This window comes from Neltuma alba, unplaced genomic scaffold (genome assembly GCF_004799145.2).
Source record: "Neltuma alba isolate B1F8T4 unplaced genomic scaffold, ASM479914v2 tig00012484_pilon, whole genome shotgun sequence".
Classification (NCBI taxonomy): domain Eukaryota; kingdom Viridiplantae; phylum Streptophyta; class Magnoliopsida; order Fabales; family Fabaceae; genus Neltuma; species Neltuma alba.
The window spans coordinates 1-72,089 of NW_021636958.1; the positions used below are offsets into that span (position 1 = coordinate 1).

Consider the following 72,089-nt stretch of genomic DNA (forward strand, 5'->3'; position numbering starts at 1 on the left):
TTTTTCCTAAAAGAACAATTTTTTTTCCCAAAAAATGGAAAAATTATTTGTAGGAAAAAAATTACTTCATCGAATTAAAAAAGAGTACAAATATTCAACTGGATTGACGCACTTTTTTTGCTCTTAAATAAAGTTTTGAACTTTTGCTAAGAGAAACTTGTCATCAAGAAAGTCTTACACTCATGTAGTCCAACATGACTTGATCTAAATTGATTAAGAAATCTGTTGGTATACTTAACAAAATTTCTAAGAAATAGTGATTTTTTTTGTAAAAAATTTAATCTGAAACAAGTGTGCAGTCCAGCAACTTTATAGGGATGAAGGAGAAAATGTCGCTGATCCACGAGGGTTCTGCTCAAACAACAATTAGGATACCTTTTTGGTCATTTTGAGGGTGTCAAAATTCTGTAATTAATAACTTCTTTCATTTTCTTCTTCATCAATCATTTTGCGTATGCATACACAGAGTTTCGGAGACATTTATCTTTCTTTCTTCTTTGTCATCCTCATCTTCATCTCCATCATCATCTTGTTATCTAGGAAGATTTTAGGTATAGGCCATCGAATAGTAATATGGATCAGGGCTTTCTGGGCATCCTCAAACTTCGTATTAAAAAAGGAATCAACCTTGCAGTACGTGACAGTCGTGCAAGTGATCCTTACGTTGTTATTACCATGCACGAACAGGTTACAAATCATCACTGTTCAATTATTCCCAATTTTCCATTTGCTTCATGAATTGCCCCTTGTTTGCATTCAAGCACATTTCAATTTGTTTCTGGGCTGAAACAGAACGAAGAACATGATGAAACTTTGGGTTTTATGAATGTTTCACACTGATGACACAGAAACTGAGGACTAGGGTTGTTGAAGATGACTGCAATCCTGAGTGGAATGATGAACTGACGTTGTATGTGAAAAGAATTGATGCTCCAATCATTATAGTAAGTACGCAAGCAAACAATCTCCGCCAACATGTGCGTGTATGTAAGATCAAGAATCAAAGCATATGTTATTTCTGACGGTTCTTAGTATAAAAGTAGTTTGATAGCTGAATTTAATACTAAATATAAGATTTCAATTCATTTTATTTCTCTCAATTTTAATATTTTTTCCTGAAGTATTGGTATTGATTATAAGGGTTCCTATAAGAGCTAGTTTCAACGTAGATACATGTGATCAAAGAAGGTAAATTAGGGAAGTTAATATATATTGCTTCTGGTCCTTAATATAAAAGCTTGTTTGATTTTTATTTTAATTCAAAATATAGTACTCTAATCTACTTTGTCTCTCTCATATTTATCTTTTTTTTTTCCAAAATAGTCCTTATAATAATAGTAGTTCTAGTTAATTCATTTTATTAGCAAGAATATTTTAGGAAAAATAACACTTATTTGTTACAAATAACTAATTTAACTAATTTTTTTAATCTATTCAAATTAGTGATCTAGTTCTTATATTTAGGACCGGAAGTAGTATTTGCTACAAATAACTAATTTAATCAATTACTTTTTCCAAATTAATTATCTCGCTCTTATATTAAGGATTGAAACTAGTATATTGTTCATGGATTATCGCGAGATCATTAATAATTGGTTGTCGTGTGCGTTGCAGACAGTGTTGGACAAAGACACGTTCACGGAGGACGACCCAATGGGGGAGGTAGAGTTAGACATAAAGCCATTGTTGGAGAGTGTGAAGATGACCATGAACACGACCGAAGATCTTGAAGAAGGCTGTGTGGTCAAGGCAGTTCAACCCAGCAGAAATAACTGCCTGTCTGAAGAGAGCTTGTGCAAATGGATCGACGGAAGATTCCGCCAAGAAATGTTTCTCAGATTGAACAAGGTTGAGCGAGGTGAATTACTCGTAGAAATTGAGTGGAATGATCAAGGTTGCCTGGGATTATCAAACGTTGACCTTTAATACACATGCACATAGAGGGTTTCTGTAAATTAGGATTTACAGAAATAGGGAAATCCATCCATCGTCTCCGCTATTTCCTGTCAGAAATCTGAATTTCTACGTTAGTTTGATTCAAAGTTGAAAGAGCAGGTCCATCTATTTTATGATGGTGTGTATATATATATATATATATATATATATACACACACACACACACACACGCTACTTTTTTAAATCACGTTTTCATAGAAATAATAAATTTGTTATTTTCTTCAAACTTTCTTATTTGTAAAATTTTAGTTAACTATCATTCTAATTATATCGCAGCTTATTTTAAAAAAGTAAACTTTACAGGCGATGAGTATATATTAGATGGCCATTGCATGTAAATCGAGATTTTGTAGCTAGTAGATATTTTGATCAGAAGTTTTAAAATGAATTAAAAATATAGGGCTTGTTTGGTTTTCTTTTTTGAGAAAATTTTTTTGTTTTTAAACAGAAAAAACAAAAATAACTTGTTTAGTAACTTGTTTTTAGTTGATTGTTTTAAAAAACAAAACGGTACCATGTTTTTTAAAACCAAAAACCAAAACAACTTTTAAATGTTTTCTTGTTTTTGTTTTGGCTTTTTTTATTTTTTATTTTGAAAAGTTTTGAGAAATCTTCTTCTCTTTTCACCTACTATCCATCACTTATTATTAGTAACGACAACTATCACCTACCAAATATGATTTTTTTTTATGATTTTTTAAACATGATTTTTTTTAAAATTATTATCCAAACAAATTCTTTTTGTTGTTGTTTTCAAAACTTGTTCTAAAAAATAATTTTATAAAATTGTTTTAAGAACAAGAAACAAAGAACAAAAACCAATAGGCCCTATATTTTTTTTTTATTTTGTGGAAATTGGTATATATTTTGAAAAACAGAAAAAATAAAACTCAATTTCAGCCCCAAAAAAAGAAAGAAAGAAAAATATCCACCAGTGTATATTATATCAATCCCATTCTAACAAGAAGTAAGGTCAAAATAAAACTCAAAATTCAGTTCCCCCCTCTCTCACTCTCCCACTTCCCTCTAATGACTAATAATTAATAAATGACAAAACGACCAGAAACACAAAAACCTGCAAGAACGTGACCTGAAACAATACGCCTGGTTCATATTTCACTGAAAATATCATACACACCAGCATGGAGACAAAACAGTAACAAAAATCTTGGACCCTAATTTGGAAGCTTCTTTCCAGATATTTTATTTCGCAAATTATATATAAGAAAACAGATTTGTATTGTAAGGTTACGGTTTAACGCTTCTGGGTTTGCCTTATCTCCCAAACTACTATTCTTTTCAACGGACATGGCAGCTTCTTCCACAACAGCATCATCAAACTTCTCAACATCTCTGACAAACTTACACATTCATCCACTGCGCACCAGACACAGTTTCTCACGACTGTCACTACCTGCGAGAAAACATCATGATCATCAATGCCGATATGATGTAAGAGTGAAGTGTGTGGGGACAGCGAAGTACGATGGGGTGGTGGTCGACGAAGAGATGGACAAGATAAGGAGGCTTCAGAATGGGTCGGACGTGAGAGGGGTGGCGTTGGAGGGAGAGAAAGGGAGGAAGGTTGATCTCACTCCGGCGGCGGCTGAAGCCATAGCAGAGAGCTTTGGAGAGTGGGTCATCAATGGCGTCGTCAAGAAGGAGGAGGAGGAGGGTGATGACGTGAAAAGTGTTGTGAGGGTGTCTCTCTCGGGCGTGACCCGAGGATTTCCGGGTCGAATTTGAGCGTGGCGGTTTTTGCAGGACTTGCTCGAGCTGGTTGCATGGTGTTTGATATGGGACTGGCTACCACACCAGCTTGTTTCATGAGCACTGTGTTGCCACCATTTGCTTATGATGCTTCTATTATGGTAAGTTACTGCGCTTATCGTCATTTAAATTTAAATATATATGAAGGCCACACTCATCTTTTCCACTATTTTCTTTGCCAATAAGATCAATTCAAAAAAGACAATGAAGATGATAAACCATTGCCTTCATCATCTAACTTGATTTGAATGATATGAAATTTGTTGTACATTTTTTCGTCCGATCAATTGTGTGTGTGTGTGTGTTTTGTTTTTTTTTACCACTCTACTGTAATGAAGAAATTAGCTAAACATGTTTATGATTTTAGCTAGTTTGGATACTCTTTTGCTACAAGACAAGATCAGTGAGTGAGGCGAGAGATATTGAAGAAAATGATAGGTGTAGAGGACCGCACAAGTAAAAATTTATTGAATACTTATTTTTATTAAATTACAAAAGAAATATATTCAAACTTGAGTATTAAAATGATATTAAAAAATCGAGAAGACATTTCTTAATACCATAACACTATTTTCAGAGGATCAATATTAATATAAAAATATAAAAAAGTATGACTCTAAAAATAATAAAGTTGGGCTTTATTTAAGTGATTTTATACTATATGAGGTAAATATGTGGCAATAATTTTATTCGAGGAAATACAAAAATCTTAAAACAAGTGTTCACTAGGAGCAATGTTTGATATGGAAATTAGTGTGACACGGAACGAGCATTTTTGGTGCAGATGACGGCATCTCACTTACCGTACACTCGGAATGGCCTGAAGTTTTTCACAAAGAAAGGAGGGCTAACGTCTGTTGAGGTAGAGGAAATATGTGATAAAGCAGCTCGCAAATATGCAAACAGGCTTGCAAAAGTCTCTACTTTGCTCAATACTCCTCCTGTAAGAGTAGATTTCATGAGTGCTTATGCTCAGCATCTCAGAGAAATCATCAAGCACAGAGTCAACCATCCTCTTCATTATGATCTTCCCCTCCAAGGATTCCAGGTCTTCACTACTTTTCTGCAATAATTGAGTTCTGTATTTTGATTATATTTAGATATATCCATTAGGTTCTTTGCCATGGATCTGCCGTTAAGTTCTGATAATCCTGTGTTCAATTTCGAGTGATCATCATGTCTGATGTTTCTATAAACCTGCGCAGATAATAGTAAACGCAGGAAATGGGTCTGGTGGATTCTTCACCTGGGATGTGCTCGACAAGCTCGGTGCTGACACTTTTGGGTCTCTTCATCTCAACCCAGACGGCATGTTCCCCAACCACATTCCTAACCCTGAGGATAAAACCGCCATGGCCGTGACCAGAGCAGCCGTCCTTGAGAACTCTGCCGATCTCGGCGTTGTTTTTTGACACTGACGTTGACCGGAGCGGCGTGGTGGACAAGAAAGGAAACCCCATAAATGGTGACAAGCTGATCGCCCTAATGTCCGCCATTGTACTGAGAGAGAATCCAGGATCTACCATAGTCACTGATGCTCGAACCAGCATGGGTCTCACAAGATTTATAACTGATAGAGGTGGACACCATTGTTTGTACCGAGTTGGCTACAGAAATGTGATAGACAAAGGAGTTCATCTTAACAGGGATGGAATTGAAACTCATCTTATGATGGAAACTTCTGGACATGGTGCTTTGAAGGAGAATTATTTTCTGGATGATGGTTAGTTTGAAATATTTATAAATGGTTTTAAAGTTATGGATCATTGTCAGGTGCTGATGTTTCTGTGGTTTTCGTGATGAAGGGGCGTACATGGTTGTGAAGATTATAATTGAAATGGTACGAATGAAACTTGAAGGATCTGACAAAGGGATTGGTAGTCTCATTGAAGATCTTGAAGAACCAAAAGAATCCGTAGAACTAAGGATGAACATCATCTCAGAACCCAGACATGCTAAGACAAAAGGATCTGAAGCCATCGAAACATTTAGAAACTACATTCAGGTACATAAGCACAGACACACTGGAACAGAAAATTCCATGTTTGAAGTGAAATATGATGGAGTTTTCTAGTGCAGGAAGGGAGACTGAAAGGGTGGGAGTTGGATTCTTGTGGGGATTGTTGGGTGAGTGATGGATGCCTCGTAGATACAGACGACACACCTACAGCCATTGATGCTCACATGTACAGGTGATGAGAAAAAACCTCAAAGAAACCTTAATTATGCAACATGTCCTGATTTTGTTTTATATCTTGATCCTCTAAACATAACTTCTATATTAATTATTACCCTCGTATTGGTATTTTAAATTTAAATTCTGCTCAATACTGTAAGGATTGTTTTGTGCCTTGGTAATAGATGAGTTATGTTAAGAAGACTAAAAGATGGTTCTGAGTTTATAACATTTATCCATGAAAACTGATATGTTGGTGGAAACTCAGGGCAAAAGTCTGGGATGCAGAGAGAGGAGAACGTGGCTGGGTTCACATAAGGCAAAGCATACACAACCCAAACATTGCTGTGAATATGCAATCAACTGTAAATGGTGGCTGCTTGTTAATGGCAAGGGACTTCAGAGACAGGTATGCTATTTACTCTTGAATACGTATTTCATCCCTCTAAAAATTTTTACTTTTTGTAGGCTTTTTTTTTTTTCAGAGAGATGACTGAGTTAGCTGATTTATGTGATTGAATCATTGCAGATTTCTCAAAGAAAGTGGAGTGGATGCATTTCTTGACATCACCCAAGTTGAAAAGTTTGCTGCAAGTGGGGTACAGCCTAAGCTTCAATTATCTGTTCTGTTCTACACACAGTGAGAGACTAAGGTTGGACTTAGTGCCAACAAACTCTGGCTATTTAGTGTATTGAAGCAGTTTTCGGGAGTACATAATTTGTGTTTGAATCCAAGTCAATGTCAAACAAAAGAAAGTTGTGCTATCTCGGTTTGATCATAATGTACAGTGAGAAAAATGGAAAGAAAGTATATAAATATAAAGGAGTACATATCATATATAGATCAGCAATTTCTATTGAGTCAGTGTATTTTTGTATTTTAAAGGTTCTATATCACAGTTGCAGCAGGTAAGTCCTCTGTTTCTCCCCTTTTAAATAATATTCATTATTAACACTTGGTTTTCCATGAGAGAAGGAAATTTCTGCAAAATACTAATAGAAGCCTTAAAGGGAAGGAACAGAATACATTGGCATCTATGCAGGAAAGAGAGAAAAACTTGACCATGGAGATTCTCGTGCTCTTAAATTGTTAATACACTACAATACAATACTGATACTGAAAGTTGAAACACCGTCAGACTTTTTAGAAGTCTCTCTGTTTTCTCTATGATATTTGTAATTGTGATAAATCTGCTAGAAAAATTGTTATGGATTTTGATAACAGCAAGGTGTTGAATGTTTTGATGTGCCTACATAAGTGAACACCCAACGTATTCTTTTAATTAGATAATCAAACCTTCTCCCCACAAATATTGCATCAGATATGTTTTAATTATCAACAATCTCATCAATCAGACGAAGAAAATTTAATTGATCAACCATCTCATTCCAAATATATGAGTTCCCAAAGTGAGCTCAAGACTAAGATTTGCCATTACAAATGTTGCAACATTCACTCCTCTTGGAACCCTTTCGATCTAATTGTTTGCGTCTAATCCCATGAAAGAACACACACGTGATACCGTCTCTTGCAAAGAAATGAGGTTTAAAATCTACAAAGGTCAAAATATGCAGGCTGCGAAAGAATTGAGTCAAATCTAATTCTTGACTTCTGACAACAGTTGTTGTCACTTTCAATTCACATGGTTTAAGGACTAGGCTTGTAATTGGAGCTGTTATCACTGACAGCCTCTTCAGGAACAAACTTTGCCCAAAACCAATGTGAGCTCCAAACTCTGTTCATTTCTTCAATAGGCACATTCTTTGTCTCTGGGAGGAGCAGAGCAACAAAAATGGTCATCATGACCAGAAAGCCGGCAAAGAAGAAGAAGAGACCGAACTTCAAGTAGCAAAGCATCGGAAGAAACACTTGAGCCACGCCAAAAGTGAATAACATGTTCACTGCAACGTTAATAGATTGTCCCGCAGATCGAACCTCCAGAGGACATATTTCACTCGGCACCAACCAACTTAATGGTCCCCAAGACCAAGCAAACGCCGCAACGAACAAACATATGAACAGCAGAAGCAGGTCAGCTTCACTTTTGCTGAATGAGCCTTCACCCTTAACTCCAAACTTCAAAGCTATCAGGGTCCCCACAGCAACCTAAAAGAGAATAAATAACATCAGTAACATGTAAGTATATAACTAATTAATTCATGAGATATTGTACGTAAGAGAGACTTGGGGGTGGGTGGGTTGTCTATGTCTGTGTGTGTGTGTGTGTGTGTGTGTGTATGATACCTGACAAAGAAGCATTTGAGTGCCACCTTCAAGGAACAAAATCCTTCTTCCAAACTTGTCCACAGATAAGATAGAGACCATGGTGGCCATGACATTGACGGCACCGGTAATGACGGAGGACATGAGAGAAGCATCATCGCCGAAACCGAGAGTCTCAAAAAGGACAGGAGCGTAAAACATGATGACGTTGATGCCCGTGAGTTGTTGGAAGAAGGGAATGAAAGAACATAGAGTTAGCTGAGGCCTATATTTAGGCTGTGTGATGTTTCTCCAGGGGTGTGCCACCTGCCTGGCTACTTCGATCACGTCGATGAGATCTTGAAACTCGTCGTCCACATCTTGGGTTCCACGAATCTTCTGCAATATTATCTTGGCTCGCCCATATTCTCCTCTTTCAATCATGGAGTTTGGCGTATCACCCAAGAAAAGAGATGCTATGCACAGCAAAAGAGCTGGAACTGCTCCTATGCCTAAAGAATATCTCCATCCATTTTCATGCACAGCAGTTAAATAGTTGATCAGATTCGCAAACAAAATACCGATTGTTATCATCATCTGGAATCCCATGTTTAACGCCCCTCTGATATTTGGTGGAGCCATTTCAGATAGGTACACCGGAACAGACTGTTGACACAAAAGAGAAAAATTTAAGGCAACTATATATATTTATGAACTCGATCCTTGAGAAAAATGATATCCCTAAGAGTTATACTTACTTGATTACAATAGCCCACACCAAAACCAAGTAAAAGACGACCGGTGATCAGCATGGCAACATTTATGGCAAAACCATTCAACAAGGCACCCACAAGGAAGAACAAGCCTCCAAGGAACATGGAGGTTTTACGACCAAGAATTCTTGTGGTGTTAGAGGCAAAGAGAGAGGCAACCAAAGCTGCGAGGTATAGAGATGAGGTGAACAACGTTAGGAGCTCATTGTTGAATTTGCAGTAGGCTCCGTTTTTATGGCCTTTTTCAAGCTTCATTTGTTTGTACACGGAAGGAAAGAACTTGATCAAAAATGGGTCCATGGAAGTTACGCCTCCTGTAATCCCAAGGTCGTAACCAAAGAGAAGACCTCCCATGGCAGCCACGAAACAAGAGAACAGTACGTAGGTTGTCACTTTGACCTCATTTTCCCTTGATCTACCTTGATGAACAAAACCTTCTCCGGCCATCTTTCCAATATTTAATGTAGGATGTTGTTTTTCACCTCTTTAGATCTTCTTGCCTTTGTATCTACACACCATATGCTTCCCGTCGTAACTTTGTGATGGGTTATATAGATTTTGAGACGATGACAACTATGAACAGTTTGAGTAAGTTTTCACATCAAACATTGTGCTTTTTGAGGTCTGTCATACAAACACAAATATTCCCAATGTCCTAAATTTGGAAACTATTTTGTCCCATTTTGTTGTCAAAGTACTGTCACATGGATTTATCTTATAAAAGATCTTGTCCTTTGACTAGTTGTTTCCTATTTATTTTTGGGAATGTATGACTTTTCCTAATTATTTTAATAACAAATTTTTTCAACCATATTCCAACAAATTAAAAGTAATGAGGTGTAAGTGCTGGCTCTTCAACAGAAGACAACAACCTTAATTCCCTATTAGACTTAATAATTTGATTCCCGCCCCAACAACCACAAGAATCTCCAACTAAAAACCATCTTAATTTCTACAATGCAACTTCCATCTTTTTTTTCCCCCTAATTTTTTTCTAAAAATTTTGGCTTCACATTCCCTACTTCTTTTCAGATACAAAAATAAAAAATAATAAAAAAATATAAAATTGAGACTGTTTGAAGAAGCTCCACAATAACTCCTTCGCACGTATTTATTCTCTCAAAAGAAAACAAAAAAAAACTAAGAACGTCATCGTTTCCTATTTCCATTTACATGATTTTCTACTACCATTTAGAAACAGAGGATAAACAAATAAAAAATTTACATGATATCAAAAAGCCGCGCACAATATTTCATTAACGTACTCGTGTTAAGAACGAAAAAATTGAAGAAATTTGATAAATAAAATTTGAACTTCCTTACAATATTGAAAGATTTCTTTTTTGGGACAAAAAAATTACAAGTATTTATTTTTAAATGTGAAAAGCATGATTGAACCAACTTAAATCAAATTAACTTAAATAAAAATTAATTGATATTAGATATAATATTACCATAATATGAGTATTGGATACATTAATTATTTATTGAATAAAAACTGAAAATAAAGTAAAATTACGAATAATTTTTTGATATATAAAATGCATAATAATTTTTTTGAATTATGGAAATTAACGATGCTCTCAATTTTTAATTATTAATATTATTAAAACAAAGAATCTCTAATTTTTGGGAAAATGATAAGAATTTTTTTACGTAATTAAAGCTGATTGCATTAATACATTTATAACAAATAAAATTACGTTAGTACACTACTAATTTTTGAATTAATAAAATTAATATTATTTTAAGGTGTGCTTGATTAAGATAATTACAGCAAACAGGGCATGTGTTTCAGACCGGAAAATAAAAAAACGGGGCATATGTTCAGTCTGCACAAATCTAAATAGGCACGAAAAATTAGAACGTCGGTGCAAAAATTACTAACAATAGAGATTTGCATGTGCCGCATTTTTTTTTTGGTCAAAAGATATGCCGCATTTAATGTTTTGTAAATGGTAAGTATCAATTCAAATCCAAGCCATTTTCTTTTGTTTCCATTCCTTTGCTTCTTTTCTGTTTGATGTACACACAGATATGTAGCGTTCAATTTTAATTAAAGGAACTTAAAAAACATATACGGTGCTTTCTTTCCTTCAAGGAAAGAAGAAAATAGGGGTCGTGATTCTCTTTGGGAACATGTAGATTCCATACTTATCACAATAATAAGCATAGAGTACTCATCGCAATTGAGACCATTTGGATTGAATTTAAATGGGTTAGATTGAATTTAACTCCTATATATTTTAATTAATTTTTTCTTTTAATAGATACATAATTTAAAATAAAGATAATTTTATAAGTAACACTTCTTTAAAAAATAAAGTTATTATTAAAAAATTAAATATTAAAAATTTTAAATCTGAATCATCCACATCAAATTTTGAATGATTTAGATTGTATTACAGATGAGTAGTTAAAGAGGACCTTGTATAAACAATGCGTGAAGAGATAATGAAGTAAGAGCGATCTGCAAAAGAAGTAACAAGCCATTGCCCCCACATAGGTTCACGTGGATCGAGCAAAGCAACAACTGATAAGCGCAATTACTCTTTGTTTCTTCCGATGAATGTGTATTTTAATTTCTCAAACGGCAAGAATTGGCAATTACGGTGATAACGAGAGAGAGGTGCAAGATCTAGATATAAATATTTGTGTACAAGGCTATATCTCCGGAAACAACTGGTCTGCTGCAAAATTACGAATTAATAACTCTTCAACGGACGAAACACCTCTTCATGTGGTTGCAAGGTTTTGGAATGTGCTCATAATAGATGATTTGGTGAGATTAGTTCCACCACACGTACAATATCTGCTCGTGGCTATAGACAACCCAAGTGGGATCATCCAGTTCAAATTGCAAAATGTTTGGTGGATAAAAATGCTTGCTAATCTTCGAACAAGCTAATGGCTATGCGGCTCCTTTGTTCCTCAAAACATGTTTGTTCACTACTGATATTGTCGTCATTTTCAATTCATCTCCCATGGGTTAAGGACTAGGCTTGCAATTGGAGCTGCTATGATCACTGACAACCTCTTGAGGAACAAACTTTGTCCAGAACCAATGTGAGTTCCACACACTGTTCATTTCTTCAATAGGCACATTCTTTGTCTCTGGGAGGAGCAGAGCAACAAAAATGGTCATCATGACCAGAAAGCCAGCAAAGAAGAAGAAGAGACCGAACTTCAAGTAGCAAAGCATAGGAAGAAACACTTGAGCTATGCCAAAAGTGAACAACATGTTCACCGCAACGTTAATAGATTGTCCCGCAGATCGAACCTCCAGAGGACATATTTCACTTGGCACCAACCAACTTAATGGTCCCCAAGACCAAGCAAACGCTGCAACGAACAAACATATGAACAGCAGGAGCAGGTCAGCTTCACTTTTGGTGAATGAGCCTTCACCCTTAACTCCAAACTTCAAAGCTATTAGGGTCCCCACAGCAACCTAAAAGAGAATAAATAACAGTAATGCGTAAGTAATTAACTTATTCATCATGAGATATTGCACGTAAGAGAAGAGAGACTTGGATGTGTATGCATGTATATCTGTGATACCTGACAAAGAAGCATTTGAGTGCCGCCTTCAAGGAACAAAACCCTTCTTCCAAACTTGTCCACTGATAAAATAGAGACCATTGTGGCCATGACATTGACGGCTACGGCGATGACGGCGGACATGAGAGAAGCATCATCGCCGAAGCCAAGAGACTGGAAAAGGACAGGAGCGTAAAACATGATGACATTGATGCCTGTGAGTTGTTGGAAGAAGGGAATGAAAGAACATAGAGTTAGCTGAGGCCTATATTTAGGTTGCGTGATGTTTCTCCAAGGGTGTGCCACCTGCCTGGCTACTTCGATCACGTCGATGAGATCTTGAAACTCGTCGTCCACATCTTGGGTTCCACGAATCTTGTGCAATATTATCTTAGCTCGCCCATATTCTCCTCTTTCAATCATGGAGTTTGGCGTGTCACCCAAGAAAAGAGATGCTATACACAGCAAAAGAGCTGGAACTGCTCCCATACCTAAAGAATATCTCCATCCATTTTCTTGCGCAGCAGTCAAATAGTTGATCAGGTTCGCAAAGAAAATACCGATGGTTATCATCATCTGGAATCCCATATTTAACGCCCCTCTGATATTTGGCGGAGCCATTTCTGATAGGTATACTGGAACAGACTATTGACAGAAAAAGAGAGAGAAAACTTGAGTTGGTTTGGGCAATTATATGCATATTTGTGAAATCAATCTCTTAGGAAAAATAATAATATCACTGTGAGGTTCTTACTTGATTAGAGTAACCCACACCAAAGCCAAGTAACAGACGGCCAATGATGAGCATGGCCACATTTACTGCAAAACCATTCAACAAGGCACCCACAAGAAAGAACAAGCCTCCAAGAAACATGGAGGTCTTGCGACCAAGAATTCTTGTGGTGTTAGAGGCAAAGAGAGAGGCTACCAAAGCTGCGAGGTATAGAGATGAGGTGAACAACGTTAGGAGCTCATTATTGAATCTGCAGTAGGGTCCGTTTTCATGGGCCTTTTCAAGCTTCATTTGTTTGTATACAGAAGGGAAGAACTTGATCAAGAATGGGTCCATAGAAGTTACGCCTCCTGTAATCCCAAGGTCGTAACCAAAGAGAAGACCTCCCATGGCAGCCACGAAACAAGAGAACAACACGTAGGCTGTCACTTTGACCTCATATTGCCTTGTTCTACCTTGATGAACCAAACCTACTCCAGCCATGATTCAAATATTTTAATGTAGGATGTTGTTTTTCACCTCTTTAGATCCTCGTGCCTTTGTATCTGCACACTATACTTCACGTCATGGGTTATATAGGTTTTGATAAGAAAAGTTTGAGTAGGTTTTGACAGCAACATTGTGCTTTTTGAAGTCTGTCATAGAATCACAAGTATTCATAATGTCCTAAATTTGGAATCCATTTTGCCCCGATTTTGTAGTTAAAACACTGTCACCTTGATATATTTTATAAAAAATCTTGTCCTTTGACTAGTTGTTTTCTATTTTATCCGAATGTATGACTTTTCCAAATTATTTAATAACAAATTATTTAAGCCAAATTCCAACAAAAATAGTGAGGTTCAGGTGCTGGCTCCTCAACAGATTAGTCTATAATTTGATTCCCAACAACAACCCCAGTAATTTATTTTTGGTACAATCCAACTTCCATCTGTTTTTTTTAACTAAAAAAAAAGTTTTGGCTTGGAATTTCCTAATGCTATTTGGATATCATAATAAAAAACGAGTACAAATAAGAAATAATTGAAATAATCAGAAAAAGATCCATTATCTATCATCGGACTTGTCTTAAAAAAATCATCGCTCGTTTCCTTGTTTCCATTTACACTTGACTACTCTAAACATTAGATAGTAATCAAATTATTAAGCCATCTTTAAAAATCACCTGATGTGCAATTTAAATTGAGTTAATAAAACTTTTTTTCCTCCCAAAAAAGGTTCACGTAGACACTCAATTGCAATACATCTCAATTATAAAATCTAATAACACGCCAGATAAAATAATTTTAATGAATGCAAAAGAAATATATATAAATTCAAATCCCAAGTAATCAACTCAAATTAAATTGTAAAAATCTAATTAACAAAAATTATAACATATAATCTCAGTCTTCAAAATAGATAAGAAGAATCCTAATGCAAGAAAAATCTAATGAAGTCCCATAGAAAATTAATTGGAAAACTAAATACTCCCCTAGTTGAAGTTCCAAGCTCAAACTACTCCTCCATCTCTACCAAGCGCAATGGGATTAGCCTCTTATGGCTCTAGAAGAATCCATAATAAGTTTGAAGCAACGAGAATCCATGGAGGCTATGATAAGAGAGTGGGTGTGGAGAATCCATGGAGGCTATGGTAAGAGAGTGGGTGTGGAGATTATTTGTGGGAAAAATAGGAAACAACGAAGGTGAATGGCGTCACTGGTCTTGATGAAAGGAAGGGTATGTATGGCGTGAGAGAGGAGGATATGCATGATTGCGATGGGCGCGGCCCGCGAATTGATGTTGCGGCGTGGTCTCTATGCGTGAAGAAGAGGGTGTAAATGGGTGGAATTGAAGGAGGATTGGCGGAGTGTATATGGCTTGGTGGTGTGCGTCTCTCCCTCCCCCGAATCAATATTCAATAAATATATATATGTGTGTATAAGTAAAATCTTATGCCTTGATGCTCAAGTTGGTTGCCTCTCCAATTTTTCTTTTTCTTTTTTTTCTTTCAGCTTTTCTTTTATCTTTTTTTTTTAGGCCTGCAAAAGATACATTGAGATACTATCATAAAGCCCAAAATCAATTATTTAAAAGGAGATAAAAATATGATAAGATTTTCTATTAAATCTCTAATTTCATGCAATCAATATTTGATTCAAGATATTCATAATCAACGCAATTTATCCCACTTTAATTGATAAATATCTCTAAAAAGATATTAATTAATCTATTAAAATAAGGATTTATCATGTTGCTAACTGATTAAGGCCGTTAACAACTCTTCCAAATATATTGACAACAATTATATGTATATATTGACAACAAGTAGTCAACAAAATTCATTACAAGGCAAACCAACTGGAAAACTTAGGCAAATCACATGTTGCCCCTTTGTTAAGCGTGTTGAAAACTCTTTCATATAAATTAACAACACCTTTATATAAACGGATTACTTTAACTTGCTTTACGCATTGTCTTTTCTTTAGTCAATTTATTAAGAGCAAGCTTGTCTTTTGCCACCATTTAGAAATGCCAAATCAGTATTCCTGTTCTGATATGACTTTTTTGCTTTTCACTAACACTAATATGGGAGTTTGTATATTTAAAGGTATTTTCTTATCTTTTTTCCTTGATTTTACTTCTAAATATATAATTTTAATCTACTTTGTCTCTCATATTTATTATTCTTTTTCAAACTACCTGAATGGATAGCAGTGCCAGTATTACCGATCAAATTCAAATACATACAAGACATTTGCTATACATTTGTACTTAAAAAAAAAATAATGTCAATTTGTAATCATTAATTAATTTATCTAATTTTTTTAGTATATTCAAATTACTACTTAAGTAGCTTTTCCATTAAAAACTCAATGAAGAGTACTAAATATTTTAAACCATAAGAAATAATACGATAATGGCTATAGATATATAATGCGTCAGGCGTGAGTGAGCTGTGAGGCATCTGCAAAAGAGGATACTATATGGTACTTGAGACAATTGAGTTGTTCCCCTATAGCACTAATCTTTTTTAATGTGTACGTGCTTTTTTAAAGAAAAAGCCAAGTTTGTTTTCTTTTTCTTTTCTCTCTTGTTGGTTACATTTCACGATCTTGTTCTTGATCCCCTATCATTTATTGAATACCTTAAACCATACGAACACGGAAGGAATAAACGAAAAGGCTATAAATATATAGAATGTGTGAAGAGTCAGTGAAGTGTGAGACCGAGCTGAAAACGAAGAAGTAACAAGCTACTGCCATCACAAATTCACGTGGAGGAAGAAAGAAGTAAGCGCAATTAATCGTTGTTTATTTCGCTGAAATGTGTATTTTAATTCACAAACTGAAAGAATTGATGATTACATATAGTAACGAGGGGAGAAAAGTACAAGAAATAGATACGGGTGTTGTGTTAAGGCTATATTATTAAAAACTTCCGGCGTATCTTCTTTATGTACGGAAGAAAATTAAAGTATGTCTTTGTATTATTATCATGCAACCCCTGAGCCAATTCCTAGCTGAACCTCGATACCAGTACTGGGTGCCACCTCATTGCATTCACTCATTCTCATTGGATTTATCTATATCCTTCCTCTTAATTATGCATATGAATATATATATTTCAAATTTTTAATGCATATGTGCTGGTTGTTGATTCCAGTGATAGAGGCAGACGAAATAGAGATGGCTATTTTGAACAAGGCCATATCTGAGAACAACTGGCTCCGTGCAAAAGCAGTCATTGATCGCCATCCTAAGGTATTGGACGAAGATTTTGGAGCTTTAAGAGGCGGAACACCTCTTCATATAGCTGCAAAGTTCCGGCATGTGAGCATAGTAGAAGAGTTGATGAAACTAGTAGAGCCAGAATATCTTGAAATATGGGATTATTATGGCTATACTCCACTTGCAACAACTGCCACACATACGGGATCCATCCCAATTGCAAAATGAATGATAAACAAAAATAGCAACGCACTTGCAATTCCAGCTAGACAGCCGTGGCAGATTCCTGTTACCTTGGCTTTTTTTTGTGGCCACAACAAATTGGGACGTTATCTCTATTCTGTCACTCCTTTGCAAGTCCTCAAACCAGAAGGCGACTCTGTTGTGGGTCCTGAGTTTCTCCGAATCTGTTTGAGAATTGGAGAATTTGGTAACATAATTTTTAGGTATATAATTTCATTCGCAAAGCACAATATATGTTTCATTTTCGTTTTTGCCCTCTCGTCTCTTTATACTATATGATTTTGATACATAAATAGGTATTGCCTTGCATTTGCTCCAACAATGCACGAAGCTGCTTTTTGCTAAAGACGCAGATCGGAACCCAACAGTTGCGAATATTGCACTCTCTCTTCCTCATCCTCTTCAGAAAAGTCAACTTCCGTTCTTGAAGCGATGGGCTTATGACTGTTAGTGCATATTATTACTTTCCACTCTCTAGTCTCCTTACAATTTTCTTTGCTCTTTTAAAGTACTCGCTAGCCATAATGGCGAATTATGATGACGACGGTAAAAATGGTGAAGATGAAACAACCTCTGGTATAATTTAGTTTATATACACACACTCATTCCAAATCTGTCTCTCCCTTCCTCTCTTACTCCTGCCTTCCTAATTAAATAAAGAAAAGCCTTTTGAAAGAAATTCTCAATCCACAATATAAGTCACTTGGTGGATCATTGATGAATTTTTTTTCCAAATAAGTATCATATAGTGTTTCTCTGTGCTCTTAAATATGTGCAAAGTTGCAAAAAATAGTTCATAATTTTTAAATTTGACTAGTTAACCACTTTTCTTGTTTTGGTGAGGTAGTACTCCCTCTGAATCTTATTATAGGGCATTTTCAACTAATTTTCACATATTAAGTAATGACAGTTGAAGTATTAAATTTCTCTTATATTAATAGTTTTTTGTCAAGTTTCCCTCCAGCTTAAATTAAATAATGTAGACAGAAAAACAGAAAGTTCAATGAGTTTATTATTAATACTCCTCCGGTTCTAAATATCCGACCCCTTTTATAGTGTAATTCCCTTTTGTACTACAAAATGGGTCTTATATTTAGGACCAAAGGAAGTACTAAACCTTAATTAACAACAAGGGTGAAATTGAAAGGAGCGATTTTTGAGTTCTATAGTTGATGACTTACACTGAGAATCAAAATCGGGTTAGCGACAGAATTTTTCCGCCACTAATTAGCAACGGTAATTAGAGACGAAATTTTTCGTCGCTAATTCCGTCACTAAATAAAAAATTCTGTCATTAAAAGCATTTTTTTGTAGTGAGATTATACTTTAATTTGATTCCCAACCCAACAGCCCCATTAATTTCTTTCTTGTTTCTTTTTGATACGTCAACCACAGTAATCTCCAACTTAGACCATCTTATTACAATCCAACTTCAATTTTTTTTAAAGTTTTGTCTAAAAAAAGTTTTGGCTTGGCATTTCCTTGTACTATTCAGATATAATTAAAAAAAAGGATTAAAAATAAGAAATTGAAATAATTTGAAAAAGATCCATTATCTATCATCGTATACATGTCTCGAAAAAAATCATCGTTTCCTATTTCCATTTACACAATTTTCTACCATCATCTAGAAACCCAAAAAAAAAATTCCAAATAATATGAAAAGGAAGCACGATCTTGCATTCACGTCCTTGTGTTAAGGAAGAAGCATTATTTATGAAAAAATCTGAAGCAATTTGACAAAACCGGCAAATATTGATTCGATCTATTTCCACCTAACTAGTTCACGTTGTTACCTGTTAGAGGAGTGCAAGAAATAGGGGGATAGTTTTGTAATTCAGGATGTATTTTGACCAAGTCGTTTTGCTTGTATTGCTCATACGGGCCTTCTTGGATTGCCATTTATTTCTCTGTTGTAGCCTTGTGGCCTATGACAAGGGCCAACCTTTGGGCATTACCAAGCCCATTGGATGTAAATACTCTGTTTCAGTAAATACAGAATTTTTCCCTATTTCCATATGGTGCGTTTGAGGGTTCTTGGCGAGGCTTTGTGTCTCTATAAGGAAAGATAAATTTTGAACTTTCTTAAAGCATTGAAAGATTTCTTTCATATCGGCCAAAAAATATTATAAGTATTTATTTTTAAATATCAAAAGCATGATTGAACCAATGTATAAATATAATATTACCACAAGATGAATATTTGACACATTAATCGTTTACCCAATAAAAACTGAAAATAAAATGAAGTTACCATTGATAATATAAAAAATGCGTAAAAAATTTCTTGAAATATGGAAGTTATCAATCCTCTTAATTTTAATCATTTATAGTATTGTTAAAAAAAATAAAAGTGATTGTAAAGAATGTTTAATAGCTTGGGAAATAATGAGAAATCACATGCGTGTAACTACGTTGATACCCTTTCAGCTGAAAAAACAAATACGTTAATACCTATTAGTGGTTGAAATAATAAAAAGTTTATATTATTTTAAGTTGTGTGTATTTAAAAATAATTACAGCGAACAAGGGAATATATATATTCACTTTGAGCAAATCTAAACAGTCAAACATTGGCATATGATTTTTTAGAACGTTGGTGCAAAAATTACTAAACATATGATTGTTTCACGTCAAGCATTCCCCATTTCATAAACACGTTTGCCTTTTGTTTCCATTCCTTGCTTCTTGTCTGCTTCAGATCTATTCCATTCAATTTAAAGGATCTTAAAAAGCATATAGTGCTTTCGTTCCTTCGGGAAAAGAATAGACTCGAGTCCGTTATATACTCTCGTGTAGAAGCTAGTTAATTGAAGCGGGTGGTATTAGTTGGTGTAGAAACCAATTAATCATTGATTTTTCAATCCATGATCCTTAGTATATTCAAATTAGTAGTTAAGTAGCGTTTACATTAAAAACTTAGTGAAATAGTATTAAATTTTTTAAGCTAAACCATATGAACATGCATTTAAGAAATAATACGACGATGGCTATAAATATACAATGCGTCAGGGGTAAGTGAACTGTGAGCCAACTGCAAAAGAAGATACTGTATGGTACTTACGATAATTGAGTTGTTCCCCTCAAGCACTACTTTTTCTTTTTTTAATGTGTGCTTTTTAAAAGAAAAGGTTAAGTTTGTTTTCTTTTTCTTTTTCTTTTCGGTAACATATCACGATCCTTTTCTTGATACCCATTAATATCTGAAACCATACGAACACGTAAGGAATAAAACGAAAAGCCTATAAATATACAATGCGTGAAGAGTTAGTGAAGTGTGAGAGCGAGCTGGAAAACAAGAAGCAACAAGCCATTGCCACCTTGGTAAGCGCGATCAGTCTTTGTTTCTTAACCTGAAATGCATATTTTAAATTTCTCAAACTGCAAGAATTGGTAAATAGTTAAGTTGTGTGTGCATATATGATTGATCTCTGTTCCTTTCAATCGAAAAATATTTAATTTGTAGTTATCAAGAAAGAATGCCAAACTTGCTTATAAGAGGGCTCACTATCACTCTCTTATAAGAGGGCTCTTTGAAGCCATACTTGCTTGGGACTTTCTCTATAGTACCTACAATGCACCGCCCTCTCCTTCCCCACCACCTGGTCAGTGCCCTAGCTAATCATGTCTACAGATTTATATATATACGTGATTTGTAATTATTCCTAGGGCTATATATGTGAAAACATATTCCTATAACTTTATAAAGGTTCTTATAATAACTGGGGACACCAACCAGGCATCCCAACAAATGGCTCTTATAATTAGAGATAGAAAGAGCACTATATATATAGTTATTAGTGTCTCAAAAAATATGGTCCTTCTTTGTTTGTGAAGCTACTAAGTACAGTTCCCTCGTTGCCCTCCAAGTCTATATATGCCTGTGCTTATATAAATATATATATTTATATTTAATGCATGCATGCTGGTTACAGTGATGATGACAGATGCAGAAGAGTTAGAGATGGGTAATCTGTACAGGGCCATATCTGAGAACAACTGGTCCGCTGCAAAAGCATCCATTGCTCGCCTTCCTAAGATATTGGACGTAGATTTTGCTGCTTCAACTGGCGAAACGCCTCTTCATGGGGCTGTAAAGTTTGGGCATGTGGACATAGTGGAGGAGTTGGTGAGATTAGTTTCAGCAGAATATCTTGAAATATACGATGCTTATGGGTGTACTCCACTTGTAATAGCTGCATCACATAATGGAGTCATCCCAATTGCCTCATGCTTGGTCAACAAAAATAGAAATGCACTGGTAATACCAATGAGAGGCACTGCATGTATTCCTGCAATAATTGCTTTTCGTACTGGCCTTAAAGAAGTGGGACGTTATCTCTATGACGTCACTCCTTTGGAAGTTTTCAAACCAGAAAACGGCATTGTGGGTTCTTTGTTCCTCCAAAGCTGCCTCGGCAGGGGTGATCTTGGTAACACGACTTCTACACAATTATATCATCAATGTTTCATTTTCATTTCTTCATCCCTGTCTATTCACATATGTTGTTATTTTGACGTTCCATCTTTTTTGTTGATTTTGATACATAAATAGATGTTGCCTTGCATTTGTTGCGACGATGCACGAAGCTGCTTTTTGCTGCTGACGACACTGGATACTCAGTACTTCAGTATATTGCAGGCTATCTTTCCAGTTCTCTTAATAAAATTCAACTTCCGTTCTGGAAGCGATGGGTCTATCAACACTGTTAGTTCATATTATTACTTTTCACCATTCTTTAATTTGGATAATTTTCACTCAATGCATTTATTTGTTTGTAATGCCTAAGATAAGTCGCTAGTTTAGGCATTGTTTTTTCTTGGCCTGACTAGTTTAGGCATTGTTAACTCCTTTTTAGTTTTGGCCGCAATCATATAGCTAGCATTTCATGATGGAACAGTTCCTCTTAGTTATCGTGCATCTCTTGGCGACGTAGGATGACAAGGGCAAAAAGAATATAAGAAAAATAAAATAGCTTCACCCAATTCACTTGTACTTCTAGTTATTTATTGCTTCATTATTTGAAGAATCTTACGTTTTCCCATTTCTTTGATCACTGTTTGGGAGGAAGATATCAAAATACCATCAACCACAGCCACAGGGCATTTGTGCGAAGCCATTCAGCAAGAAGGCAAGAATAACAAACCTCGTCAAGGTATACAATATTCTATAGGACTTTAGAAGATCAGATTATACGAAGTAAAGCTTTTCATGTGAACAACAAACCTAACCTCGTCAAGCTAGGTACAATTTGTGAAAAATGAGAAGTCTTAACGTTAATTAAAAATATCCATGTGCCAACAGGGATAGGCGGTCTACTCCATCGGCTCATCTCCCGCATCTGTGATTTCTCAGGTGTGTATGTAAGCCACAAAATTCCCCAGAACTTAAATTGGATGCCTTTGACATGATTAAATATAACGTTTTATTTGAGTTATCAATGGTTCAGGGATGAAGGAAATACGTAAGATGAAGCTGCAACAAGCACAAGCAGCTGAAATTCTAAACCTAGTTTGCCAGAATGCAATAGTTTCGAATGAAAAGAAGAATATAATGGCAGGAGCACTGAAAACTGCAGCTACTGAAGGGAATGTTGAGTTTTTGTTGCAAGTAGTGAAGGCAAACCCGCAATTAATCTCACTATTCACTTTCATTTGTCCTCCATACTGGCCCGTTTTCTGCTATGCTGTTGCATCACGCAAGGCTGAGATTTTCAACCTCCTCCGTTGTTTTCGCTTTAACAATGTGGTGGCTGCGACGATAGATCAGTACAACAATTCCTTGCTGCATGTGGCTGCCTCTTTGGCTCCTGCTTCCTACCTTAACGGCATCTCTGGTGCCGCACTACAAATGCAAAGAGAACTGCAATGGTTCAAGGTTAGAAAGTGAAATTTATTGCTCTTTCTCTGTGAGAATCTTGCAGAGATTAATAAATGGAAATGAATCATATGCGCGCGCACACCTGAGACTTGTTATATTGTTGGATAATTCTTTGTATATGCAATCAACACTTCTATTTATTAGCCATGACTTCGTGTCTTTCATTTATTATTTATTTAAATGTCTTCTTTTTTGTGAACATAGGCAGTGGAGAAGATGGTGGATCCTGGATATAGGTATTTCGTAAACAAAGAATCGTTGAACCCTTTCGACTTTTTCAAGAAAAACCACAACGACCTTAGGGATAAAGGAGAGAAGTGGATGAAAGACACAGCATCTTCTTGCTCTGTTGTTGGGGCTCTAATTGTTACCATCATGTTTGCCGCGGCGTTAACCGTTCCGGGAGGAAACAATCAGAATTCAGGGTATCCAATGTTTATAGAGAAAAGATTATTTAAAGTTTTCTTAATTTCAGATGCACTTTCCTTGTTTTCTTCCACTACTTCTGTACTCACATTTTTAGGAATCCTCACCTCACGCTATTCGGAAGACGACTTCCTCTACTCACTACCTCGAAAATTGATAATAGGTCTTTCTACATTGTTTCTGTCCATTGCAACTATGATGATTGCCTTTTCCGCAACTGTAATGATCATGTTGCAAAGTAAACAATCACGCTCATGGGCTCTTCTTCCTGTTGCTATGCTTGCTGGTGTTCCAATAACTCTCTTTGTATTATTACAATTCCCTCTTCTTGTTGAAGTAATTTCTTCTACTTATGGTCGGGGCATCTTCAAGAAGGTGAAGAAGTGGCCATGAACTGCGTGTGTAATTCAAATGTCTTAGCTATATGTATGTAGTTTCTATTGAATAAAAATTTTCTTCATGAATCTTAATGTGTAATAAACCAACTGCCTTTATTTTTAGCCAAGTCTGATATGCGTATATCAGCCCATCTTTAGAACAAGCACGGGTATATCCATCAGACCCTTTCTAATTAAACAGAGTATATCCACTGGCAGAACACAACCAGATTCCATCATATCCCACGAAGTTCTTTATCAACAGGAGTAAAATTGATCAGATTAAATCGAGGAGGGACCCATCGCAATTAACCTTACCCCCATTAAGAAATTGAGCCACAACGAGTTGTGTCAGAATTTGGATTGGAAATAATAATTTAATAAACATTAAAGCATGAAGCAAGCAAGCAGCCAGCTGCTAAACGAAAATAAAAACGACTTTTAACGACTTTAAAAGAGTCATAACTAAAAGTCTGGCGTTCATTTTTCCCTTCAAAAATTAATATTAATTAGGAAAAGCTACACAATATCTTGTTCACGTACATGTCAAGAATTACGTTAATACCAGGGGATGGGAAAAGCTACACAATATGTTGTAATTTACACTACAAAATGAGTCTTATATTTAGGATCGGAGGAAGTATCTTTTTGTAATGTAATTACATTACATGCACCTAACTACGTTCATACCCTTACGGCTAAAATAATTATGTTAATCAACATCTATTGATTAATGGTTGAATTAACAAAGAGTTTATATAATTTTAAGTTGTGCGTAATCGAAAATAACTGCAGCGAACAACGGCATATTGTAGAATTCATCTTGCACAAATCCAAACAGGCACAAACAGTAGTCAAACATGCTGTTCTAGTTTAGAACTTTGGTGCAAAATTACTAAAAGTAGAGATTTGCAGAAGATATGCCGCGATTGCTGCTCACACACACACACACACATATCTTTTTGTCTTTTATAAACAAATATATATATATATATATAATCATCAATTCAAATCCAAGCCATTTGCAGAAGATATGCAAATGTGTGATTTTTATAAAAAGAAAAAGTCAAGTTTGTTTTCTTTTGCCTTCCCCCCCCCCCCAATTTTGGCAACATATCAGGATCCTTTTCTTGGTCTCCAATTATATACGAAATATCTGAAATCATACTCTGTTTAATGCCACCAAATATTAAGACGCTGCAAATGTACAGATCATAAAAATAGATAATGGCAAATCAAGGTCAATCCCACAAGAAACTTAGTTAACAGTGATTAGATAATAAAAATCTTCTTTTCGTTTAAATTGTGAAAATTACGTTTGAATTGAGTAAAAAGAAATTAAAACAAAACAAAACAAAGCTTTATCAAATTAATCAAAACCAATGTTAAAAAAACTAATCTAGAGTTACTAATCCCTTACTAGCTTTTTAAACCTTGTTTTACTAAATTAATTAGCTTTAATACTAATTTTGTTAATTTAGAGTATAATTAGCAACAAATACTTGTCGATTCACTTATAACTCTCTTTTAAATTAATTATATAATCCCTCACATAAACACCTAAGAAGCTAAATAATTCGGTCTCACACATCAACAATTATACAGGATAACTAGGTATATTTTTATCCTAATCACATATTAGATTATCAATCTAATCCCATATTACTTAATCTAAGAGTTTGATTAAAATTCTATTTGTCAAGGAAAGCTTTAATCCTCAAATTCACACTTAACGGTGGTCAGTCATCAAATAGATAAATAAAAGAAGATTAAGTCACCACAATTTAACATTAAGCATCCTCGTAGCTACTCTAGGTTGTAAAAACAACTAGCTACCCATGACGTTGAACAGAACCATCACGAGAACAACTAAATCCAGATTCAAAATCATGATAGAAAGAAAGAAAGATTGGAAACAAAACACAGTTCGAAGGTCCTATCACGGCTCGCGCTCCTCTGCTCAAAACCAGTCGACTCCTAACTCCAATGAAGAAGACGATCACAGTGGCTCTCCTCTCCTCCCAGAACTAGCTCAACAGGATCTCTCCTTCCTTGCTTTTGATTGGCGTGAGAAATACACAAGCTGAACAGTGCCCTATCGCCTCTCCTCCTGTAACCCCACTGATTCAGAACCAGCGTCGTCCTCCCCGCCGAACCAGTCGGCGTTTCTCCTCGGGTCCAACGAAGAAGAAGATCACGATCGATCAACCGGTTTCGGCCCCCTCCAAGACGATGATAAGCCGTCCCTCTAGGTCTCCCAAAATGGTCTTTCAAAACGGTGCGTCTTATCTCCACAGCACCCCCGCTCCTGCTGCCAAACGGTGTCGCAGCTCTCTTTCAAACTTCCATATGATCTCTAACGCTGCATGTGGTTTGGCCATGGAAGAGAAAAGACTAACAGAAATAAAAAAGAAAAGCTGAAAAGAAAATAAAATAAAATAGAAAAGAAAAAAACGAAAAGAAAAATAAAACTGAAATATATACGATAAAATTAAATAAAATGAGATATTCTAAAAATTATTATTAACTTACTACCTTTATTTAAAACTAAGGTATTTACAAAGAAAATCCCCTAAATAATGCTCAAAATCAAATCTTCCAATTAACTCTTAGAAATTTCTCAAAATGTATTGATAACTCTTCAAAAATCACTTAAAATATCCTTTCAAGATATTCAAAATAATGAGTTATCAAAAACTCACAGTACAACTTATCAGAAAAAAATTGACAAAAACCTACGGAAACTATTGACTACATGACCAACTTTATCCTTAGTTAACGTGATGAATAAATTAAAGTTATTGAAGCAAACACGGATATATCAAAATAGTATTAGTAAATACTTCTTTTATTTTTTGCCAATGAGTAAATACTTCTTTAAAGTTCTAGAAAGACATAAAATGAAACGAAAATGTTTCTCAAAAAGACTTATCATAATTTGAAAAAGAGTGATATTATTATGATGATTAAAATAAACACTCCTCATTTATTGGAGGATGAAATTAAATTATATTGTCCAAAAAACCTTACATTTTCTTGAAAGCCTAAAGCAACAATCATCTTGAAACAGAACTCAAACCGACTGAATATATATCCTCCTGCCAGCTGAGATGCTAGGAGTTGCAAATGGTCTAGAACTCTGTTGGAACCTGCGAATTAGGGAAGTGGAAGCATATTGCGATTGGGCAGGAGCCATCAACCTTTTTCTCTTGAATCAAGCCAATAATCATTCCTTTCAAGATACCATTGATGAGACCATCAAAATTTTAGATTGTTTTCACAGCTTTTGCATGTAGAGAATGTAAAATCTAACTAATTAAACAAAGTCATGAAATTACTGATTTTTTTCCTTTGATCTCTGTATTTTTTACCTTCGATTGTGAACAAAGTTTCCGTTTTATTATTCATAAAAAGGAAAAAAATGGAAAAAGTGGGATAAATCCCTCTTAGAAAATTAATTGGCAAATGATTCCTAGGATGATGAGTTGCATAGAGGAAGATAAAATGTACACAAGTGAAATGGAGTTGCACGTAGAGAAGATAGTTTACACCAAATATTATTTGAACTAGGACTTTTCCCCGTGCGTTGCACGGATGGTGTCGACGGGTTTCAGTCAACAGTTTCTCTTGGTTGCATCATTGCTACATTATGGACTTATGATTTGCTGGATGCGATCTCGGGCTAATCTATGTAAATATGTAGTGATCGAATATTTGGAGAGATTGGTGTTCCTTGCTGCCTATTGACTTGGGGCAATACACTCTCTGTGGTTTGTGTTAATTTTCACGGTAATTTATTCATGACTGTTTAAGCGAATCATATTGGATGAATTTGAAAATAAGCATGGTAATTATATTATATTATAATAATAATAAAATGAACACATTTTGAGAGGAACGACAAACTCTTTGGATCATAATTTGCAAAGAAATGTGCACAGCCAAAATTAATGTTAGAAAAGAAGCAGAAATAAAAATATAGCAATCTGAATTTAATGGGCAAAAATTTGGCGAATCACACGAAATCGTCAATATTTTGTAAAAAGAAGATTTGTTAAGAATTTTTAAGTGAATGAAGACATGAAGAATATAAAACCCAAAAAAACATTGCTTCATTTTGAAAGAAGTCACGTTCTTGATTCGTCTAAAATGGTGCCACGGCTTTGATTTGTTATTTTTTTAATGGAGTATTTTTGTTTAGAAATTACCCTGTTTGTTTAACTTATGTTCTGCTAATTCTTTCCGTCAAATTAAATTTCTATTTAATGAATAATAAGTATTATTATTCATACCTTTCATACCTTTTAAATAATATATTGTAATAAATCGTAATGTCTCTTATATTTTTGGCCATGCCATTAGAACATAATTCATATTACAATGGCATGAGGTTGAAAATGAACGTTAAATGTAAATGCAATTATCCCACTTCTCTAACCTTAAATTCAAATACTTCCCATCGGAGCCCTTTTTTCCTAATTATATAGCGTACTGATTAATAATGCGGCTACAGATTTATTTCCCGAGAGTGTATATGTATATTTTTTTCAAAATTAGTAAATGTTGGAGGCATAATTAGAACCACAAACTGGATCTGTGTAGTATTATATTAAATTAACTACGCTACAAAATTGAGGGGTGAAACACTTTTGTCCGGTATATTTGTAGTATCACAATGAAGATAAAGTTGCTATACTTCTACGGAAATAACTTTATCCTAGCCACTATAGGAATTAATGACACGCTAAATTTATTTGAGAAGAGTGAAGTACCTATTATGATATGCTAATCGAGGATGGGATTAACGCTAGCATCTTCATTGGTTGTGTCTGGAAACCGTCTTTTCTTTGATTTGTGCAGAGTTGACTCTTGTATATAATGATTTGGATGATCTGTTACTGAATTGTTTATTTCAGTCATTAGCACAAGATGTTTCTAGAAATAGCACAAAGGAGAAGTAACTAATATTTTCCATTATAATATTTTTGTGGTTCATGTGTATATACACATTCGTTGTCCATATACACACATATATATATTTAAAGAAAATAAGATTTGACGTATATGGTCTATATGGCATCATCTCTATGAACTACCATTCCACTGTTAAATAGAGTCATGAGTCCTTTGATTGATGGATATAATTTTGCCATAGTAATAGGACAGAGAGAAAACAACTAACATACAACATGATATGTAAAGGAAAACTTGCCTTGTTTAGAGCTTTGAAGGTTGATGCTGGATGCGGTTTTGTCCATGCCGGCAGTGGATTGTGTGATGAGTAAAAAGTAAATTTGATGCGAAGAGAGGTTAATTGTGTGGGCACAAGATGGTAAAGCTCACGACAATATGTTAATCGCATTGCATTCCTCAATAGTGTTATTTGCCCCTCAATTATTGATTGCTAATTGGGTCATTCAATACCTTGTGTGATTCAGTTTGTGCAGTAATGAACGGACTAAGCTGGCTGTTACATTGTACCGGACGAGGTCCTTTAATATTGACTGTTGATTGGGTCAGTTATGCTTGGATGATGGCATGCTTGTATTAGCTCTATCTGATCATTCTCTCTACCTGCTTTGATATTTGGTATACATTTATTTTTCCTAACTATGGGTGTAATTAAATAATTGCATTTTGAAATGAAACCTGTTCCCAAGGTGATGCTATGGCACAAGCCTTGTTAATAATTGATGTAGGTAACCGTCATTTGCAATAGGGGGAAAATCTCAAAAGGTGGTTCTTGCTGAAGTTCACATTTTCAGCAAACGGAGCAATGTTGACAGTAATTTAGGATGTTCAGGAATACCATGGCATCAGTTCTAAATGCATAATGTAAGATGGCGATGCCTCAACAATAGAGTGTCTTTTCTGAGTGTGTTATAATTAAGATGAACTGACTTCATCCCTAGATCTCCCTTGTGCTAACCGTGGATATACAGGCGCATTAGGATTGGCAAATAATATGTAATTGGAAACTGACACAAGTCTAGGCTGCAATGTTCATCATATTATTTTTGCCCGGAAAATTATCAGTGACGTTTCTTCATGATACTATTATATTTGGAATAAGACTTATCTCATTTATGAATGCATTAATCATCAGTGTGGAAATGTAACGCATCAATGTTTTTGTAATCCAAATTGAAATAGTAATAAATTCCAAAGTAATTAATTGATAATTGATTGTGAAGTTGATGAATGCATAGATGAATTTTATAGAAATATCCCGTAGAAAATATAAACAGAGTAAAAAATTGATAAATAATTTGATAGCAAAGAATATTGCAAAAATTTAATGAGTATATGGAATAAAATATTAAAATATATGTCCAATAGTTATAAATGTTGTGACCGTTGTTCTTCATGTGAGGTATATCTAAATAATAATACTTTGGACCTTTATTATTCGAATTCCTTAATTCATTTGATTTTAATGCATTCATTCGAATTTGATCTATTACACTGAAATGGTGCCTTGTAATTAAATCGTACCCTGTAACTAATGTTTGTGATACAATGTCTTTAACAACATAAATGTTTGCTTGCAGCAAACAATGTCACTACTGAGAGAGCTGAGAAATCACACTTTATCTTTCTTTTCAATTAGGGAAAAATTGCACGAAATTAAGGAAGATGCTTAGATTATTTGAGGGAAAAATATACCATATTAACCAATAATTTAACTAAGATCGTTGATATACTCAAATTAGTTCATTGAGTTTTATATTAAGGACATAAAGAATAAGAATTTTTTCCCTGATCAGATTAGTGAAATATATCTGTTTTTCAATTAAAATAGTTTATTACACAAATAGAGAGCCACAATTGACAATCTAAAAACAATCCAATAGCTTGTCCTTTTTTCCCCAAATAAGTTATGCATTAATTATCAATGAATTATTGTTAATATATTAAAAAATGATATGTTTCGACTTGTTAATTAATGATCAATATTAATGAGTAATAGTAATAGTAACAAATGGTGGAAATTGAATTAGTCTATTGAGTAATATATAAATTAGATAGATATGAACAATATCTAGTTTTGTATATTTAAACATATTATTATTGATTTTGTTATTTTAAAGATTCATTAGTTGGAGCAAAATGCAATCTAGCTTCTCTAAACAAATTTAACAATTAAATCGAATTAGAGTCTTACTAAAACTGTTAAATTAAATTACATAAATATGACTCTTGGAAAAATTAAACATTTAAGTTAGTGTTGGGAATTCATTAAAACTTTACAGGTCTTGGGAGAGATCAAATTAGAAAGTAAAAATTATATTAAAATTTAATTACTTATCTATAACCTCATCTAATTTCAAACAATAATGCATTCCAAATTAATCAATTTTGATAGTAATAAAATATTCCTAAAACTTAGTGAGCATAAAAAATGTCATATGTAAATATATGCCGAGCAGTTGAAAATGCTGCAAGTTTTGGTATTCATGTGAGGTATATATAAATTATATATAAAAGATGATGAAAGATTTATAGATGAACTTCAAAAGCATCAATACTGAAACATTATTTCAATGGTAGGTCTTTTACGTGAAGCAGTAATATGGCTATCAAGTAAAAAAAAATTGCGCAATCAAATTAAGATCTGATAATATCACCACTGAGAGGGCTGAGAAATCAATCTTTATCTTCCTTCTCCTTTTTTATGTTCTTCAAGGGCTTCACGTAGCTGGACTTTGTAGTTGCGTCGGCAGACAATCTCGTCTCGTCATCGTCAATTGATGAATCAGGTGGATTTTTTTTACGCTTAGACAATGTGTTCGGAGAGCCATGCAATTGAGATCTTAAGAGATCATTATCCACATCCAGCATGCCACATGACAACAATGTTGTTGGTTGTGATGATGAAGTGTCGACTGTAGCCTTCTCATGAGTGATATTCTCAGATTCATTAGGTTGACTTCCCTACATAATTGTGTGAAGGAGCTCTAACATGTTAGATTTTAACATTGAGTACTGAGATATGATGAGGAAGAGTTATTTGAATACCTTGGTAGCAGAGTACGCAAAGTTTTCCAGCATCTTTTTATCAGTAGAGAACTGGATAACACCCATACTGCTATTTCGATACCTAATATTGCTTTCTTTGATCTTTAGCTTGACAATCATTTCTTTCCCCATACAATTGCTCAATTCTTTGGGAAAAGAACCTGGGTTTTTGTCCTAAAATGGAACAGGTTGGGAAAGTACAAAGGTTATAACACGAGTGTTTAGTTGAAGAAGTGCAATTTAAGAGTCATACCTTTGCTACCTTTGTCCTCAACTGCTCAGCTGAGAAGCCAATCAAATCACAAGTAAGACGATTGAAAAATATGATTGAACATATGCCCGTTGAATCAAACACTGTGTAATGGAGCTTAAATCTATGAAACAATATGAAATAGTATTTCAGCTACATTTTCATTTTTCATTGGTTAGAACATAAATAGTGTAGACGTTTGCTCATTTTGTAAAGAGATTTACATATAATCTTACTTGGGCTCAATAGTCAACACATCATTCGTACAGCTTTTGCATTTTAGTTTGTCATTTTCATATACAGGTTTGCGATCGCATGAGCACCCATAATAGGTCCAGTCGTAAGCAATCTCAATCTTTTGGATGCAAACCTTGGTTACAACTTCACACAGCTATTTTCAAAGAACGAATGTTGTCAATAAAAATCTTATGATAACTAAGATAAAAGAAAAACGACATCTGAGAAACAAGGAAGCTAAGATTTAATGATCTTGACATGGAGCAAAAAATATACATTATAATTTATGTTTGTTAGCAAAATATATGTAAAATCTTATATGGACCAAACATATACAGAACATATAACAAAATTACCGACATATATATGTAATCAAGGTAGGAAACAAATAAGCAGCACAGACATACATATCAATAAGAAGCATATATAAAAATATATGTAGTATAGCAAAAATCATTCTTCCTTGGTTTGTCAAGAACATAAATAATATTTTGCATTCAGATGTGAGATGTAACGTGAATTTTAGTATTAGGAGTTTATGAAACCATGAAAAATCTGGAAAAACATGGATTAGATGTGCACAATTATATCTTAATTTTATTAACTATAATGCACATCGAGATAATAATAATTTCCAAATTAATTAACTATTAAATATTGTTAAGAGACATCATGGTACCTCAGTAATTGTGGAGAGTTCATCCACATGTATTCTTATTGGAAATGTTAACATTGACCCATTGTCTACAACTCGGTAATCTGCACTGGAAAGTTGAGAGAAACGCTGCCGACCTTCAGGTATTTCGTCAAGGCTAGCAACAACAACAATAAAAATGATTAAGATTTTTCAGTCACTACAAACATCAATAAATATTTATGAATAGTAAATATGTATTGGTGGAAAATCTTTTCATGGGGCTTCACCTTTGAAGTAGGTCATGGGCCTCAGGAATGTTAGGGTTGAACAAAACTTTAGTTGCTTCAAACACGTTGCTAATATGCCCATACGCTAATAATGTGCCAATCAAAGTGTTAAGGTCATGAAATTGATTTTTGTTTAAAAGTAAATATGTTTGTTGTACCTTGTTGCTTGTTTAACCTTCCAAATCTGACCACCACAATAATAGGATGCTCCAATCCTTGAGGCTTGCTATTATATGTGTTGACCGCGCAGTTACCAAACAATACCACCTTTATTGCGCTCTCACTGTAGGAAATATGTTGCAACTTTAGTCAGAATTAGAGAATGACAGTAATAAGAAGATAAAATGATGACAATCAAGGTTGTTACTATTGATTAGAGAGAGTCAGGGTGATTGTTTTCGAAGTTCCAAATTTGTTTTTGAAGTCTTTCAAATCCCCAAGTGCCTGGAGGAAGCCGATGACATCTACACAAAGAATATATGATGTTATAATTTTAATTGCAGTGAAAAATTAGACTTTGAAAAGAGAACTTAAATGAAATGTTTATATATTAACCAATAAATCCTTCATTCTTTGCAGTGTATTCCGCAATATCCTTGATGGGGATGAAGTTGAAAGACTCTTTGGGAATGGGCAAATCCAATTCTTCAAAGTATGTTGTGTTGTGGAACTTAAGCCTCCAAGAATGTGATGTCACTTTGTACTTGTCATCATTGCCAACTATCTGAAAGTTTTCACAGTGGTACACTCTACCCTCTTTAAGATCATTCTTGTACCGCTCAATCAAGCCCTTTTGTGTTGCAAAACCTTCTATTCTTGAACCCTATTCAAATTTTGTGTTGTCATTTAAGAGTGTTATTTATCTTAAATAAATAGTCAATAACAAACGTTAACTCGCCTGCTCATCTACAAGGAGCATTCTAATCCTCCAAGGAGCATACGGTGGAGCCTTCTTATAGGAAACCCACTTCCTAAGAACTCGAGCAACAATTGTCCAAGTCTCTTTAATATTATTGATATCTTTTATCATGTCCCGATCGGTGCTTGCCATGCTATGATGATGGTATAATTGGCACCCGCTGACAAAGCTACAACAAATACAAGTTTAATGTAGTAATGCACTAAATAACATAACATATAAATTACACAAAATACATGGTATATACATGGCACAAAATAAATAGACAAGCAAAGTGTCAAAGGCTTAGATTGGGAGATTTCAATAAAGGAGACACATCACAGAATTTTGAATACTTGTCAAATCCCCATTAACCGTTGAATTTACAGTTTTAAGTACTAATAATGTTTGATTTTAGCATAACTATTAGCAGCCCCATGGTTATTTTATTTCAGTTTGCATGGTATCCTAAGGCTTCAATATATCAAATGTACCAAAAGGTGGTTTTTTCCTGGGGGATAAAATTAAAGGCAAATGGACATTAAACTATAAAGAAAAAGTGTCTTAAATTGTTTTAGCATCTCACCAATACCATCTTAGGCAAACATTTTATATTTTATCTTTATATTCTAGGCGGCTCTAAAACCTCCTCTTTTTCTTACATTTTTCATGCTATTTAATTCATCATAATTTAGTTAAGGGAGCAAGATTCAAACTAACTTTTCAGCTTCCCAAACATTAGCCAAAAAACTAACAAAGCATAAAATCTTGGTAGAGTTTCAAGCAATGCCATTTAATCCAGAAAAACCTTCAGCAAGTAACAAAGAATTTTGGTCATCACAATAAAGTTTTGGCATGCTTAACATTATAGTACTTCTTTTAAGTATCAACAACACTTGTATAACCCATTCATATCCATTAACTAATCGAGAAAATCCTTCAGCAAGTAACAAAGAATTTTGATCATCATAATAAAGTTTTGGCATGCTTAACATTATAGTTCGACTCCATCAGCACTGCCTTAACCATCATTTTGACACTTTGTAGTGTGCATTACTACTTAAAAAAGCACTAAACAGTAGGGATATTGTATCTTTAGCTTCAACTACAAATTTTCATGAGGCCCAAAGCATCACAAACGCGCACACTCATGCTGTATCCGTTACTTTGTAACATTTCTATGCAATGCCCATAAAGAGAAGTAAGCCAACCTCCACTATACAGCGAAATGCAGAACTGAACCCATCATTTTAGAATCTTCAAGTATTATTTAATCGTTTTAAATAGTTTTCTAATATTATAATGTACACCAAACAATTCAATCTTCTACAATAATCATCTAGGAAAATCCCAGTTATAACAGCAACAACGATCATGTACCTAGGATAATATTCCCTTAATAAAACACCTATACATAATCTCATTGTTATCTCATTTAAGCATTTGACTCCTTTCCTGTATAAGAAACCATTTAATGCCATATTCTAGAAAAGTTTCCACATTTTATGTTACACATTTGGCTTATTAGAACCACTAACCGGAGCAAAATTTATCTGCCTTTAATCAAACCACTCAGTCCGTACAGGATATTTTGTTGCATTTTCTAAGATTTATATTAGAAGCTGGCACAAGAAGTGTATTCATATGAATTCAAAATTGACAACAAAAAAATAAAAGGTTATGATAGAACTTCAAGTGAGGAAATGTACCTGATGGTTGAACTTCAAGTTATGGGAACTTCAAGGTTATGATAGATGTAGGGCTGTGAGAATTTAAATATGATGAAATGCATACAATGATTAAGCAGACCAAAGAATTTAAGTTAGCAACACTAAGGAGGGCCTAATTATTAAGTGTTATCTAACGGATATCAAAGAGACGTAACTGATGGAATTCAGCAGCCACACTAATATATTAGTAGTAACGGTGAAACTGAAATCTCAAATATATTAATTGTTAATTAATTAATAAGTTACTGGTGGAATTAGAAGATGTAATTTTAAATGTGGAATCAAAATATATGTCATCCAAAGCATACACGAAATCGATTTTGCCAAATGGAATTTCAGAAAATGAAGCAAGAGCATACCAACCAGATCAAAAAGAAAAGAGGAATATTTAATCTAATGATAGATAAAGCAATAACAGGTTCATTTATAAGAAATTTGGTACATTTGATTTGAAGGTCACTTGGAATCCAGATCAAAGCTTAGGCCAAAATTCTTTTGCATTCTTATTAATGCTGAATATATGTCAAAATTTTTGGATGACAAACAAATCAAAAGTTTTTAAGTTTAAATTTGTATCAATATCCTGCACCCACATTAGCATTGGCATGTTGCGTAACTGGCTTTGTTGAGATAGTAAGGAGGTAGCAAACACAACTGTGGTTCTGTTATTCGAAAACTCGGAGCATCTTAGAGTTGCATAAAAAAAAAAAAGGAAACAAAATCTGTACTTGCTCACCATCTCTAAGAACTGAGAAGAATAGTGACTTCACCTTCTTCGACTGGCTTCGACTCTGAATTCGAAATCCCTTCTCAGATCTCATGGCTTATTGTGTGACGATGGTGGCTAGTGAGTTACACGGGGCTAGTGTTGGGAGTGGGCGCTTGCTTGGGGCTTCAGTTGCAGATTTGCGAAGATGATCCCTGCTTCTTCGCTGACCCGCAACTCGCCAATCTCTAAATGTGCGAACTCTCTGTAATCTTCACTGTGTGAAGATCGTGGTGGGACTGTGCGTAATGGATTCCAAATATGACGAGGAAAAGGATATTGAAAGGGCCATTGCATGATACACAAATACTACGCAATGTAAAAGTGAGCAGCGCATCGTTGTCTCTTTGCGATTGACTCATTCCAATGCTCCTTGTTTTTGACTTGCTCCACCTAAAGATATGAAAGCAGAGAGCCATGATGAGGTGATGCGTGAGGAGGAAGCTGCGGTCACTGAGGAAATCACATGGGCAGACCAATGCCGGGTTGTCACTGGACCACAGGATATGGACCCGCAAACCCCATAACCCGTTTCCCTCAATCGGGTATTATGGGATTTCATATTATAAGTAGATAGATACAAGAGATTAGTTTACATATAAGGATGATAACTTGTACAAAAGAGAAGATGGAAATATTCAGTTGCACAAAAAGAAGATGTGACACAAGAAAATATAATTATACAATGGAGAAGATGAATTGCACATAAAGGAAGTTAAATTGCACACTGAGAAAGTTAACATGCACAAAGTGCCTATGTATTATTTACCAACTAAATTCTCAACGAGAGATTTATTTTCAATTTTCCCAAAAAATCAACCAACTCCCCAAAAACGACGTTAATAGTTCTGGAACAGTATGCTAGTACGGTATGGTCATTATGAATTACAGGACATCAAGTGGTTGAATTGCTTTATTACTCATGGTTGGGGAGTTAAAAAGCGGTGCGGCTTCTCTCCTTCATCCCTTCCCATCCGCTGCCGTCTTTTGCCTGAAACTACAACGTTTTGGTGTAGTTTAGGTGAGCTGGTGCTTTTTCTTTTTTTGCAAATAAGTATCTAATATTTTAAAATATTTTTTAATATTACTTAGCATCTTAAAATATTTTTACAGCATAAGCCAGTATTCTAAAATAATTTGCTTCCCGTCAGAGTATTGAAATATTTTCTCTTTGACACCTAGTATAAGGCTTCTAACACGCTGAAGTTTTTTTGTTTAGTACCATGTAATATCCGGAGAAATTTTTTAATTAGCACTTTGTTTCTTGAAATACTTTTTGTGCAATTTTTTAGAGTATTGAATGCACTAAAGATTAATTTAGGATACTGGGTGTTATTAAAAAATATTTTGATGTGCTAGAAGTTAGATACTTGGTGTTACAAAAAAAAAATATTTTAGGGCTTTGACTAGACTAAACATTATTTTAGAATATTGGGTGGTATTGAAAAAAAAATTCAGAATACTGCATGGTACTAAAAAAATACTTTAATGTGCTGGAAACCAGATACTAGGTGTTATAGAAAAAATATTTTAGGGCTCTGATTGGATCAAAGATTATTTTAGAACTCTGAGTGGTACTAAAAATTAGTTCAGGATACTACATGGTACTCAAAAAAATATTTCAATGTGCTAGAAGCCAAATACTGTATTTCACAGAAAAAAAATATTGTAGGGCTCTGACTGGGCCAAAAATTATTTTAGAATACTGTGTGATATTAAAAATATTTCAGGATACTAAGTAGTATTAAAAAAATACTTCAAGATACTACATACTTGTTTGGGAAAAAAAAGGTGCCACCTCATCTAAACTACACCAAAATGGTGTAGTTTCAAGTAGAGGACGATAGCATATGGGAAGGGATAAGGGAGAGAAGCCGGATCAGCTGCTGACTTCTGGCATTGCAGAGACAATACTTACTGGTTACTGCAAACCATCTACCTCAGAACTTTTTGTTGGGAGAATTACAACAAAGTCTCAAAAAGATAATTATTAAAACGTCTCAATGACAAGTGAGTAGTTGAAATTTATTATCATTTTTTATTTTAGAACTTGTCATTACAACCTATTAAGTTGTTATGACGTTTTTTGTAAATATGTTTCTTCTTTGGGATCTTATTGCAATTCTCCTCTTTTTGTTTGCTAGTTGGCAAGCAAAAGGAAATTATACTACTTCAACTCTTAATATAAGTCACTTTTAGCACATTTTCTCTTAACAAGAAATCTATTAAATTGACAAAATTTTTCAATTTTATTCTCATTAATTAAAGTTTTTCCCTCAATCTCTACATTTAGAAATCATTTTCATATTTTTCCATTCTTTCTCTCTTTATAATGAGCATTAAATAAGGATAAAATTAGAACAAGCACTAAATATGCTACAAGTGATTTACATTGAGGAACAAAACTTCTCCCTGCAAGTGACTTTTATTTAGGACTGAAGTGGTACTAGTATTATTCACGTTGAAGATAAACACAACCTGAATGACTAGGGTAAAAAATTAAAGAATAAAACTAGGGTGAAATCTATTCATGTGCTTTTAACGGGCAAAAAACAAACTAGCTAGGGTGAAATCTATTCATGTGCAAAATTGAAGTGATCGTAAAGAAAGAAGCATCATTTCCTTTTGTTAACCTCTAAATTTTCATACCATTTCAATACATTTTTCTTAAGCTTTTGATATTTCTTGGTGCATTTGTGCATATATTGAATACTCAAATATAGGAAAATATGCATGATGTTTATTGGTTGCACATCATTGCCTCCTTACCTGAAAAACTCCAACCAAAACTTCATCGTATGATTGCTTCACTCCAAAGAGAAGTATCTCAACTTACTCTTGGAGAAATTTAATCCTTGTTATTTATGAGCTTATGGAGTTACTCTATTGCAAAGCATATTTTGATATAAGAATTAAATATCAAGCCACTCTGAAAGCCTTTCAAAGCATTTGAGGATCAAGGTTGTTTCATGAATACATTATGGAGATCAAAGAAGAATCGTTAGAGGCCAAAACATGGATCGAAATCCTTATTTTATTTAAGGTAGAAGAACTTAATTTTCTAGAAGTAAAATGTGTTGTAGTGTACACTACAAAAAAAATCAAATTAGCGATAGAATTTAGTGTCGGAATTTTCGTCACTAATCAAAATTAGCTAAAGATTAGTGACGGAAATTTCCGTCACAACTTTGTGACTGAATTTTTCGTCACAAATCCATCACTATTTTGTGACAGACTTTTTATGAGATATTCGTCACTAATTAGTGACAGATTACTGACAGATTTGTGATGGAAATTAGTGATGGAAATTTTTCATCACTAATCCGTTGCTAATTAGTGATGGATATCCTAAAAAAATTCTGTCACAAAATAATGATGGATTTGTGATGGAAAATTCCGTCACAAAGTTGTGATAGAAATTTCTGTCACTAATCCGTCGCTAAATTTTTTTTATTTTGTAAATTTAAAATACCACATGGCAACCATTAACTGCCATCACGTGTCATGTATGTGACTGCTACCTCATCACCAGTTGCCACCTCACATTCTCCTCTCTCTCTCTCTCTCTCTCTCTCATGCCACCATGTCATCCTTTCATCCACATCATCGCAACATGTCCATCACTATGAGCCGCCACATCATAAATGGCTGCGACGTCACCAACTCCTCCATCTCTCTTCCATGTCACCACGTTATCTCTTCATCCATGTCATCGCCACGTGTCCATCATTGTAATCCGCTATGTCATCACTAGATGCCACCTCAACTCCCCCTCTCCCCAGTGCAGCCATGTCATCATAATAGCCACATCATCGCCATGTGTACATCATTATGAGCCGTCACGTCATTGCCTTGTCCACATGATCGCCACATCACAAATTCAGCCAATTTGTGAAGAAGTGTTGGTTCAAACCTAAGACCTCTTGCATGTGTGCTGAAACCTTTGCTAGTTAAGTTGAGAAGTACCTGCGAAATTCTTATACAAAAATAAATATATATAATATTTCTAATAACAAATACAAATATATATATAATAAATATTATATACATAATTTAATATATATTATATAATTTAATATATCATTATTTATTTGAATTTAATTTTTTTATTTTAGTAAAAAATTTCTAATAATTTATATTTTTATTCAAATGTTTAACAAAATAATAAGTATATTATATATTTTTATTTTCTCCTATAATATTTGTATTTTTAATTTTTATATAATATATTATTTAAAAATTATGATATATTATATTTTGATTTTAATAATAAGTTTAAAAAATAATTACTATATATTTATATTATATATTTTTGTGATGGATTAGTAATGGAATTACAACGAAAATCAGTGACGGAAAAATTTCATCACTAATTTCCTTCACAAAATGAGAGTTAGTCACGGATCAGTGACGAAAATTAGTGATAGAATTTTTTTATTACTAATTTCCGTCACTAATCATTTAAAACAAAATTGGCAACGGACTTGTGATAGAATTTAGTGACTGTTCACCGAATAGGTTAACTGCAAGCCGACGGGTTGTAAGTAATATAAAAAGTATCGTTCCCTCAGAGACTAAGGCTAGATGAGTTAAAAATCATAATTATGTTGTTGATCAGGTTAAGTAAAACAAAAGTTGTAAAAGAGTTTATGAAATAAAATTAGGAAAACAATGATTTAAATCAATCTGAGATCAACTTGACTTTGAGACAAATAAGGGACTAGGGTCATTTTTCACTAAAATACTTCATAAAACTGAATTAATCACTTCTCAAGTAGTAGTTAACAATAAGTTTAGTTAACCAGGGTTTGCAGAATTGATTAAGCTTTCTTAAGTCAAAACCAAATTTTTGCAATCACAATAAAACATAGCAATCTCTTGCATTTGTTTGAAAAGGTTGCACTTTGAAAACCAAAACCCCTTTTAGGCTATGCTAGGTTAACAGATACATCTCTATTCTATCAACAAACCGTCTATTTACTTAGTTAAATTTCTGAACTAGCACCTTTTTACCAAAGTTTACAGATTAATTTAACTTTCTCAAGCTTTAACCAATCAACAAAACAATCCAAATGATGGCCATTCACAAGGAAGCATTAAGCTCAAGGTAAAAACAATTGAACATTATCATTAACACTAAAGAGATAATTAAACCAAGTCTTAATCCATACAATAGATCAAAATAACCCTAGAAAAACTAACTTAGCTATACATGTTTAGTAAAAAGCTACAACTATAAGAATAGCTAGTAGTCATTACAGAAACAAGAAGGGAAGAAGATGAAAACTTAGAAAAATCAAGGAAAAAGCTTCAAATCTCTTCTAGCTTCAAGCCCAAAGATCTCAAACCTCCAAAACTCTAAACCCTAGCAAAGCAAACCTCCAAAATCGCTGCTAAGTGTCCCCAGAAAACGTGAGTTTTCCAACATATCAACCCTAATTTTTAAGTTACAGCATAAAACGCATAGCTGGGAGGGGTCAGGCACCACGGCCGATATGGTAATCCGTCGTGGCAGATATCGCAGAATGGGTATCACTTGTAAAGAGTTGGGTGCCACGACGGATGTGATCAGGCGCCATGGCACATTACACAGAATAGGTATCACTTGGGTCAGATGAGGGCGTCGCGGCGGATGTGATTAGGCGCCACGGCACCTTACACAGAATTGCTTCCCTTACTTTCTATCTAAGCTGTCGTGGCGTTTGCCTTCATGCACTACGGCGGTTTGTCCTTTTTTAAGCTCCTCCCCTTATAATCTCTCTTCCTTGCTTGCTTTAGGCTTTTTCCTATACAAGTAACTTCCAAAACATATAAAAAGGAGCTAAAATAAGCTGAATAAGTAAGAATTTTGAGAGGTTATCAGTGACGGAATAAAATTCTGTCACTAGTTTGTCTCTAATTTAGTGACATAATAAGATTCTGTCACTAATCCTTCACTAATTTAGGGACGGAAATTTTCTGTCACTAAATTTCGTCGCTAATTTTAGTGACGGAATTTGTGAGGGATTACCCACGGAATAAAATTCCGTTGCTAAATTCTGTCAATAATATCCTGTTTTTTTTGTAGTGGTACTTTAACCTACCTACAACCCAACTCAAATAGAGGCAAACTCATCTACGATGCAAAACTTGTTGTGGTGCACTCACTAACAGCAAAATGCACAACTCAACTAAAGCCTAGGTTTTAAGGCCACATTTCGACCTCGGACATCATTCTGCACTTCTTGGGCATTCTTGAGGGTTTTGTGTGCTAAAGTTTGGGTGCTTGAAAAGCTTGGAGCAAGGGATTAAGATTTGGAAGAGATTTGAAACTTCATTTTTTTGGTTTTTCTACTTCTCCTCCCTTTCCTCTCTTTTAATTTGCTATGGCTATAATTTTTCCTTGTAGTTATGGCTTGCGGCTGATTATGAGTAGCTAAATACTTTGCCCTAGATTTATTCTGAACCTTTGTATAGATTAACTCTTGATCACTCCTCTCTTTTTGTGCTTAATGATATATATTGTATTCTTTATTTAATGTTTCTAAGTGTTTGATCACTATTTAGATATTTTATTCATTTGATTGATACTTGAGAGAATTAAATTGAGTGTACAACTTGGATCAAATTGTAAGAACTTAAAGTTTGCATGTTGAATGGTGGTTTTGTTGGTACAAAGATATATTTGCCAGCTTTGCATGGTCACATTAGGGTTGGGGCTTAAAATTGAATTTTATTAATTGTAACGAGAAATTGAGCTATTAATAGAATTAAACACTTGTTCTTGACTTGATATTTACAAGTACTTTTTAAATGTTTGAGTAACAATTATTTTCATTAAAATTAAAACATCTATGAGAGGAAATAAATTGAAGGTTATGATATACAAAACGGATAAACAATGTTGGTTCACTTTTAATCCTTGAAGTTAACTACTCATCAAAAATTTTTCTTGGTTCAACTTAATTGAATTCACTTAGTATGTTGTTTGGTCTTCATTTTTACATAAACTAGTTAGGTGCCTCTACAGGCACAGGGTATATTCAAGACAAATAAAACTAACCTTCCCAATACGACTAGTTTCATTTTAGTACCTCAGGAGTCATGTAATAAGGACTTCTAACTATCTTGTTAGATCTTTCACATGTAGAAAATGACAAGCATCAGTAAATGAATCTTGGACAGAGACAACTGATTGATGAAAGATAGATTCTTGTAGTTATAAAATCTCACAGTGATTGCAGTAGATATAATTTCATAATACTTTGACGAAACCAGATTCCAAAGGATGGTCACTCACTGGGTCCATCTATCATTTTTTTTTATTTTCCAGAATTTAAATATACATGCTTCACCTCGAGGTGCATGGTAGAAAAAATTGAAACAGCGAGGGACAGGACAAGAAACTTCTTAGAATTTAAAATCTATAATATAATACTAATCAAGCACACACCTGAATCACAACCAAAAAACTAAATCAGCAGATCAATTTCCTGGTAACTCGATAATAGGATGGATTGCTTCATCTTGTAGATGCATAAGCATAATCCAATTTACCAAGAAGAAGGAACCTAGCAGCCTAATAAGCAAAAGAAGCCCTTTCACCTATGAACCTGTTGATTTGAAAGAGCTAATGATGGGTGAGGTCAAGAATGAAAATAATTAGAAGGGAATAGACAAGTACATATCGGGATTTCAAACTGAGAAGAGATTTCCTCCTTCATACCCAAGACCAATCTCCTTTACCCAAATCAGTGGAATGAAAATTTCGATGTTGTCATCATTGACTACATAGAATTAGAGAGGTCGAGACTGAACGAATTGCCCGAAAAACTACCGTAAACTAGTTTCTTCTAACCACCACACATATATATAGCCACAAACTCACAAGCACAACCAACACCTACGACCATGGGTTGTTACTGTCAAAAAGGTTGATTATTGCAAACCTTACGGCCAAGTGGAAACCAACCTCAACACCACTTAAAGCAACCTCCAAAGTATAATTGCCAAAGAAAAAATTTGAAAACCGAAAAATATGCAAAGTGAGAAAGTCTGGCTAATGCGTATTCGTGAATAACTGCCACTGAAATTTTATTTTAACCCATTAATTAATTCAAACAACAGCCGCTTTTTGTGAAATGTTAATTTTAATCTAAAATTTGAATTATTAATTAAATTTTATTTAAAATAGGAAATATTAATTTGAAATTAGAAATTGCCCGGAACAAAGCCTCGGAATAAGAAACAATGTGGGTGCAGTGATAAATATATTTGTAAATTTAAAATGATTTAATTGGGTGAATGAACAACCACTTTTTATGAGCTATTAATTTTAATTTAAAATTAGAAATATTAATATCACCCAAAAAAATTTGAAATATTAAGAGCCGTTTTTTTTATTGTTGAATTTAATTTCAAACTAGAAATATTTCTTAATTGGAATAAAAGAACTGCACATAACAAACTCATAAAATCTGGAATAACGTGTTCTAGTGATCAAAATTCAAAATATCAGTAAATTTCTCCCATTAAAAAACCATACTATCATGTATTTATCTGTGAGGAGAGCATGCCACATGGTATGATGTGAGCATGTTTTGGTCTCTACTTTTATAAGCAAAAGATAAAACTAAATAAATGAAGACTATTTATCTATGCATTGGTGACATCACGTGTCGGGCTGCAAGCAACTCTTATTTTGTAACCAACCACCAAATAATCATGAGATAGATTATGTTTTAAGTTTTAAATTTTGTAAATGCATGAATAGGGAAACATGGGTAGAAATGTGACTTTTAAAAATATTTAAAAATGAAGACCATTTTATCTACACATTGGTGACATCACATGTTGACCTGCCAGCAACTCCTACTTTGTACTCTATTTTTATATATTAATAGATAGATAGATTAATAGATTTCCTTGAGGACGATTTTTTCTTCTCATCACTGTGTTACTTATCATGACTTATGCATACACCTTCTGCCATTCAAAAGGCAAAAATAAAAGTGATTATAAAGAAAGTTTGATATAGTTTGGGAAATAATAAGAAATTTTTTACGACATAATTAATTACATACAGCTAATTACGTTAATTTTTTGCTAGAGAGTTAATTATGTTAATACCCTATTAGTAATTTTTACAATAATAAAAAGTTTATATTATTATGCTAAGCTGCGCGTGATTAAATGATTACATTTATGTTGAGTTTGTTCAAGTCCAAGCAGGAGAATAGAATCACTATCCATTTCCTCTTTCCCAATTATATCCTTCTTTCCGTTTTTAATGTAAGAGCTATTTCATTATTTTTAATAAAAAAAAATGAATTAGTTAATTATAATAAATGCAATTTGATATCCCTAGCACACTCATATATAACATTGGATTATTTATTGGTTTATACATGTTATGCAAATAGTTTGGAAAAAATAAATAAAAATGGGAGGTAAATATATTGTAATAATATCTTTAGAACCAAATTCAATCTCTAACTAACTTTCATATTAGCAATTGGACAGAGTATTAAATGCCGTAAACCATACCGCTGGCAAAAAAAAAAAAAAATTGTCTTCAACCATACAAACACGTAGGGAAAACGGCTATGGATATACAAGGTGCGAAGGGTTTGTGAAATGTGAGAGCTAGCTGCAAAAGAAGTAAACAAGCCATTGCCACCATTAGTAAGCGTAATTATTTTTTTGTTTCTTTGGATGAAATGTGTATTTTAATTTCTCAAACTACAAGAATTAGTGATTACAGTGAAGAGGAGAGAGGTAGAAGATTTAGATACGGTTATTGTGTTTAATTAAGTCAGATATCAATGTGCTAAAAGCGTGACCAAAAAGATCAGCCAGTCACATGACAGAATAATAAAATAACAATAATATTATATGCATATATAATCATATAAATATAACAAATATGTGAGGAACAATAAGAATAAAACATTAAAAAAATGTAATATAATTACATCTTCAAATTACATCACAGTAACAGAATCTTTTAAACCTGTATTGGCAGGTCCTGATTAAGCACTCTTTTAGGGAACATTTGTTTTGTCCCGACCATTTAGCTAAATTCTCTCATGCAAACCAATTTTTAGATCTTTGATCAGCCTTCAACTATTAGCCAAGAAGAGGAGGGTGATGAAGGATAGGTGCCTTAGCTTTCTTTGTTAGCTGCTTTATCTTGTTTGTATTCAATTTTCTATTCAACCGAAAAAAAAAAAAAAAAACTCTCCCACCTTCCGGTCACCACCCAATATTTATCATTAACTTAATATTTATTTAAAATTTGAATCTTTAAATTAAAATGTTAGTCCGCCTCCAGCCTACCCCTGGCCCTGCCCCAATCACGTGTTGTTCGACAAATAATCTGACCAACATTAAATCCTCTCACACTACTTCAATTCACAATCTCACATGCTCTCAGCCTCACTCAACTTTTTGGTTTCGTATCTTTCCCTTCGGCCTCGTCATCTTCATCTTCTTTGTTTCTTTAATTTCTTTCCTTTGCCGTTAGCTTCCTCGTCTTCTTTGTATTTGATCACACTTAGATTTTCCAACCAAGAAACACACACAAGACGACTGACGACAAGCAGATACAGGAGAAGCTGGAGCAAGACGAGACGACAAACCCCCATCGATCTCCAAGCTTCTACATTTTTTAATGGTGGAATAGTGTATTAATTATTTTTTTAGATGTGGGGCGCTCTGGGATTATTTAATTCTCTGCAATCAGATATAAAATGGTGGCCTAAAAGATATAGAAAATTTTAAAAATTATTAATTAAAAATAATTTATCAAAACAATTCCACCGTGATAGGCGTTTACGTTATTTCACATCCTGGATTATCCCAAATAGACGGATAATATTCTCCAGTATTATATCCGATTAGAAATAGATATATAAGTAATGCTTACTTTTTCTTATTTTAGTCAAACATTAGCGCTTAGTTTACAAAAACCCAGGAGACTCAAAGGAAAAAGATGTCAAGGTGCAAAAGAAGGCTGAGCCATTGACATATCAGAGTTTCCGTCAGAGGAGGGGAAGGTGCATATATACATAGCCAAGTTAAACTGGTAAGTTGTGCATATGATTCATCTCTGTTCCTTTCAACGGAAAATATTTGTAGTTATCGAGAAACATTGGCCATTAATTGGTAGCTACAATTTCAAATTTATTACAGAGTGTCATCAGCATCGATCAGCAACAACAGCTTTAATTGAGTTATGCAAGGGAGACGCAATTTTAGCAACATAGTTGCAGAGCCACTTACGGAGCGCAGCAAAAAAGACTGGTTTGGATGGGTTAAGAACTACCTAAGATCTCGACATCTTTGGAAAGTGACAAGCAGTAGCGCAAGACCAGAGAGATATCGTGTGAAAGATTTTGGCAGATGGAGAAGAAACAATGCTGCAGCGTTGCATATCATTCGCATATAAGAGGTGCCTCTGAAGCCAAAGATGCATGGGACATTCTATAGTACCTCCAAAAATAATATACCAGCCCCAGGTCAGTGCCCTGTATAAGTGTATGTGTGTGTATGTTTGTATGTTTGGGACTTTAATATTATTCAACCTCCTATGCTCTTGAATACATGCAAATGAGTCCCTGTCGCATTAGCTATCTATACGTGAATTGACTTCCAATGCCTTCAAATTTTTCAAAGAACGCGGGTGATGAAATTTTGATTATTCACAAGGGCATATGTGGAAACATCCCTCAATTATTAGGGACACCAACGCTCTCAAAAATATACAATGACTCAGAAACGGAGAGAGTGTTATAGTTAGTGTCTCATACTTTGTTATTGGAAAAGGAGACTAGTTATAACAAGAGCCTTATCTACACAAATTTAGTCAAAATATGGTCCTTCTTTGTTTGTAAGGGCGCCGGACAACTCATATTTATGATTTCTTGGCATTTAATTAATTGGTGATTACAGTGATAACGGAGGCAGCAGAAGAAGATTTTTTTGCCGCTGACATGAATATACGGAGATTAGTAATAATATAACTACACAAATTTTGATTGCCATCCTAGGATATTGAAAGTAGATTTTGCTACTTCAATAGGTGAAACACCTCTTCAAGTGGCCGCAAAGTTTGGGCGTCTGGGCATCGTAGAAGAGTTGGTGAGATTAGTTCCACTTATACATTATGCTTATAATGGCCATACTCCACTTATAACAGCTGCAACACATGGTGCAGTCATCCCGACTGCAGCATGCATGATCAACAAAAATGAAGATGCACTTGCAATTCCATCTCAAGAGCATGGGACATTATCTCTATTCTGTCACTCCTTTGCAAGTCTTCAAACCAGAAAAAGGTCCTGTGGGTCCTCAGTTAATCCGAACCTGTTTGAGAATTGGAGAATTTGGTAACTTAACTTTTAGATATATGATTTTATACATAAAGCATAATATACGTTTGATTTTCAATTTTTACCTTGTTCGTTCATACGTGTTTGTCATTTTGCCATTCCATCCGATACTATATGATTTTGATACATAAATAGGTACTGCCTTGAATTTGCTCCAACAATATACGGAGATTCTTTTTTGCCGCTGACATGGATGGGAACTCAGCAATTCAGAACATTGCACTCTATCTACCTAATTCTCTTGACAGGAGTCAACTTCCGTTCTGGAAGCGATGGGCCCATCCCTGTTAGTGCATTTTATTACTTACCACTCTCTGTTTTTCCCTACAATTTTCTATATGTTGTTTGCCCGTGTTAATTATACACGAGCCAAAATGGTGAATTATGGTGATGAGGATAGATGATGAAGATGAAGTTATTTTAACTACCACCGGTATAACTTAATTTTTTCTCCCTGTGTTGCATTCATCAATATTTGGTTACATGAATATACTCATTCCAAATCCATCTCACCCTTTCTCTCTCTTGCTCCTTACTGTCCTAATTTCATGTCAGATGCCTTTTAAAAGGCAAGGAAATAATTTAAGTCAATTTAAGTCATCAGAAACATAAATCATAAGCTTAGGCATTGTTAACTACTTTTTAATTATCGCATTTCACAGTGGAACGGTCCCTCTTGGTTATCGCATGTCTCTTTGGTAAAGTAGGACGAAAAGATAGACTTGTATATCCACACAAACAAACCATACCTGTGTGCCTGTGATCCTCACAAAAAAAAAAAAAAAGAGATAAACCTATGCATATATAGACATGCATGCATATCCTGTGTGAGTAGTCCTTTCGAATCATTGGGCTAAAAGGAACAAAAATATCCCTGTCAACAGGGATAGGTCTGCTCCGTTGGCTCATCTCCCGCATCTATAATTTGTTAGGTATATGTATGTGTGCTAAATAGTTCCCCAAAACTTAAATTGGATACCTTTAATAATTTAGTCCTCATGATTAATTAAACTTGACTAACATAAAATTCTATTTGAGTTACCGATGGGGCAGGAATGAAGGAAATATATAAGACGAAGCTACAGCATGCAAAGGCACCTAGAATTCTAAACCTAGTTTGTCAGAATTTGATATTTTTTATTCAAGTAAAGAAGGGTATGATTGCAGAAGCACTGATTGCGAGTAATGAAGGCAAACCCGGAATTAGTCACTGTAGTCACTTTTGGTCACCCAGACTTGCCCATTTTCTTCGAGACTGTTGAATATCGTAAAGCTGAGATTTTCAACCTCCTCCGTGGTTTTCACTTTAAGAATGTGGTATCAACACTAGTTGGTGAGAAATAAAATACCTTGCTGCATGTGGCAGCCTCCTTGGCTCCTGCTTCCTACCTTAACCGCATCCCCCGTACCACAGTACTGCAGATGCAAATAGAATGGCAATGGTTCAAGGTGAGAACTCAAGTTTAATGATTTTCTGAGCATCTTGAAGAGATTAATAAATGAAAATTAATCACATTAACACGTACACACATGTTCTGTAAACATATAAAATGAATCACAAATATATATAAACTTATTTTTTCTGTTAACATAGCCTGTAGAGAGTGTGGTGGATCTAGTTGCAAACGAGAAAGGGCTTAATTAAGCCTGCAGACTTTATCAAAGAAAACCGCAAAGAGAAAGAGTTGAGAGTTGAAGGAGAGAAATAGATGAAGAAAACAGTGTCCCCTTGCTGAATTGTTGGGGCTCTAATTGTTACCCTCATGTTTGCTACAGCAATTGCAGCTCCCGGAGGAAACAATCAGACTTCAGGGTACCTAATGTTTATGAAGAAAAAGTTATTTTAAAGTTTTCTTGATTTCAGATGCACTTTCCTTGTTTTCTTCCGCTACTTCTATGCTCACAGAATTTTTTGGAATCCTCACGTCATGCTACGCAAAAGAAAACTTCTTCTTTTACTTCTCACCTACGAAATTGATAATAGGTCTTTTTACACTGTTTTTGTCTATTGCAACTATGATGGTTGCCTTTCTAGCAACCATATGATCATGTTGCTATATAACTCATCATGCTTATGGGTAATTTTTCTTGTTATTGTCCTCACTGGTGTTCTACTAACCCTCTTTATATCATTACAGTTCCCTCTTCTTGTTGAAGTGTTTTCTTCTGCTTATAGTCCTGGCATCTTCAAGAAGAAGGTGAAAGAGTAGCCATGAACTGTGCAGTTAATTAATTCACATCTTACCATATATGTATGATTTCCTATTGAATGAAAATTTTCCTCCTCTTGAATCTTAATCGTGTAATAACTAATAAGCCAATTGCTTATATTTTTAGCCTATGCTAGAGGTGTGTATATTACTTTAACAACATTTACAGCACTTCAACTAATTTTAACATTGTTACACTTCTAGGAATGAACATTGTAAGATGTACTAATCAAATTTTACAGACTAAAACCATGTGTTTGAAATTGGAGGAACGAAGACTAAAATGATCAAAAATTATATTAACCATAAATTTAAATTAGATGAATAGTCCAGGTTTATTCACGAGCTTTTTTTCTTGCGAGAATTATAATCAAGTCTTAAGGAAAAGAAATAATTACTAAAAAGTCTCAATGACAATATAAGCAGCTTGTAATGACAAGTTCTAGGGTGGAGAAAAACAACCTTTATTTGAGACTTGTTTTGTAATTTTTTTTCTTTTTTAGAATCTCATTATAATTTTTCCTTTCTTCTTCAATTGAGGGATTACCATCTTTTTTTTTTGTTGCCAAAATTGCTATCGCATTTAATAACTTATAATAAGGATCATATTGTTCTTTTTAGAGAGTAACTTTTAGGTATCATAGTTGAGGGATTTAAATTAAAGATCGACAATAAATTTTTGTTATTTTTAATTACTAACTCCAGTCCTTAATATAAAAGCTAGTTGACTAATTTAAATATATTGAAAAAACTAGTTAAGTTAATTATTTGTAATAAATAGGTGTTGTCTTTTCTAAAATACCATTGTTAACAAGTGTATTGGCTAGAACTACTATTATTATAAGGACTACCTTAAAAAAATAGATAAATATGAGAGACAAAGTGAATTGGGGTCTTATAATTAGAACCAAAACAAAAGTGAAATGAGTTCTTATATTTACAAGTGTAGTGAAATTATTCCATGGGAAACCGCGACCTTTTCTATGAGAACGTATTTTCATCCTCAACACACGAGATATAACATGTCAATTTCATTTCAAAATAATTGTTACTTTAATTTGGTGTTATGCGTAGGGGTGTTCATTGGTAAGCTTGGATAAGGTGGGCCCTAGGTTCGATAAGCCTGAAGGATGAGCCAGTTACAACGGGCAGTTGTAGAAACCTTAACCATTTCGAATTGAGCAAAAGTGAGTTTCTAGTGGTAACGCCCTACCCACTGGGGACAAATTCCTCATTGAAAATTTATTTGGTAAATAGGACTTAGGATGATTGATTGCATAAGGGAAGATTAGTTGCACACAAAAGAAGGTAAGTTGCACAAAAACAAGATAGTTTGCACAGAAAATTATTAGATATAAGGAATTATTTTGCACATAGGTGTTAATCTTGTGAAATTCATGTTATTTCAGCACCTTTTCCCTTAGTTATCATACTTTTTGGTGAATTAATGTATATTTGGAAGTATTTATGATGGGAAAATTTGCATAGTTGATACTTGGGCTAAATTATGATTTTTTGGTTAATTGTGAATATTTTGGCCCTAGCTCATCAACTTGGTTTTAATAGTTTGTCTTGTTTTGTTAGATGGTTGAACCTTACCAAAGGAGCCATTTGAAGCAAATATTGATCCCATGAAGTTGGAAAGATGTATAAGAAGCCATGACACATTGAAAAAAGAAAGAAAAGATGAGATGCAAAACAGAGCATTGTTGGCCTCAACCAATAGAATCTCTTGGCCTTAGCCAACAACATTCCAGAATGTAATTGGCCACAACCAAGATTAAGACAGAAAGGAATTGGCTATAGCTAAGAGAAATCTTGCTGTAGCCAATGCAGCATTACTGGTACTCTGCGTTTTGAAGACAACATATGCTCTAGGACTCCATATGCTATACAATTCGAAAGGATGTGTCGTTTTTCACCAGTTTTCACCTTTGAAGGCTCATTTTGGGAGGTTGTTCTGCTAGGGTTTGAGGTATTTGGAGGAGCTATGGAAACTAGGATTTGAAGATTTGAAGAGATTCAAGCCCATTTTCTTTGGTTTTTTTGTCTCTTTCCTCTTTCCTCTTCATTTTTCTGATATGGCTGTAGATATTCCTTGTGGTTATAGTTGTTTTTCTAAACCTGAGTAGCTAAGTTTCTACTCTAGGATTATTTTGAACCCTTGTATGGATTAAGTACTTATTTCCTTTTTATATTTGTGGTTAATAATATGATTATGTTGATGTTTTATATTTGTGGTTAATAATATGATTATGTTGATTTTACTCTATGCTTAATGCTTCTTGTTGATTGGCCATCAATGGGATTGTTGGGTTCACTTGATTGATGCTTGAGAAGGTTAGGTTGAGTGTAGAAATTGGCACTACAAAAAATTTGACTTTCGGCGGTGACAAATGTAACCACTGAAAGTCCAAAAGTCGTCGCTAAAAAGTTTCAGTGGCAATATTTTGTCACCACTAGATCGTTGCCGTGGCGATCGTGGTTGAAACTTATCAGCGACAACATAACAAAGTCGCCGCTGAAAGTCTATTTTTGGCGGCAACTAAAAAGTCGCTGCTGAAATTATATTTTCAGTGACTACGGAAAGTCGCCGCTGAAACTCCTTTCAGCGATGACAGAATGTTGCCACTAAGGTGATGAGGTTGCTATTAGGTAGTATCGCCACTGAAACATAAGAATCAGCCTGCCGGCCCGCCACGGGCTCGAGCTTAAACGGGCCGGCCCGTTTAAGCCCGAGTTCCAAAAATGAAGTATTTTCCCCCAAGCCCGGCCCATGAGATGACAAGCTCAGGTCGGCCCGCGGGTTTTTGGCCCGTTTAACTAAAATATATTTTTCATGATTTTTTTGCGTATTTTATCGAAATATTAAAAATGAAACAATAAAATTACTAATAAAAAATAAAAATAAAAATAAAAATAAGTCACAAACATAAACATCGTTATGTCAATATAGATGACATAAAATAAGTCACAAACACAAACATAAACATAAACATCTATCACAGTGTAATAGAGTCTATTGAATGAACAAATTAAATAGAAGACAGATATAAACAACTAAATAAAGCACAAAGTTCAGTAAATAATTACAATGTAGATGATCTTGTTTAATTATAAATAATTAACAAAAAAGTTTAACTAATAAACATAGTATACAAAAAAAATAATTGTTTATCCTACTGACAAAAACGAAAAGGGTCCATCATCTCCAGTTCTAAATTTATTTCTAACTATAAAAAATGATATAGATCTTTATTTTAATTCAAAAGATTCTTTAACCAATTTTATTTCAAGTATAAAAAATATAGAAAAATGATAAATAAAGATTGTAAAATAACACACAGTATTTTAATAACAACTTATAAATAATAATACATTTTTGTTAATATCCCTAGAATTATAGTTTTTTTTTTTTGTGAATGCCATTTGTGTGAGCAGTTGGGGTAAGTAAAACTAAGAGTATGTTATGTGTAAAATGTTAGGGTTTTCCTTTTTAAATTAAGAAAAAAATATAAAAATCTTTTTTAAAAAAATATTGGCGGGCTTAAACGGACCGGCCCGTTTATTTTTCGGCCATACAGGGCTAGCCCTTTTAAGCCCGACTTCCCTTTCAAGACTCTAAAATACAAGCCCGCCCTGCGAATTAAATATTATTATGTTAATTAAGTATGCTTATACTAATTTAATTATAATGATTTCTCTCATATATTTAATTATGTTATCTCTTTCAATTATAATGTCCTTCTCTCTCTCACACACACACATACTATCTCTCTTCCAATTATATTTACATCTACCTCTCACACAGACTTTATCCTTCACTACTTTTCCCATCACTCAAACTTGCATACTTTCTCATGCATGCCTCTACCTTATTTCTCTCCCATGCACAATGTTTTTCTACTCCATCTCTCAAACACTTAATTATAGTATTTGAGTTTTATACACACTCCAAACTTTCTTCCTCTCCCTTTCTCTCTCAAACACCACATTATCTCTTCATTTTAGTCTCTCTCTAACACAATAACACATAAAAAAACAATAATTATCAAAGTTACTTAATTACACAAATAAAAAGATTATAATATAAACTTTTTACAAAAAAATAAAAAAGTGAAAAAACTTTCAACGACGACAGGTGTTTTAGCGGCAACAAATAGTATCGTCGCTGAAACTCGCCGCTGAAAGCAATATTCTGCATGTCACTGCTAAAAGTGCACACTTTTAGCAGTGACCCCTTTTGTAACACTTCACATAATTATATCAATATACGTAATAAAATATTTAATTTAAAAGTCTATACATATTTGTAATACTGCAAACAAGTCAAAATTTCACAACATTTTTAACATAACTTAACGAGATAAACTTAAAGTCTTATAGTCATAGCAAATAAAAATATAACATAGCATGTGCTGGAGGAGTACAAGCCTTCACGGCTCACTCCATTGGTGCCTTCCCTTGATTCCTACTAGATCCTTCACCTGAAAATTGTTAATATAGGGGGTGAGATCAAACGTCTCAGTAACTCCTGAAATTCTAGCCTATACAGGCAAATCATATATGATAAACCAAAAATCTATTTATATGTGTGTATATAAATATATTAAAAATCACGGATTTGAGACATCCAATTCAATTTCATTTTTTTTCCAACAATATACCAATATCATTTTTCTAATATATCCAAAAATAATGCAATATGCTGCCTCCTTTATATCACCGTCCACCCTTATACTGCTGACTGGAACCATAAGCTAACACATAGTCCGATAGGAACTAATCCATTTTACTAAATTATTCCAAGCCCATCGATACTAGAGATATATCCGACCAAAGATATAGAGCTCAAGCTCGGACTATGGCTCCCCTCCTTTGTGAATAGGGAGGTGTCACATGTCCCACAGCTCCAATGAATTCCCGGCCAAAGGAAAACATGGAAGAAGGGGCCCTGACAAATGCCATTCACTGTGCACTGAGTGATGGCATACCACGTGGTAATTTTATATCCATACAATCTCCTTCTATCATTAGCCCAACAATGTATGTCAGATGCCAATAATATTATATCATAAATACGTCTGTAAATATATTAAAAATAAGAGCAATAAAACTTATATACCATTTAATAACAACTCATGACAATTCCATAGCCATCAATATATTTAAATATTAATCATAATTAATAGCAATAAATCTTAACAAAATCAAATAGCATACCAAAACATTTATTTGAAAAATCACAATATTATATTTCAATATATAAAAATATAGTAAATTCATAATACAACCATACACAATTCACATGTATAAGAAAGAATTTTCAGAGTTACCTGGTACTCTTTAGCTTACAAATATTCACACAAAGATTACTCCAAAATTCTCAAGTCTACAAAATTGCACATAAATATTTATTAATATAAACTCAAAACTACTCCAAAGCTATTCTAAAATTCTAAGATTACCCTCTAAACCATAAACATATTAACTCTCTCAAATTTAGGCATTTATAGTAGATATTATTTTGAAAAATATAATTTACATATAAGGCTATTTAAATTTAACGAAAGTATATATATTTTTATTACTCAAAATCTAAATATTTTATATTAAAATTCTCAATTATTTATTATAATCTCATTTAAAATTTTTCCTCAAACCAAACAACTTCTTTTTAAATTATAAACAAACTGTAGCTTTGTCTAATTTCACAAAACTCAGTTTACAATTTTTCAAGCCTTCAAAAATTATTTCAAAAATATACCTTTAACTTATTCAATATTTAAACCGATTAAAACTTCAATAATATATTAAATAACTCAAATAAATTATTTAACTCAAATTTAATCGGTAAAAACATATTACAAGTCTAAATAACAAATTTTTTTCAATTAAAATCTTAGTTTAAAATTCTCAAAATAATCATTCAACAAAAATAAACTGATTAAAATTTCTTAATAATGGATCTTTAAATTTCTACGGTCATATATTGTTAAAACTCCATATTTACTCTATACCCAAACAGTAAAATTTTCTCTAAACATTATAATAATACTAATAATATTAAGCTCTAAATATTTAAGAAATACTCATAAAGAAAATTTGATAAAAAGAAGTAGTTTTGTGTACTTAAATTATCTCCAAAACTGTCAGGTACTCTGCAACTCGGCTCTCTCTCTCTTTTTCTCTATGCTTCTCTCTCTCTTCTCTCTTCTTTTGCTTTCTTCCTCTTCCGTCTGCTCCCTCGACTTGAAAATCATCTGGGGTGAAGGTATTTAAAAGCCCCAGGTTCAATTTTTTCCACTGCCTACGCCTTATCTTATTTCTCCTGCAGTCATCCCTCCCCCCTTCTTTTTCCTTCTTCATTAATCCCCCCCCCATTTTCAACTCTTCGTGGAAAGGGGGTTAGTTTTTTTTTTTTACTAATAAAATATTATATTAATAAAAGTATTATATTAATAAAATATTATATTTTCTTTTTTTTTGTACGTTACACCTTTTGTTGCCACCGTAGTGTGCACCTTTCGGCGGCAATTGATTTTGTCACCGCTAAAAGCTGCACCTACAGCGGCGACAAAAGGAAGTCGCCGCCATTACTATCATTTTTGGCAGCAACAAGAGTGTCGCCGCTAAAAATCATATTTTCAGTGGCGACTTTTTTTGTCGCCGCTAAAAGTCTTCGCTGAAAATCCAGTTTTTTGTAGTGTAGGTAAAATTGTGTGAGAACTTGAAGTTTACAAGTTGAATGGATGGTTTTGTTAATGAGATAGAGATATACTCATTAATCTCACAGTCATATAAGGTTTGCAATGAAAATTGGGGTTTAATTAATAAATTGAGAGATTAATGAATTAATTGAACTAAACAACTATTTTGAGACTTGAGAGAGCACTTGTAGGTAATTCAGTGTCCTTGGCCAGCTTAATATATAATTAAGAAGCAAGTATGATGGGGATTGAATTGAGTACTTTTGAAATACAAGGAGGATAAATAATTCCAGGATCCATTTTGTCCTCGAACTTGAAGAATCACTTTTTCTTTTTCTGTTTATTAATTTCTAATTTTGAAAATAGTTTTCCTTCACTCTTGATATATTTGTGCAACTCAAATTATGCGAAAGTGTGATAATTAATACTTAACCAGGTTTTATAACCAAATTCTTATGGGAACGATACTCTACTTATCATTTTATTACTTGTGACGACCCGTACACTTGCAGTGCGAACAATAGGGAAGATAACTTGCACATAAAAGAATTTTATTTGCACAAAAAAAAATTGTGTTGCACATTGTACAAAAGAAGATTATTGCACACAAGAAAAGTTAAGTTGCACAAAATTCTTAGGTCTCATCTGCCAATTAAATTTTCAATGAGGGATTTATCCCTTATTTTTCCTACTATATGTAAAAAAAAATCCAATTATATCTAAAAATACATTTCATAATTTTATACCCTGAAATATTTCAAAATAAATCTACAACTTGATTCTTAAAATTTAAAATACTATTATATGTCTTAACAAATATCTATACTTTAAAAATTAAATAACATACATAATTTATTAATATATGAGAAAGCAAACAATTATAACAAATATAGGTAGTTAAGTCATAAAATTAATTGTAACAGTAGTTAAATCAACCGTAGTTCACTGGCACAACGTTTGGGCTTTGGAGCTCCTGTCAGTTTTTAGTTTTGTGGCGTCTCTTGGCTTCTGTTCTATTTATGTTTTTGTGTCTGTATTTTGATTTTCATATAATGAAGTTCTCCCTTCCGGTCAAAGGAAAAATAAATAAATACCTCTCTGGTTTTAAATATAAGACCCTTATACTAGTGTGTATAAAGGTTTTATATTTAGGACTGAAAGAGTAATAACCATGGTTCACTGTGATAATTGATTTTTTTCCCCCAAAAAAAAAAAAACACAATGCCTCACTTCTATTCAGCTTTTCGTAACATATAAATAATTAGAATTGCCGACGGGCTTCTATGCTCTGTGTTTTCGTATGATGATTTATTGGATTCTGTCACATACTAATTTTAAGCCACAGGAACATCTTGTTTTGCACAAAGACAAAGTTCATCAATTTGCACTCTTTCTATGCAGGATTTTCCTCCACTGCTGCACAAGAAATTTTGATGATGCTCAACTCCTTTTCAAATTACGATATTTGTTCTTCTAATAGTGATTTAATTAGGCAAGTTTTTCTCTTTTTCATTTCCAGTTATTCTGATGCTGTACTGTAAACTTTATTTTTTATTATTTATATATATTGTCTTTTTATTTAAAAAAAAAAAAGAATTGCGGGAGGGTCAGTTCAAACGGCCTTTTTTTAGTGTATTAATCTTATTCTAGTGTCTCCAACAATTAAATATAGGTCAAACCAAATGAATAAATAAATGAACATTTATTCATTTAACTTCGCATAAAATTTTGATTTTTTTTAATTTTATAAACCATATCAGAAATATTTTGTAAGATATCATTGTGGTAATTGTTACTACCTCCGATACTTAATGTAGTAATTGGATTCTTATTTTTAAAATCAAAATAAATTTTTCAACTGGATCTTTTATAATGCGATGATATTTTTTTTAGCATGCAGGTCAATACTATTTTTTACTTATTATGCTTGGAGAGGTTGGTGTTTTTCTTTTTTTTGGGGGGGGGGGGGGGTGGGGGTTGGGTTAACCCTTGTAATTGGTCGAGTGTAGTTCATGAATGAAGGCATAGATCATTCCCCTACATATGTTTGTCAGATTGAAGTTGCCTTGTTGGATTGGAACCACAGGAAACAATTTAAATTGTTTGATACGTAGACTTCGTCTGCACAATTCAGACTTTTGGCGCAACGACATTGGAAAACCAATAGATTCAGAGTGGTGAGATGTATCACTGGAACTCAGTAGCTTGAATAATCGGAATTGTAAGCCCAACATATCCATAGAGTTACAAGAGAAGGTAATTAAAGGAAAGACCAAAGTGGAATTCTGAAGGGTCACTAGTATGGCTAAAAGCTTGCGAAAAGCTAAAGTTGATTTTGGTTAAGAAACAGTGCAATACCAGCCCATTAATTTTAACTAAGATAACGTAATCTTTTTTCGGTATTGAGAAGTTTCAGGGTGTATCAAAGTAAGAATATACCTCCAAACTCATAAAATATTTATAAAGATATTTATAGATCATTTATTAACAAGATTCTCATATTAATAGTAGGATTCAAACTCATAATTTTATAAGTTATGAACTGATTTCTTACTAGTTACACCAATTATTGTTAGGAAAATAACGTCATTTAGTTAATTGTCTTCACGAAAAGCCCAAGACAGGCATAAGATGGGCCCACCGATCAAATGGATCCATTTAAATTTAAATCAGTTAAATAGTCCACTTTTATTCACGAGCATTTTTTCAAGGGCAAATTTTACTGTAGGACCACAGAAGACAATTAATTTCAAAGAGCCCTCAAAACTTTCTAAAATTTCACCGCAGGACCAAGGGGGCAAACTGATATTAATTCCACAAAGACAATAACCCTATTGCCCCTCATGTGAACAAGTATGGGAGAACCCATTTGCAAGTGAGGTTAGATAATTTACAACATGCATAAATATATTTACAATTAAAATTAGTCCATTTACATATTACCTTCTTCACCTGAAGAATGTGTCTGAGTGAACAAGTGTAGGACAGCCCATTTGCAAGTGAGACTAGACAATTTGCAACATACATATATTTATTTACAACTGGAATTAGTCCATTTACATGTCACTTCCTTCACCTGAAAAAGGTCTCCGTGAGTAAACAAGTGTGGGAGCGCCCATTTGCAAGTGGAATTAGTCAATTTGCAACATACATACATTTATTTACAATTAGAATTAGTCCATTTACATATCACCTCATTCACCTAAAAAAGGTGCCTGTGAGTGAATAAGTGTGAGAGAACCCATTTGCAAGTGGGACTAGTCAATTTGTAACATACATACCTTTATTTACAACTGAAATTAGTCCATTTACATGTCACCCTGCAATAAGTATTATGAAAGACAATAGCGTCATTTTCTTTGTGGAATTAATATCAGTTTGCTCCCTTAGTCATGTAGTGAAGTTTCAGAAAGTTTTAAAGGTTTTTTGAAATTAATTGTCTTCTGCGATACTAGAGTGAAATTTTCCCCTTTTTCAATCCGTATCCCGCGGCCTAAGCCTTATCTTTTCTTTGACCAGCAAGCCTTATCTCGTTCATAGTCATTAGGCAACATGAAGTACGGTGATGGTCCCATGACCATGCATTGACTATTGTGTGGTCACTGTCACCGGACATTATGAGAGACTTTATGACGACGTGACCCATGAGGTAAGTGTACAAGTGTAGTGAAGTTATCTCATGGGGGGACAACACATTCTGACATTCTCATCCTCTCGTTCGTGTCATTTCAAGATAATTGCCCCTCTATGCGTGCTGATTTAAGTCAATAAATAACCTAAATTTTAATAATGCCATCAGAATGAGAAAGCAAGGGAGAAAACAATTGAGCATTCTTCATTCACTTTGGGGGTGTTTAGATCTTCCTGAGAAGTAGTTTTAGAAAGTATTTTTGAGTCAAAATAAAATTTTTAACATATTTATTTTGTACTGATAAATTTTTAAAATTATGATTTGATTTACATTCAATATTTTTTCCCATTATTAAACATCTAATTCAAGAGTTACAGGGCATAAAATATAATATAACGATATTAATTTTATTTGCACAAATGGTTATCGTGAGTATCTCTTAATTCATTTTTAGAAGGAAAAAAATAATACCTACAATAAAAAAGATTAATCTATTATTTTATTTCTTTCGTCATCCCAAACATGCCAATATAAGCACTGATGGCATATAAGCATAACACGATCAAGCAGCTATATAAAGTTTCTAGAGCTCCCATCAACCTGCAAGTTTTATCATTTTTTTAATTTTTTTCCCAGCGAAATGTAAAAGATTATCTTTTGATTTCCTGGAAGCAGAAGAAAAATTGGTAGCAGATTATCAAAGTGAATATTCGGATATAAAATTTGGTTTATTTTACGTTGTTTCTTATTTAAACTTATTAGTTTCTTTATTATTTGCAATAGTTTTTTATTTGGACGGTTAGAATATCATTTTTCCTTACATATTTGTTTTTGAGCTTTTTTTTTTTGACCAGGTAGCTTTATCTTTAAAACATTACACAAAAGGATACTGCCTCACGCAATGATTATAATAAATAAAATATAAGAATATTGTATTAAAATCTTTATGCTTCCTCCATCTTTAAAATATAAATCTTCTAAAAATTAAGTTATGCCTACAAAAGAATCATAGTACGCAAGCTAATAGCCAAAACCAAGGCACATAAAAAAAGACGCCCAAAAAAAAACAACTTACGATACAACCTATCGGGAAAAAAAATTGACAAAACTATAGAAATTATTGACTACATTGCAAAGTGTATCCTTAGTAAAGGAATAAATTAAGTTATTGAAGTAAATGAGGATAAATTAAACTAGTATTACTAAATACTTCTTTAAACATGACGATTAAGATCAATACTCCTCGTTTATTGAAGGATGAAATACATTGTCAAAAAAGGCTTATCAAGATATTCGCTCTATGCTTTCTTAGATTATCTTTTCTAATGTTTTAGTTGGTTCTAAGGTGGATTGCAATTTACTTTCTAAGCTAAACTCTTGTCCAATTAGTTTTGTTGGTGTAACTTGACCTAAAGCAACAACCATCTTGAAACAAAACTAAGCCCGAGTGAGTGTATAAATATCCAGCCGCTAGCTGAGATGCAACGAGTTGCAAGCTGATGTTTTTGCATCTTTCGTTAACTTCCGCCCCTCATTTAAAAAGTCCAAGAACAATGGCTAGATTTTTTCTTTTTCTTCCTTTCATTTTTGCACTCCCTTTATTTTTTATTATAAGATTCAAATAATTAATTTATATATAATAAAAAATTAATTAAAATTAGTTAAAAATAATAAATAAATTAGAAATATGTTTTATTTTCAAATACGTCTATATAATAAATAAGAAAAAAAAGAAAAAATATATCAAGAAAATATATGACAAATGAAAGAAAATAAATAATTAACAATAAAAAATTTAAGGTATAATTTTAACAACAAAGTTTATCTAAGGAACACTAGGTACCATAAATTTTATTTGAGTACAAAAATATACATAAAATTATCATGCCGCTAATGTCCATTAGTTCACTGTTAGGGGTTCATGAAATCAGTTTTTAGACGTAGTTTTAACAACAAAATTTATATCAAAAAGTATTAGACACCATAAAGTTTATTTGAGTATAAAAATATATATGAACTTTCTAAAAAGTAAAAAAGTAACAAAATTCATCAACTCTTGATAAATGTCCCACTAAGTACCACGTTTTCTCTTCATTCATTCCCACTTCCTCTTGTTCTTAGTATAATGAACTAATTTGAAAAAAATTAAAGAAGTAAAACAATTACTTAATTATAGCATATATTATATAGTATCTCTAAAATATTTATATCCATCATTAGATTATATATTAGTTTATAAGCCAAACAAATTAATTTAAAAAAATAATAAATATAATATTTTAAATTAATTTATTTAATTTTGTTCAAATTAGTCAATTATATCCTATATTAAAGAGTGGAGGTAGTAATTGAGTACAAGTAATGAACTTCGTATCCTATAAGGGAAAAGCGGCATCTTGGATAAATACATATAAAAGGCTTGGAAGTTAAGAAAACGATATGACAGATGTGTGTTGATTATAATGAGAGAAAGATGGATCAAGTTGGAAGTAGGAATGGATAGAGAGAAAATGTGATATTTAGTGAAACTCAAAAGAATAAAGTTAATAGACGTTTATGGGAGTTGATAAATTTTGTTTTTTCCCCCTCATTTAGAAAATTTATGTATATCCAAGTAAGTTTTATGATACCCAATGCCTGTTAATGTAAATTTTATTGTTAAAAATACACTTTAAAATTGACTTCGTGAGTTTCACTAATAGTTTTGTGCCAGATGCTCCTTTTGACAATTTTATGTATATTTTTATATTCAAATAAATTTTATGGTATTTAGTACCTCTCAATAAACTTAGTTATTAAAATTACACCTAAACCCAACTCAAAAGCTTCATACAATCCTACCTCTATTTATGTATAACTGGAACTCAGTAGCTTGAATAATCGGGAATTGGAAGCCCAACATATCCATTAGTTACAAGAGAAGGTAATTAAAGGAAAGACCAAAGTGGAATTCTGAAGGGGAACTAGTATGGCTAAAAGCTCGCGAAAAGCTAAAGTTGATTTTGGTTAAGAAACAGTGCCATACCAGACCAATAATTTTAACTCAAATATAATTGTTTCTTGGCACCGAGAAACTTAGGTGAGTTGCATCTCAAAAACTTAGTAGAATTAGGATATGCTTCCAAACTCATAGATTACTATATTTATAGATCACCTACCAACAAGATCATCTCATCAAAAGTAAAATTTAAACTCATAATTTTATAAATTATGACTTGATTTCTTATCAACTGAATCAACTCTTCTTGATAAATTGAAATTAATGTGGTTTAGTTAATTATCCTCACAGAAAGTCAAAGACAGACAAAAGATGGACCCGCCGAGCAAAGTGGATCCATTTAAATTTAAATCAGTTAAATAGTCCAGTTTTATTCACGAGCATTTTTTCATCAATGATAGAAAGAAATTCAAATTTTTTGCCATCTTTTTTTTCAATTCAAATTTGAGAGATTAAAATCATTAATAAACGTTTATTAAAATTTTTAATTAAATAAAACGAAAAATCACTATGAGTGTGAGTGTGAAAATCCGTATCCCGCTACCTGAGCCTTGTCTTGCTCGGAGTCATTAGTCATCATGATGTACGGTGATAGTCACATGGCCCTGTATTGTGGGGTCACTGTCACCGCACATTATGAGGCACTTTATGACCACGGGACACATGAGGACGAAAGTCGGTGTACAAGCGCAGCGAAATTATTCCATGGGGGAACAACATATTCCGGTGTTCACATCCCTGGTTCCCGCGAGCAATCACGTGTCCGTCCTCTTATAATTGTCACTTTATGGGTACTGATTGAAGCCAGCAAATATCCTAAATTTTAATAATGTTAGCAGAATGGGAAAGCAAGAGAGAGAACAGTTGAGCATTTATCGTTTACCCCAAGGGCGTAAGCAGTTTGAAAAAATGTTTTTATATAAATCAAAATAAAATTTTGTACATATCTATTTTATATACTATAAAATTATTTGTAAAATTATGATTTGATTTACATGCAAACATCTTTTTTATTTTTTTATTATTAAAAATCTGATTCGAGAGCTACAAGAACATAAAAATAATATAATGATATTAATCATATAAAAACTCCTCTCGAATCGAGGTGGATGTATTTATCTTTAAAACATTACAAATAAGGACACTCCCTCATAAGATGTTTATAATTAATAAAATATAATAATATTGTATTACAATGCTTATGCTTCCTCCATTTTCAAAATACAAATCTTCTAAAAGTTAAGTTATGCCTACAAAAGAATCATAGTACGCAAGCTAATAGCCAAAACCAAGAAACATTAAAAAGACCCAGAAAAAAAACTTACGATACAACTTATCAGGAAAAAAATTGACAAAACTATAGAAATTATTGACTACATTACCAAGTGTAACCTTAGTTAAGGAATAAATTAAAGTTATTGAAGTAAATAAGGATATATTAAAATAGTATTAGTAAATACTTCTTTAAACTTTTAGAAAGAGATATAAAATGAAATGAAAATGCTTCTCAAGAAGACTTACTATAGGTTGAAAAAAAGAAGAGTATTATTATGACGATTAAGATTAGACACTCCTCGTTTATTTGAAGGATGAAATATAATTACTCCTCCGATCCTAATTATAAGACCCAATTGACTTATTTGAGGAGATTAAGGAAGTAAGTTAAGTTGGTTATTTATAATAAATAAGTGTTGTCATTCCTAAAATATCCTTGCTAATTAAGTATATTGGCTAAAACTATCATTATTAGAAGGATTATCTTGGAAAAAAATACATAAATATAAGAGACAAAATGGATTGGGGTCTTATAATTAGGACCAAATAAAAAGTCAAATGGGGTCTTATAATAAGGACCGGAAGAGTATATTGTCAAAAAATGCTTACCAAGAAATTCGCTCCATGCTTTTTACTTTATCTTTTCTAATATTTTCGTTGGTTCTAAGGTGGATTGTAATTTGCTTTCTAAGCTAAACTCTCGTCCAATTAGTTTTGTTGGGTTTTTTTTTTTTAAACAGAATCAGAAAACTAGAGGATGAGAATACCAGAATATGTTGTTCCCCATGGAATAATTCCACTACACTTGTACACTTGCCTCTCGGCCCTCATGTGTCAAGTGGCCATAAAGTGTCTCATAATTTCCGGTGACAGTGTCCACACAATAGCCAGTACACGGCCATGTGACTATCACCATACAACATGACGACTAATGACTATGAGCGAGACAAGGCTCAAGGCCGCGGGATACGGATTTTCACACACACGCTGATGGTGATTTTTGGTTTTATTTAATTGAAGATTTTAATAAACATTTATTAATGATTTTTCTTTGTTGGTACTTGGTGTAACTTGACTTAAAGCAACAACCGTCTTGAAACAAGACTCAAATGCAGAGCGAGTGTACATAATAACCTATATCCTCTTGCTAACTGAGATGCTAGGAGTTGCAAGCTAATGTTTTGGTGTCTTTCGTTAACTTCTTCCTCTCATTTAAAAGGTTGAAGAACAATGGTTAGATTTTCTCTTTTTCCTCCTCTCATTTTTGTACTCTTCCTGTTTTTCATTATAAATTTTAAATAATTCATTTGTGTATGATAAAAAAATTAGTTCAAATTAATTAAAAATAATAAATAAATCACCTTGTTTTCAAACACACCTATATAATAAATGAGAAAAAAAATATATTGAGAGAATGTATAGTAAATGAAAGAGAATAAATAATTAATGATAAAAAGATTAAAGTATAATTTTAACAATAAAGTTTATCAAAAGGATACTGGGCAACATAAAATTTATTTGGGTATAAAAATATACATAAAATCAGCAAGCTATTAACGTTCGTTAGTTCACTGTTAGGGGGTCCAGTAAGTCAGTTTTGGATGCATTTTGAACAATAAAATTTGCATTAAAACACATTAGGCACCATAAAATTTATTTGAGTACGAAAATATATATGAACTTTCTGAGAAGAAAAAAATAATAAAATTCATCAACTCTCATAAACATCTCACCAGATATCATGTTTTCTCCCCACTCATTGTCAGCTCCTCTTCTTCTTAGTATAATGGACTAATTTGAAAAAAAAATTAAAGAAATAAAATAATTACTTAATTATAGCATATATTATATGGCATCTCTAAAAATCTATATACATCATTGAATTATATATTAGTTTATAAGTCAAATAAATTTATTTGGAGAAAAATGATAAATATAATATTTTAAATTAACTTATTTAATTTCTTTAATCTTCTTAAGTTAGTGACCTATGTCCTATATTAAAGATTAGATATAGTATTTGGATGCAAACAATGAACCTTATATTATAGAAGGGAAAAACAGCATCCTGGATATAAATATATATATATATATATATATATATATAAGGCTTGGAAGTTGAGAAAATGACATGAGAAAGAGAGTGTGTGTCGACTGTAATGAAAAAAAGATGAAACGACTTGGAAGCAGAAATGAATGGGAAAAAAAAATTCACATTCGGCGAGAGTCAAATGAATAAAGTTAATGGACGATCGTGGGAGTTGATATTTTCCCCTCATTTAGAAAATTTATATATATTTTTATACTCAAATAAATTTTACAGTACCTAGTGTCTTTTAATGTAAATTTTGTCATTAAGAACATACTTTAAAACTAATTTCATGAGTCTTACTAATGATAAACTAACGGACATTAATTGTTCGGTATTAGATATCTCTTTTAACAATTTTATGTATATTTTGTACCTAAATAGATTTATGGTGTCCAGTGCCATTTAAAATAAATTTTATTGTTAAAATTGCAATCTTAACTCATGATAAAACTGAAAAAAATGCATTAATTATTAAATTAAGACTTATAAAATTGGACACATCCTTTGGAATACAAAGTTTATAGATCAATATTCTTTGCCTTCGTTTGCGAACCAAGTGTGCGTTTTACTATTCATAAAAAGGGAGGAAAAATCAACAACTCCAAAACTACGTCAATTTTGGAACAGTAGGCTGGTGGGGTTTAGTCATTAAATATATACACACACAATACGGAGTTGAGCTGCTTTAGTGCTTGCTGAAAGATTACTCGTGGAAGAAAGAAGTACCTGACTTCTGACATTACGGAGACCATATTTATTTCAAGCCACGTACCTCTGACTTTTTTGTTTCCATTCTTTGAAGGGGCTAGTCGGCAAGCTAGGGTGAAATCTATTAAAGTGCTCTTAAATCTCCAACCTAATAATCACAACATCTTGGAGTCGCCTAGCATCATTTCCGGCTACCATTGAAAAGGCCAAAAGTAGAGTGATCATAAAAAATGTTTCGGAAATAATTAGAAAATTTTTGAAAAAGTTGCAATAAAAACTTTGAAAATTGTGAAATTATAGATCAGGACTTCTTACAAGATTTGTATAGATTTTGATAACATTGAATGACAAATAACAACAAATTTTTAACAAAATATCTTTTTTGCAGTTTCCCAATTTTTACTGTCTTTTTTTGTGATTTTTCAAAAAAAAAAAAATTGTCACATTCTCCTCTCAACCTATCTATTTATAAGATAGAGAGAAAAAGTTTTTCTTAATTCTCTTTATAAGTAACCTCATTAAATTTTTAGCATAAATATACTAGTTTGTCTAGCATTTATTATAGTGTAGACAGTTTATTTTTAAATATAGTATTTATATTAAATAGGGATAATATTAAAAATTGCTATATTTTAAAAGATGAGTTAATACAATTTAAGTTTTTTTTTAGTTTGTTTTTGTTTTTGGATGAATTGTGTATTTTAGGGTCTGTTTGTTTTTGTTTTTTGTTTTCTTATTTTCAAAACTATTTTATAAAATTGTTTTTAAGAACAAGTTTTGGAAAAAAAAGAAAAAAAATTTGTTTGGAAAATAATTTTTAAAAAATCACATTTGCAAAAAAATAAAAAATTTCACATTGACAAGTGATAGCTATCACAGCTAGTGATAAGTATTAGGTAATACAGGAGAAGAGAAGAATATTTCTCTAATTTTTCAAAACAAAAAAAACTTAAAAACAAAAAAAAAACATGTAAAAGTTGTTTTGGTTTTTCAGTTTTTAAAAACATGTTTTGTTTTTCTGTTTTTTAAAATAATCAACTAAAAATGAATTGCCAAATAAGTTTTTTTATTTTTCTGTTTTTAAAAATAAAAAATTATTTTCAAAATAAAAAACTAAACAAGTCCTTAATTTCTCAATATATAAGAATTGGTGATTACAGGGACGAGAAGAAAGACGCACAAGACTTGGATATGGGTATTGTGTTTAAGTCATGGTAGGGCTCTTCTTCCTGTTGCTATGCTTGCTGGTGGTCCAGTAAAGCTCTTTGTATTATAACAATTCCCTCTTCTTTGTTGAAGTATTTTCTTCTGCTTATGGTCAAGGCATCTTTAAGAAGGCGGAGAAGTGGCCATGAACTGTGTGTGTAATTCAAATGTCTTACTACTAATAACTATACGTATTTTCTATTGAATAAAAATTGTCCTCATGAATCTTAACGTGTAATAAACCAGCTGCTTTTATTTTTAGCCAAGTCTGATGTGCGTATATCAGCCCATATTTAGAACATGCACGGGTGCGCCCATCAGAGCATTTCTAATTAAACAGAGTATATCCACTGGCAGAATAGAACCAGATTCCATCATATCCCACAAAGTTCTTTCTTAATAGGAGTAAAATTGATCAGATTGAAAAATTCTTCACTCCCTTTATCGGCTTCATATATATATATATATATATATATATATGCTTTTAAACTCACAAAGCGTTTATAGAGGTATTTATAGATTGTTCAGCAACAAGATCCTCACATCAGCAGTAGGATTCAAACTAACAACCTAGTAAGCTATGAGCCGATTCTTTACTAATTAGACCAACTAATATTAGTAAAATAATGTAATTTAGTTACTTGCCCTCACGGAAAGTCAAAGATAGACATAAGATGGGTCCGCCGAGCAAAGTGGATCCATTTAAATTTAAATAAGTTAAATAGTCCAGTTTTATTCATGAGCATTTTTTCAAAAATGATAGGAAGAAATTTCAATTGTGTAAAAAATTATAATAAAGCAGCATATGGCATATCAATGAATGATGCTTTTTTTTTCTTGTTAGGTTTTTGTTCCACAGAATTTTTTCTAATTAAAATTTTTTAATGAAGCACATTCATTCAAAAAGGAGTGTTAAGAATATAATAATATTTATATGGATATCCATATATCTTCTATTATCTCTTACATCTCCTATAATCTCTAATATCTTACATTCTCTTTACATCTCACAATTATCTCCTATTATTATGTAATATATAGATTTTATCAAAGATATAAAGTTATGTTGGTAAATAAAAGTCATGTACGATATATTAAATACTCTTAAATAGAATGAGAAACACTCTCTATTATTGATCCTCTTTTCTTCTCTATTATTTTTCTCTATTTTTCTTTATTTATAACACGGTTTAGATTTTTTTGTTGGAAAAATTCAAATTTTTTGCCATCTTTTTTTCAATTTAAATCTGAGAGATTAAAATCATTAATAAATCTTCAATTAAATAAAACGAAAAATCACTATGTGAATCCGCATCACATGGCCTAAGCCTTGTATTGCTCATGGTCATTAGTCATCATGATGTACGGTGATCGTCACATGGCTGTGTACTGACAATTGTGGGGTCACTGTCACGGGATGTTATGAGGCACTTTACGGCTACCTGACACATGAGGGCCGAGAGGTCGGTGTACAATTGTAGCGAGATTATTCAACGGGGGAACGGCATATTCTGGTATTCTCAGCCTCTCGTTCCCGCGGGCACAATGTGTCCCCTTCATTTCAAGATAATTGTCACCTTATGGGTACTGATTTAAGTCAATAAATGCCCTGAATTTTAAATAATGTTAGTAGAATGAGAAAGCAGGAGCGAGAACAGTTAAGTATTTATCGTTCACACTGGGGGTGTTTGATTTTATGGAGAAGCAGTTTGAAAATATATTTTTATATAAATCAAAATAAAAATTTTACATATCTATTTTGTATATTATTAAATTATTTTTAAAATTATGATTTGATTTACATCCAAATATTCTTGTTTTTTTTTCATTATTAAAAATCTAATTCAAGAGCTACAGGGACATAAAAAATAATCCTTATCAATGTTTATAATAAATAAAATATAATAACATTGTATTAAAATCCTTATGCTTCCTCCGTTTTTAAAATGTAAATCTTCTAAAAGTTAAGTTATGCCTACAAAAGAATCATAGTACGCAAGCTAATAGCTTATAGCCAAAACCAGGAAACATAAAAAAGACCCCAGAAGAAAAACTTACGATACAACTTATTAGGAAAAAAATTGACAAAACTACAGAAATTATTGACTATATTACCAAGTGCATCCTTAGTTAAGGAATAAGTTAAAGTTGTTGAAGTAAATAAGGATATATTAAAATAGTATTAGTAAATACTTCTTTAAACTTTTAGAAAGAGATATAACATGAAACGAAAATGCTTCTCAAAAAGACTTGCTATAGTTTGAAAAAGAGAGAGT

At 33.2% G+C, this 72,089-nt stretch overlaps 5 protein-coding genes, 1 long non-coding RNA gene and 1 pseudogene across 7 annotated transcripts; 3 read left to right on the top strand and 4 right to left on the bottom strand.

Annotated features, from left to right (window-relative positions):
- Positions 1–573: 573 nt before the first annotated feature.
- LOC114727531 (protein C2-DOMAIN ABA-RELATED 10-like) lies at positions 574–1,926 on the top strand. The gene is made up of 3 exons (XM_028914235.1): positions 574–687; positions 849–944; positions 1,615–1,926. Exons 1-3 carry the CDS (start codon positions 574–576, stop codon positions 1,924–1,926), a joined length of 522 nt encoding a protein of 173 aa, XP_028770068.1.
- A 1,299-nt stretch (positions 1,927–3,225) lies between these two features.
- On the top strand, positions 3,226–6,855 carry LOC114727532 (phosphomannomutase/phosphoglucomutase-like; annotated as a pseudogene).
- Positions 6,856–7,550: 695 nt separating this feature from the next.
- On the bottom strand, positions 7,551–9,325 carry LOC114727535 (sugar transport protein 10-like). The gene is made up of 3 exons (XM_028914236.1): positions 8,864–9,325; positions 8,148–8,771; positions 7,551–8,009 (listed from the first exon to the last, which is right to left on the bottom strand). Exons 1-3 carry the CDS (start codon positions 9,323–9,325, stop codon positions 7,551–7,553), a joined length of 1,545 nt encoding a protein of 514 aa, XP_028770069.1.
- A 2,542-nt stretch (positions 9,326–11,867) lies between these two features.
- Positions 11,868–13,634, bottom strand: LOC114727536 (sugar transport protein 10-like). Its single transcript, XM_028914237.1, has 3 exons — positions 13,173–13,634; positions 12,440–13,063; positions 11,868–12,329 (listed from the first exon to the last, which is right to left on the bottom strand). Exons 1-3 carry the CDS (start codon positions 13,632–13,634, stop codon positions 11,868–11,870), a joined length of 1,548 nt encoding a protein of 515 aa, XP_028770070.1.
- Positions 13,635–20,359: 6,725 nt separating this feature from the next.
- Positions 20,360–23,820, top strand: LOC114727537 (uncharacterized). The gene is made up of 8 exons (XM_028914239.1): positions 20,360–20,428; positions 20,571–20,709; positions 21,052–21,537; positions 21,660–21,812; positions 22,177–22,260; positions 22,410–22,460; positions 22,555–22,982; positions 23,190–23,820. The coding sequence occupies exons 1-8, from the start codon at positions 20,360–20,362 to the stop codon at positions 23,802–23,804; spliced, it is 2,025 nt and encodes a 674-aa protein (XP_028770072.1). The 3' UTR covers positions 23,805–23,820.
- A 7,615-nt stretch (positions 23,821–31,435) lies between these two features.
- Positions 31,436–32,020, bottom strand: LOC114727538 (uncharacterized). Its single transcript, XM_028914240.1, has 2 exons — positions 31,808–32,020; positions 31,436–31,723 (listed from the first exon to the last, which is right to left on the bottom strand). Exons 1-2 carry the CDS (start codon positions 31,937–31,939, stop codon positions 31,436–31,438), a joined length of 420 nt encoding a protein of 139 aa, XP_028770073.1. The 5' UTR covers positions 31,940–32,020.
- A 2,206-nt stretch (positions 32,021–34,226) lies between these two features.
- Positions 34,227–36,778, bottom strand: LOC114727530 (uncharacterized). 2 transcript variants are annotated; one of them, XR_003738587.1, is made up of 3 exons: positions 36,617–36,778; positions 35,826–35,878; positions 34,227–34,306 (listed from the first exon to the last, which is right to left on the bottom strand). It is a non-coding gene; the product is annotated as an uncharacterized LOC114727530 (long non-coding RNA). The 2 variants fall into 2 exon arrangements; XR_003738586.1 differs by having other exon boundaries at positions 36,583–36,778.
- Between the last annotated feature and the right edge of the window lie 35,311 nt (positions 36,779–72,089).

What these genes read in the sequence shown, in the direction of transcription:
- LOC114727531 (XM_028914235.1), top strand. Translation starts at nt 574, where the DNA reads ATGGATCAGGGCTTTCTGGGCATCCTCAAACTTCGTATTAAAAAAGGA. An exon ending in TTATTACCATGCACGAACAG is followed by an intron (nt 688 to 848) that starts GTTACAAATCAT and finishes CTGATGACACAG; the next exon opens with AAACTGAGGACTAGGGTTGT. An exon ending in TTGATGCTCCAATCATTATA is followed by an intron (nt 945 to 1,614) that starts GTAAGTACGCAA and finishes TGTGCGTTGCAG; the next exon opens with ACAGTGTTGGACAAAGACAC.
- LOC114727538 (XM_028914240.1), bottom strand. Translation starts at nt 31,939, where the DNA reads ATGGGGAAAGAAATGATTGTCAAGCTAAAGATCAAAGAAAGCAATATT. An exon ending in TTGCGTACTCTGCTACCAAG is followed by an intron (nt 31,724 to 31,807) that starts GTATTCAAATAA and finishes ACAATTATGTAG; the next exon opens with GGAAGTCAACCTAATGAATC.
- LOC114727535 (XM_028914236.1), bottom strand. Translation starts at nt 9,325, where the DNA reads ATGGCCGGAGAAGGTTTTGTTCATCAAGGTAGATCAAGGGAAAATGAG. An exon ending in GTGTGGGCTATTGTAATCAA is followed by an intron (nt 8,772 to 8,863) that starts GTAAGTATAACT and finishes TTGTGTCAACAG; the next exon opens with TCTGTTCCGGTGTACCTATC. An exon ending in CTCAAATGCTTCTTTGTCAG is followed by an intron (nt 8,010 to 8,147) that starts GTATCATACACA and finishes ATTCTCTTTTAG; the next exon opens with GTTGCTGTGGGGACCCTGAT.
- LOC114727537 (XM_028914239.1), top strand. Translation starts at nt 20,360, where the DNA reads ATGCGTGAAGAGTTAGTGAAGTGTGAGAGCGAGCTGGAAAACAAGAAG. An exon ending in AACAAGCCATTGCCACCTTG is followed by an intron (nt 20,429 to 20,570) that starts GTAAGCGCGATC and finishes TTTAATTTGTAG; the next exon opens with TTATCAAGAAAGAATGCCAA. An exon ending in CCTCGGCAGGGGTGATCTTG is followed by an intron (nt 21,538 to 21,659) that starts GTAACACGACTT and finishes ATACATAAATAG; the next exon opens with ATGTTGCCTTGCATTTGTTG.
- LOC114727536 (XM_028914237.1), bottom strand. Translation starts at nt 13,634, where the DNA reads ATGGCTGGAGTAGGTTTGGTTCATCAAGGTAGAACAAGGCAATATGAG. An exon ending in GTGTGGGTTACTCTAATCAA is followed by an intron (nt 13,064 to 13,172) that starts GTAAGAACCTCA and finishes TTCTGTCAATAG; the next exon opens with TCTGTTCCAGTATACCTATC. An exon ending in CTCAAATGCTTCTTTGTCAG is followed by an intron (nt 12,330 to 12,439) that starts GTATCACAGATA and finishes ATTCTCTTTTAG; the next exon opens with GTTGCTGTGGGGACCCTAAT.